The 72,089-nt window shown below is 43.1% G+C and overlaps 1 protein-coding gene and 1 long non-coding RNA gene across 3 annotated transcripts; both read left to right on the top strand.

Annotated features, from left to right (window-relative positions):
- Positions 9,027 to 37,532, top strand: LOC102163721. 2 transcript variants are annotated; one of them, XR_001303897.2, is made up of 3 exons: positions 9,027 to 9,206; positions 14,974 to 15,067; positions 32,993 to 37,532. It is a non-coding gene; the product is annotated as an uncharacterized LOC102163721 (long non-coding RNA). The 2 variants fall into 2 exon arrangements; XR_002345353.1 differs by lacking the exon at positions 32,993 to 37,532 and adding an exon at positions 28,974 to 32,053.
- Positions 46,759 to 59,332, top strand: LOC102163603 (zinc finger protein 665-like). Its single transcript, XM_021097570.1, is given in 5 exon segments — positions 46,759 to 46,909; positions 48,993 to 49,119; positions 52,211 to 52,490; positions 52,557 to 53,496; positions 53,498 to 59,332. Coding segments are annotated over 5 exon segments (2,892 nt in total). The 5' UTR covers positions 46,759 to 46,855; the 3' UTR covers positions 54,989 to 59,332.

Raw genomic sequence — 72,089 nt, forward strand, 5'->3', positions numbered from 1 at the left:
CCAAGAACATTGTTTTTTTTTCTTTTCCTGTATTGGATGCTGCACATTGTGGTAAATGTCATTTTTCCTATAGATGTAAATGGCAAATGGAATTGAGGCAGAATAACTTAGATAGTCAGTGTAGGAGCATGGGCTTCAATGCATTCTTTGATATGGCTATTGATTAACATTTATGGTTTAAGGGCTCTAAGGAGTAACATCCCCAAAGGCTTTGTTTACTACAGGGAGCATACCTATGCCCAGATGGACATTACTCTCCAACCCACTGTGACTAAGTCTACAGGAAGAGAAGGGCAAAGAAACCATGAGACTTATGGGACATTTCCACCCCAAGACCCCTATTGGATAAGGACTGATAAAGGTTACTGGGCAAGGCCAATGGGAGAAAACCCCATCTTTTTGGATCCCATGTTGGTACCCCCCCATTTTTAAGAGATAAAACTCCCTATAGGACAATAGAAGGGGGAACTCTTCTTCCCCCTCCCAGCTGTCATGGAAACTATTTGTCTTCCTGTGAAAAAGACTTTGCTTGCTTGCTGCCTGTGTGTTCACAAAGTTCATTCTTTTGCTCCATGAACAAGAAGCCAGAATCTGGTAACATCTTTCCTACATCAGAATGATGAAAACATCACAAACAAAAGGGATTTTGTACGCTGTTCTGCTGTCCATCATGACAAAACCAGAGAGGAATCACATGCAGTGTTACTTTCATGTAACCCTCAGAGCCCTAAGTAAATGTTTGAACTGGAACCTGAGGAAGCATTGCTTCCAGGCTGGTTCATGTTGTTGGCAAATCTTATTTCCCTTAATGACTCTCACATGACTCACTCCATCCAGAAAGCCAATTTAGCAAGTTGAATCCCCTCCTGAATACCATCTCCGTGGTATCTATTTGACCCGTGTACGTTAAAGCTCAGGTGTTTATGTTCCACCCCCTTCACTGAGCAGGAACATCTATTGCAGTCAGCTGGGGCTTCTGTAACAAGAAGACCACGGGGCTCTGCTCTGAGATGGGGGAGTAGGAAGACTCTGAGCCCCGCTTTCCATGTGAAAACACCAAAATTACAGCTATATGGAGAGCAAATACTGATGAGGAAGACTGGGAGCTGCCAGAAAAGACAAATGAAGAAATGCAGAAGGATCCACAGCAAGACGGGTAAGAGGAGTGGAGTTGTGATTTATACAGGAACCATCTCCCTGGTAAGTGACCCACACACAGAAGAATAAAGGACCAGGGTTCTCCTCACCGAGGGAAGGGGCTCAGCCCTGCATTGGGGTCTCACACCTGGGAGACGAGCCCCCAGAAAGTTGAGCTTTGAAATCCAACAGGTCTTTCTTTCAGGAGAGCCAGAGGGCTGTCAGAAATAGAGATGCCACTCATTTAAAATTTGCGGTTAAAAAATATTCTGTTGGAATTACACAGCAAATTGGTTCAATTATTTTTTCAGATTATATTTCATTATAGGTTATTACATGCTATTGAATATAATTCCTTGTGCTATACAGTAAATCCTTGTTGCTTATCTAGTTTAAGTATATAGTGGTTCATGTCTGTTAATCCCAGACTTCTAGTGTGTCTTCTTCTCTCACCCTCTCCCCCGTTGGTAACCATAAGTTTGTTTTTTCTGTGAGTCTGTTTCTGCTTTGTATGTAGATTCATTTGTATTACTTGTGGATTCCTTGTGTAATGTCATACAGTGCTTTTCTTTTTCAGTTTGATTTACTTCACTAGGTATAGTATTTTGTAGGTCCATCCACATAGCTCCAAATGGCAATGTTTCATTATTTTTAAAAATTAAAGTATAGGTGATTTACAATGTTCTGTCAATTTCTTCTGTACAGCACAGTAACCCAATCATACATATACATAATGTTTTTTTCTCATATTATCTCCCATCATGTTCTATCACAAGTGTTTGTATATAGTTCCCTGTACTATACAATAGGACCTCATTTCTTATCCTTTTTTTTTGTTGTTGTTGTTCTTTAGGGCCACACCTGCAGCACATGAAATTTCCCATACTAGGGGGTCAAATGGGAACTATAGGTGTTGGCCTATGCCACAGCCACAGCAGCATGAGATCCGAGGTGTGTCCGTGAGCTACACTGCAGCTCGCAGTAACGCTTGATCCTTAACCCACTGAGTGAGGCCAGGGCTCGAACCAACATCCTCATGGCTACCAGTCAGGTTCATTTCTGTTGAGCCACAATGGGAACTCCAATATCTCATTTTTTTTAATGGCTCATGTTCTATGTGTATATATACATAAGTGTGGGAACATGGGTGGTTTCTGTGTCTTGGCTATTGTAAATACTGCTACTACGAACGTTGATGTGCATCTGTCTTTTCTAATTGGAGGTTTTTTCATTTTCTGTGTATATTCCCAGGAGTGGTTTTTCTAGATCATATGGTAGCTCTGTTTTTAGAGTTTTAAGGTATATTCATATTGTTTTTTTTTCAAAAATTGGTGCAAATATGTTTATCACAATGAAATTCTCTGTGACTTCTATTTAAATTTAATATTTCCCCAATCTTGATATTTCAGGGAGTAGCATCTTCAGACTTAAATGTATACTCAAATCGAAGACTGATTCAAATCTAAGACTTAAGAAAGGAAAGTCATCTTCAGGGAGAAGCTCTGTCTTTGTAAGTAGAAGTAATTGACTTAACAGGCATAATATGATTCACTTTTAAAGAATGTTCTTTGATATGACACTTTGGTAGTAATAGGAACAAACTTTCTTACTTTATGCTCAACTAGGGCATATGTGGCAAATTGTACTGCCAGTTAAATGGATTTTTAAGGTAGATAGATCTTGGTTAGAGTATATCTTTATATATTATGAATATTGGTTCACTATCAGATACACAATTCGGAAATATTTTCTCTCATTACAAAGTTTGTGTTTTAATGTTGATAGTTTCCTTTGTGTAGAGAAGCTTTTTGTTTGTTTTTTTTTTTTTTTGGTTTTTGTTGCCTTTGCTGTGATGTTATATATATATATATATTTTTGTCTTTTTTGTCTTTTGTTGTTGTTGTTGCTATTTCTTGGGCCGCTCCCGCAGCATATGGAGGTTCCCAGGCCAGGGGTTGAATCGGAGCTGTAGCCACCGGCCTACGCCAGAGCCACAGCAACGCAGGATCCGAGCCGCGTCTGCAACCTACACCACAGCTCACGGCAACGCCGGATCGTTAACCCACTGAGCAAGGGCAGGGACCGAACCCGCAACCTCATGGTTCCTAGTCGGATTCGTTAATCACTGTGCCACGACGGGAACTCCTGTGATGTTATATTTAAAAAATCATTACCAAGATACATGTCAACTACCTTGCCCCTAATGGGTTTTTATAGGAGTTTTAAGGTCTCAGGTCTCACTTTCAAGTCTTTAATCTATTCATCAATTTTGAATTGATTCTTCCTTTTTTTTTTTTTTTTTTTTTTGTCTTTTTGCCATTTTCTCGGGCCACTCTCATGGCATATGGAGGTCCCCAGGCTAGGGGTCAAATCAGAGCTGTAGCTGCCAGCCTACACCAGAGCCACAGCAATGCGGATCCAAGCCGTCTGCAACCTACACCACAGCTCATGGCAATGCCAGATCATTACCCTCTGAGCAAGGGCAGGGATCGAACCCGCAACCTCATGGTTCCTAGTCGGATTCATTAACCACTGTGCCACAATGGGAACTCCCGAATTGATTCTTATATGTGGTAACATAGCAGTCCAGTTTCATTCCATTGAAAACTTTTTAAAATTTTATTTTTAGGGCCACACTTTCTGCATATGGAAGTTCCCAGGATAAGGATCAAATCAGAACTACAGCTGCCACCCTATGCCACAGCCACATCAGTGCAGGATCTGAGCCACATCTGAGAAGCACACCAGAGCTCACCGCAACACCTGATACCCAACCCAATGAGCAAGATCAGGGATCAAATCCACATCCTCATGGATACAAGTCAGATTTGTTTCCACTGCACCACAACGGGAAAGCATAAAATTTTTTTAAATTAAAGTATAGTTGACTCACAATATTCCTTCAATTTCTGCTATACAGCAAAGTGAGCCGGTCATATATATATATGTGTGTGTGTGTGTGTAATACATATATTTGTATGTGTTTTATATATATATGTGTATATATATATATATATATAGAGAGAGAGAGAGAGAGAGAGACATGTATATACATGCTTTTTTTTCATACTATCTTCCATTGTGTTCTAACCAAAGATTTGGGCATAGTTCCCTGTGCTATACAGTAGGACCCCATTACTTATTCATTCCAAATGTAATATTCTGCATCTACCAACCCCAAACTCTCAGTCCATTCCACTTCCTCCCCCTTCTCCTCCGGCAACTACAAGTCTGTTTTCTATGTTCATGAGTCTGTGTCTTTTTCAATTTTGTAGATAGATTCATTTGTGCCATATTTTAAAAAATTATTTCATTTTATTTTTTGTTTTTTAGGGCTGCATCCATGGCATATGGGAGTTCCCAGGCCAGGGTTGAATAGGAGCTTCAGCTACCAGCCTACATCACAGCCATTGCAACGTGGGATCTGAGCCGCATCTGCGACCTACACCACACTCACAGCAACGCCAGATCTTTAACTCACTGCGTGAGGCCAGGGATCAAACCTGCATCCTCATAGATCCTAGTCAGGTTTGTTAACCACTGAGGCATGAAGGGAATTCCCCATATGTGCCATATTTTAGATTCCATAAATACCACATCATATGGTATTTGTCTTTCTCTTTCTGACTTACTTCACTTAGTATGAGAATCTCTAGTTGCATCCATGTTGCTGCAAATGGCATTGTTTTGGCCTTTGTATGGCTGAGTAGTATTCCATGTATATATGTACCACATCTTCTTAATCCATTCATCTGTTGATGGACATTCAAGTTGTTTCCACGTCTTCGCTATTGTGAATAATGCTGCAATGAACATAGGGGGTGCATGTATTTTTTGAATGAATGTTTCATCTGGATATGTACCCAGGAGTGGGTTTGGTGGATCATATAACAGTTCTATATTTAATTTTCTGAGGAATCTCCATATTGTTTTCCATAGTGGTTGTACCAATTTCCATTCCCACCAACAGTGAAGGAGGGTTCCCTTTTCTCCACACTGTCTCCCACATTTATTATTTGTTAACTTGTTAATAATGGCAATTCTGACTGGTGCGAGGTGTTAACTCATTGTGGTTTTGATTTGTATTTCTCTAATAATTAGCGATGTTCATGTGCCTACTGGCTAACCATATGTCATCTTTGGAGAAATATTTATTTATTTCTTCTGCCAATTTTTCAATTAAATTGTTTATATTTTTGTTTTTGAGTTGTATGAGATGTTTGTATATATTTGAGATTAAGCTCTTCTTGGTTGCATCTTTTGTAAAGATTTTCTCCCATTCTGTGGGTTGTCTTTCTTTTTTATCATGGTTTTCTTCCTGTGCAAAAGCTTTTGATTTTAATTAGGTTCCATCAGTTTATTTTAGGAGGTGGATCAAACAAATGCTGTGACTTATGTCAGAGCGTTCTGCCTATATTTTCCTTCTGTTTTATATTATCTGGTCTTATATTTAGAGTTTTTAATCCATATTGTGTTTATTTTTGTGTATACTGTTGGAGAGTCAGTATTTTAGTATTTTTCTAGATATGAGAAGATGCAAGAATTTGGGCCCATAAAAATCTTTACCTGAAATCTAACTATCTGAAAGCCTGTTCTGTCACTTTTTTCCCTTCTTTTTGATTTTCACCTTGAACTCAGGGAGTGTGGAAGTTCAGCAGCTTCCATGGGTCAAGATTTAATCCTTGTAGAGGCAGATAGCAAGTGCCAAGCTCCAATTCACAAGGTTCTCCCAGTCATAGGTTTGACCAAAGTTTTGGGGAGGCATTTAGTTCCACGGTGCTAGGAGTGAACATTCCTAGGTCTGACAATGATTTCGCTGACAGGCCACTCAATGTGCTATTACTGGATGAGGCCTTATTAACAGTAGGCAAAATCTCTAGTCTCTCATGGTCCAGGAAAATATTCCCTCTTGTTGCATTTTCCCGTATCTACAGATTGCTGATCTCAGATGAAACTGTATATCATTTTATAAGAGACTCAGTTACGTGTTTGGCAGTGCAAGAAATAGCAATTTTGTAAAAAACAGTTAATAAAAATAATATAGACAGCAGTATTAGTAAAATCATAAGTAAGAATTTAAGTTAAAAGCTTCACCAAATACAGCCCAGTATATCTCTGTTCAACTAGCTTAGTCTGTTCCTTATCTTTAAAGGAAATTTTATACTGGCTTTAAAGGAAATTTTATGCTGGCTTTGTCCATTTAGCCTAATTTCCTGGTGTTATTAGGCTGGTTATATCTAGATGGTAATTGTTTTCAACATAAGGGCGTCTTTACATTTAAATTACCATAGTCTGGCAAAGTTATGTTCCTTGGCTGAAGTCTTACTTGTTGCAGATTGAGTTTGAGTAACATTAGAAGAAAACATATTCATGGCCTAGGTCAAAGCAGGTATTAATTGGCCAGGTGAGGGAATCTCACTTTAGTAGCATCAATAACAAGAGCCTTGAAGGGGAGAAACCCAAGGTAAATCAGAAGTAATAGATACAGGTAATTGACCACAAACCCAAGCATTGGATTGATTTCTAAAATTCACATAAAATCATGTTCATGATAAAAAAAACATTTCATTTGTGTGTTAAAAAACAAAAGCCAAGAGGAAAACAAATAACCATATGGGTCAGGTGTGGCAATCTTGGGACAGTGGTCTACTTTTGATGTCATCTTTTTGTTCAGGCATTTATTTGTGGACTTATTAATAATGGACCTTCTTACTGGTGTGAGGTGGTGTCTCATGGTAGTTTTGATTTGCATTTCTCTAATAATCAGGGATGTTGAGTATTTTTTCATGTGCTTGTTGGCCATCTGTATCTCTTCCTTGGCGAAATGTCTATTCAGGTCTTTCACCCATTTTTCCATTGGGTTGTTGGCTTTTTTGCTGTTGAGTTGTATAAGTTGCTTGTATATTCTAGAGATCAAGCCCTTGAAAAGACTCATTTAATTTGGGTTTCTGGCATGATGTTAAACTATGGAAGGAGTCCATACCTTGGGTAAACCAATGGAGGCTGGGAGAGGTAGTTTATCAGGTTTTGAATGAGAAAGGAGAAGGGAGGGGAGATAGAGGGAGTATGACTTTGGAGAGATGAAGGAGATGGGTGAGAATTCTGGCCATGGTCTGGGTTAGAGTCCTCATCCTGTGGCTGATTGAGAGTTGAGGGGACAGTTGTGTTGGTGGGATCAAATTCAGAGAGAGAGGAAGGATAAGGGGGTGGGGGATTTTGTGACCTAGAGATAGGGTTTTCGTTGAGCAGAAGGACCTGGTAGGAATTGTAGGTTTTACATAAGGAGGGTAGGGATCTTAGGAAGATGAAAGCTTGGATATAGGGAACCTCTGACCACTTCCTGTTTTGTTGGAGAAAGTTTTTAAATCTCTTTGAATTTGGAAACTGAATGTGTTGTTTGCAGTCCACTGGCCACCACTGTCCAGTTTATATTGAGGCCATGTTACATTACAGAGAAATATTGGGTGCTTGGGCTGAATATCTGAGGTGAGACCCAGTTAGGTCAGATTTTTTTAATAGACATCCCAAGAAGGAGTCCTTCGGAGGTTGTGAAGAAGCAGAGCCCATAGTAAAGTTTGGAAGTGGATATTTTGTGAAAACAATTCTCTTGGATCATCCCAGACTGCCAAGAGGTGTCCCCCTAGGAGAGATGGGAGTCTGGCTGTACCTGGGCCACACAGACACTCAGAGAGGCATCCCCCAAGAGGTCTGGGATCTGAAATGGACTCGTTCCCTTATTAAAAAACATCTTTTTTTAGGACGGAGGCCCAAACGACTGAGCACTCAGATTTTCAAACATGGAAATGGGCTGGAGGAAAGAAAACATTCAGATCCGAGGTTTGAAGGAGAAAAATAATCATAAATCACTCACCTTCCACTTTTGGTGACATTGGGACTAGTGTGGAGTGCGATGGGGCAGCAATTCTTAGAGGTCCTTACAGTCTCAGATCTTAAGTTATTAAGGGGTCAAAGAAAGAGATTTTCACTCCTAAGAGTGACAGTTAACTTAGAGTGAGACACAAAGAGACCTTTGTAACTGGCCAAGGAGTTGCCCTGGCCAGAGTTCTCTCTGTTCACCAAAAGCCTCAATAGTGTGCAGGACACTTAGAAGAACAGAGTAAGAGGCAGGAGACTTTTACCCGTTTTGGTGTAAACTACTCACCCTTTAGCTTTGGGGCATCCTTCAGAGCGCCCCAGAGAACAGCCCTACAGCCCTGGAGTGTCCTCAATTGTCTCTCCTGGCCCAGGGCGTTTGTGGAGGTCTTGAAATGGAAGGACCAGGTAATCCTCCCTGGTTTCATTAAAAAAAAAAAAAAAAAAGGTAGAATGGCTGAGTCAAAGGAGACAGAGGCTGGAACAGTGAGATCACAATCAAGTTTATCGACCAGCAGAGGGGCAGGAAGCGCTGAGCAGAGAGAACTCGGGCTCCCTGCAACTGGGGCAAAGGCTTTTTTATAGTTAGGGTTTGGTGTGATAGGTCACATGGTCTCGAAGAGAATGGAGAAGGGGGCTTGGGAAACAGGGAAGGAGGATTTAGGTCATTAAGTGTGAATTTTAACAGTCCGTTTGGATCTGTTTATTCTGAAGTGTAAGAGCTCTTTAAATGATCTTGGTCCTGGAGCCTTGCTGAAATCGTGCCTGGAGCCTAGGTGGGATCTTGATGGTATGGTGGTTTTACGTCCTCCGTTTGGTACTCTTCCTCCAGTTTATAGACACCACCTAACACCACTACACTGCTCTACACAAGCACTTTGGATGAGCAGTTAAGGGGACGTTACAGGGAAGTAGCATCTGCCCCTCGCCCGCCGCTTCCCAGCACAGATCTGCCAAGGCCCCGCCCCTGGGATCCCTGCCGCTTACTCTGCGCCTGCGCAGTTTCTCACGGAAGCGGAAGCCAGGAGTGCGGGGTGAAGGTCATAGGGCACAGCCAAAGTTTCTCCTTTCCGGTATAAAGCGGTGTGCCGGGGTCCCGTTTACTTCTTCCTCAGGCTGTGGGGGTTCCTACGACCCTAAAGTGCCAGCAGCCAGCCCTCCGCCCCCAGTGAATCCAGACGTCCATTCCGAGTCGGGTATGTTTTCCTTTGGGTTTCAAATTGCTCTGTGTCAGCTCCCGGAACCCTCGGGCATTTCTGCCTTCGGTCCACGTAGACACTCCCTTTCCAGTGTAAAATCCTTTATTACCACCGCCTCCCTACCCCCATGGAAAGCCCTCTTCTGCGAGGTGGAGCCGCGCCCCCAGCCTCGCTTTCCGCCCCGCTCCTCGCCCTGGTCCTGGGATTCTGGATCCCGCCCTCTCCTAAGACACCCTCCCTCCAGCCTCTCCCTCCTGGGGGCTCCTCTGGCCAGTCCTAGTGCCCCGCAGGCCTCCCCTAGAGAGTCAGTTCTTCCCCTCATCCGCGTAGGGGGAGGTGACCTGGCCTACTCTGTGACACCCAGTGTTGTACCGTCCCAAATTGCACCGGTTAGAAAATAGTCTCTTCATGTAGGTGGGCATCTTATTCAGTTGTCATCCTGTAAATATCGGGGCGGGGCCGGGGGGGGGGGAGTGAGGAGAGGCAGGTGCAGAGCACCTGAGAGAGAAGTAGGAAAATCAAGGAGAATGAGAGAGAACCGAAGGGAACTTAAAGGGTGGCTGAGGGACTTGTAAAGAGACAGTAAAATGAAGGCGAGTGAGTCTTGAAAGTAGCAGGTGACTAAAATAGAGAAGAAAATTTCTAAAAGCCGGATCTGCAGGGATTGGAGCGCAACACAGGGCAGGGGATGGCGAAGGAGGGATAACTGCGGCGAGGCACTTCACAGAGAGTCCCAGAGAGGATAAAAGAGGGGGAACCTTGGCGTTTTGAGCAGCATGGTGCTGGGAGAGAAAGAGATAAATAACAAGAAAAGCAGAGGAAGAGATCGAGCAGGCAGGAAGCATAGGCACTTGAGAGGCCAGAGAGTGAGGAGGGAGGGAGTGTCACAGGGATAGAAGGGGTGTAACCCCGAGGGCAGAGAGAGAGCAGAGTCTGGGGGAGGGGGCGCAAAGAGCATCAAGAGGGGGAACAAGTCGCAGAGTGGGGGCAGGAGAGGTGTAAGGAAAGAAACTAGAGGAGCGCAGAGACCACAGGAGAATGGAGGGGAACCAAAAGAGAGACTGAGACAGAGACGAAATAGGAAAACAGATAAATGGGATGCATTGGAACGCATAGTAGTGCAGGACCAAGTCTGCCCAGTGGACCTCCAGGATCCCATTTCAGAATTCACTTACAGCTAAGTCTGTGTATTCACCACGAACTGTTTCAAATGTCTCCCATCTGCCTCAGGACGCTCACTTGTAATATGGAGGTGAGAAGCTAGAACAGAGACTGAGTCTTGTTTGGCCAAATTGGGTATGACTGGGTGTGGCAGTTCTTTTTGGAGAGTGTCCAGCTGTATTTATTTATTAAATACATTTATTATTAAAGCATTGTTGATTTACAGTGTTCTGCTCATTTCTGCTGTACAGCAAAGTGACCCAGTTTCACAAATAAACACGTACTTTTTCCCTATTCTTTTCCATTATGGTTTATCCCAGGAGACTAGATTAAGTTCCTTGTGCTATACGGTAGGACATCATTGCACAGACAGTGATGTCCATGCTAATGTAATAGTTTGCATCTACTAACCCCAGACTCTCGATCCATCCTTCGCCCTCTCCCCTCCTCCTTGGCTACCGTAAGTCTCTCACTGCCAGTCTGTTTCTGCGTTGTAGATAGGTTCATTTGTGCCATATTTTATTCTTTGTTTCAAAGTGAAGAGTACTTGATTTACAGTGTGTTAATTTCTGCTGTACAGCAAGGTGGTTCAGTTATATATATATATATGGATTTTCTTTTTCTTTTTTGGCATATGGAGTTCTGAGGCCAGGGATCAGATCCGAGCTTCACTCACGACCTAAGCTACAGCTGCAGCAAGGCTGGATTCTTCTTCCGCTGTGCCGGCCTGGGATTCGAACCTGCGTCCCAGTGCTCCCAAGATGCTGCAAATCCTGTTGTGCCGCAGTGAAAATTCTACATAGCGTTTTTGAAAATATTCTTTTCCAGTATGATTTATCATAGGACACTGAATATAGTTCTCTGTGCCAGGCAGTAGGAGCATGTTGATTTTCCCCTTCCTGTGTCATAGCTTACATTTGCTAGCCCCAACCTCTCACTCCATCCCCCCATCAACCCCCTTACCCTTGGCAACCACAAGTTTTTCTCTAGGTCTGTGAGTCTGTTTCTGTTTTACAGGTAGTTTTTTGTGTCATTTTTTAGATTTCGGAGATAAGTGATATCATGTGGTATTTGTCTTTTTCTGATTTATTGCACTTAGTATGATAGTCTCTGTTGCATCCATGTTGCTGCTTGTGGCATTATTTCATGGTTGGTTGGTTGGTTGGTTGGTTGGTTTTGCCTTCCTTGCAGTGTATGGAGTTCCTGGGTCAGGGATCAGATCTGAGCCACAGTTGGGCATATATCCCAGCTGCGGCAATACTAGATCCTTTAACCCACAGTACCAGGCTGGGGATCAAATCTGTATCCTGGCACCGCAGAAATGCCACTGATTCTGTCGTGCCATGGCAGGAACTTCGTATTTTGTTCTCTTTTTAATGGCTGGGTAGTATTCCATTGTTTGTATGTACTACACCTTTGTCCATTCATCAAGACGAGCCTAGTGAATGGTGTGTGCACCTTTCTCTTGTAGCCCGGGGGCTGTGGGACTGTTGCCAAAGGGTATCTCAATTCTGGCTGGAGCACCTGGAATTGGGTTTATGGGTAGTCGTGGGGCACATTGCATGATTTGAGGTGTCATAGTGTCTTAGCTCAGGTTCCTTGGGTATCACCACTGAGACTGAGGGTTTCCATGCTTTGTTTGTTTGTTTGTTTGTTTTTCAGATATTTCATGGTCATGTGAGAGGAGGAATGAAGCCAGTGTATTTAGGCTGGGGGAAACATTTTCCCTCAATGTTAGATGTGTGGCCTGAGCTAAGCCTGTAGGGATCATTGGGTCCAAGAAAATGGGTGCCTTGTCCTCTGGTGATGGGGCTAGAGGGTGCCCCGCAGCCTCCACTCCTTTTAGAAATCATAGATTATTGTGCAATTTAGAGTAATATAGGGAAGATTTCAGAGATGTGTCTTCTTGGGGTTTTTTTAAATTTCTTTTTAGGGCCACACCTGCAGCACATGGAAGTTCCTGGGCTAGGGGTGGAAGTGGAGCTGCAGGTGCAGGCCTGCACCACAGCCCTAGTAATGCCAGATCTGAGCCACTTCTGCTACCTACACTGCAGCCTGAGGCAGCGCTGGATCCTTAACCCACTGGGTGAGGCCAGGGATTGAACCTGTATCCTCATGGATACTAGTCGGGTTCTTAACCCGCTAAGCCACAGTGGGAACTCCTTAGAGCTGTGTTTTGAGTTGCAAATAAAGTTTCATATGCACCAAGAATGATACAAAAGAGAATTTGGGATGTTTCCTTCAGAGGTGCTGAGGTCTCATTGGGGCATGTGCATCACTGAAACATTTTATTTGGAAGTGACAGTGTTTGGTCTGCAGTCACTGTGAATGAAAATACTGTGTTTGGGGTCTGATGGTTCCTTGGGTGTCTTCACGTGTCTTTTTCCCTCAAGTCTGATTTATTAATTGGTTTTTGTTTTGTTTTTTCTTTTTAGGGCCACTCCTGTGGCATATGGAGGTTCCCAGGCTAGGGGTTGAGTCGGAACTATAGCTGCTGGCCTATACCACAGCCACAGCAACGCCAGATCCAAGCCATGTCTGCAACCTACCCCACAGCTCGTAGCAATGCCAGATCCTTAACCCACTGAGCAAGGCCAGGGATTGAACCCACAACCTCATGGCTCCTAGTCGGATTCGTTTCCTCTGCACCATGACAGAAACTCCAAGCATGATTTATTAGAATTTGGAAAGTTTTCTGGCATTTTATAGCAGGATTAGTGGGTCATTTGGGGTTGAATAGAGGCTATGTTGGACCCCATGACCACGTGTAAATTCATTTGAATCCAGAAGGGAAATTACGAGTACTAAGCTGCACATGGCAAAAAATTTTCATTAGGGAGATTCTGCTACATATGTGTCTGTGGACACAACTTGAGAGGAGCCATTTAAGTTCTCTGATGTTGGAGTTCCCATTGTGGCTCAGCAGTAACAAACCCAACTAGTATCCATGAGGGTGCAGGTTCACAGCTTGACCCCACTCAGTGGATTAAGGATCTGGAGTTGCCATGAACTGAGGTATAGGTCGCACACGCGGCTCAGGTCTGGCGTTGTTGTGGCTGTGGCGTAGGCCGGCAGCTGCAGCTCTGATTTGACACCTAGCCTGGGAACTTCCACGTGTCATGGATGTGACCCTAAAAAGAAAAGGGAAAAAAAAAGCTCTTTGATGTAGGAAAAATTGTTGCAAGACTCAGAGGGCTAGCAAGCCCGCAGTGACATGGGAAGCTGTTCCTGCTACTTTCTTTCTTCGAGGCCTGTACTGGTTCCTCTGCTGCTCTTTGTTACCTGCCTGAAGAAAATGCACGGGCTTGTGTACACATTCAGTATGGAGAACAGTGACCCTGGTGCTTTGTTGGTGGGAATGTAAATGCAATGGCTCTTACCAAAAACAATATGGAGGAGTTCCCGTCGTGGTGCAGTGGTTAACAAATCCGACTAGGAACCATGAGGTTGCGGGTTCGATCCCTGGCCTTGCTCAGTGGGTTAAGAATCCAGTGTTGCCATGAGCTGTGGTGTAGGTCACAGATGCAGCTTGGATCCCGAGTTGCTGTGACAGCTACAGCTCCGATTAGACCCCTAGCCTGGGAGCCTCCATATGCCACAGGAGCGGCCCAAGAAATGGTAAAAAGACCAAAAAAAAAAACCCCAATATGGAGGTTCATATTAGAACATATTAGCTTCATACATTAGAACAGACACCCAATCTATGAAGCCCACCTCTGGCTAGTTTACTTAAGGAAAGGAATGTATGGGATTGAGGAAAGTGGCTGTAATGTGTACCTCAAATGTGCATTGTGCTGAATATTGTTCATCACGTTGGGTTACTGTGTCCTTGGAATTTGCTGATAATAATACTACTTTCAGTGTTCTCAGCTCCCAGGAATTCATGGTAACTGTGAATTGATGGAAGTGTAAATTACTTTAGTGCGATAATTACTGCAGTGTATACGTGTCACATAATCGCATTGTATGCCTCACATGTACACTATTATTATTTGTCAAGTAGACCTCAGTAAACCTAGAAAAGAAAAAGAAAATGTGAGGTGTGCTGGGCTTGCCTCCGCTGATCGCTGCTCAACCCAGGTTTCACATTAGATCAATGAGGCATGTTGCATGTACATGTTTTTCCGATTCTCTCCTGACCACAGATTTCCCCTCATATGGTCAGTGTGGGATCCAACCTCAGTAATAGTTAGGGTGCCGCCGATGATTCCAATCCGGATCCATCCTTGAGCAGCAAGGCTCTGCATCCTCCCAATCCTGGGGGCTGGGATCTGGGCTGAGGGGGCGGGGGCTCGGCTCTGCACGGGGATGGAGCAGGGCTGGTCTGTGACCTGCAGGGGGTTGTGGGGTCCAGCTGAGGTGCCCACGGCTGCAGTGTGGGTGAGGGCCTCACCAGGAGGGGAGCATGATCTCAAGAGAGTGTGGGCACCCTCCCCTCTTGGTCTCTGTGTGGGAGTCTCCTGTCCTGAGTCCCTCCTGGGACCGTGGGCAGCAGAGGTCTGTTTCTTCCACATGGTGAGCTCTCCCCTGTGTGTGTGGTTGTGGCACAGGAAGGGGGTGTGTTGATCCTAAGCCTTAAACGTCATCTTTTTCAACTTTCAAGGCTCACCTCTAAAGACTCATGCTGCCTGAGGAAGAAGCCTGGAAGAGGGAGGAAGAAGAAAAAAAAAAAGAAGTCAGGAATGGCTCTCTCTCAGGTAAAGTCATATTTTCATTAGATTCTCCATCTTCTCTTTCCGAGGAAATGCCCTTCTTTGGACTCACTCATCTTGTCTGACGCTGAAGTGTCCTGCCCGATGCTGTCCGTTCCCAGTCACCTGGGGCCTCCCTCTGGGCCTGTCACCTCCACTTAGACTCCATGTCCCCATGACCCAGGGAGCTCCACCCATGGACTGGAGATGGGGTGTCAGTGCGGTTGCTCAGCAGGGATTATTTAGGGGCCCCGCCTGGATGCATACTCTGCACTCTCTAAACCAAGATTAAGGAGCTACATACAGAAGTCAGGAATTACTATGCATAATACTTGTTAAACTCTAGACATCATACCAGAAATGGCCATTTTTACTTTTTCTCTAGTTTTTAAAATTTTTTTATTTTTGATTTACAGTGTTCTGTCAATTTCTGCCATAAAGCAAAGTGACCCAGGTATAAATACATACATATATAAATACACGCATACGTTATTTTTCTCATTATCGTCCGTCATGTTCCATCACAAGTGATTGGATTTAGTTCCCTGTGCTATACAGCAGGATCTCATTTCTCTCTTTTTTTTTTTTTTTTTTTTTTTTGGCTTTTGTCCCTTTAGGGCCACACCCACGGCACATGGAGGTTCCCAGGCTAGGGGTCTAATCAGAGCTGTAGTCGCCAGCCTACACCACAGTCACAGCAACGCAGGATCCAAGTTGCGTCTGCGACCTACACCACAGCTCACGGCAACGCCGGATCCTTAACCCACTGAGCGAGGCCAGGGATCAAACCTGCAACCTCATGGTTCTTAGTCGGATTCATTAACCACTGAGCCACGACGGGAACTCCCAGGATCTCATTTCTTAGCCACTCCAAATGTAGTAGTTTGTGTTTACTAATCCCAGATGCCCAGTCCATCCCACTCCCTCCCCCTTGGCAACCACGACTCTGTTCTCCCTGTCCCTGAGTTTCTTTTCTGTAGACAAGTTCACTTGTGCCGTATATTAGCATCCACGTATAAATCGAAATCACGTGGTTTTTGTCTTTCTCTTTTTGGCTTACTTCACTTGGTATGAGAATCTCTTATTTTTTAAGGTTTTTATTTTTTTAAATTATAGTTGATTTACCATGTTCTGTCAAGTTCTGCTGTATAGCAGAGTGACTCAGATATATATATAATATATATATTCTCCTTTTTCTCACATTGTCCTCCATCATGTTCCATCACAAGTGACTAGATCCAGTTCTCTGTGCTATACAGCAGGATCTCATTGCTTATCCACTCCAAATGGCAAAAGTTTGCACATACTTACCCCAGACTCCCAGTCCATCCCACTCCCTCCCCCTTGGCAACCACAAGTCTGTTTTCCAAGTCCGTGAATTTGTTTCTTTCTGTGGATAGGTTCATTTGTGCTGTAATTTAGATTCCAGATATAAGTGATAGCATATGGTATTTGTCTTTCTCTTTCTGACTTACTTCACATAGTATGAGTCTCTAGTTCTATCCATGTTGCTGCAAATGGCATTATTTTGTTGTTTTTTATGGCTTAGTAGTATTCCATTGTGTATATATGTACCATATCTTCTTAATCCAGTCATCTATCAATGGACATTTAGGTTGTTTCCATGTCTTGGCTATTATGAATAGTGCTACAGTGAACATACAGGTGCATGCTTCTTTTTCATTGATGGTTTAGTCTGGATATATGCCCAGGAGTGGGATTGCTGGATCCTATGGTCATTCTATATTTAGTTTTCTAAGCAATCTTCATACTGTTTTCCATAATGGTTGTACCAGTTTACATTCCCACCAACAATGTGTGAGGGTTCCCTTTTCTCCAAACCCTTTCCAGCATTTGTTATTTGTAGACTTATTAAGGATAGCCTTTCTGACTGATGTAGGTGATACTTCATTGTACTTTTGAATTGCATTTCCCTAATAATTAGTGATTTTGAGCCTTCTGTTCATGTGCCAGTTGGCCATCCATATATCTACTTGGGAGAAACGTCTATTTAGGTCTTCTGCCCATTTTTCAATTGGGTTGTTTTTTGTTTTGCTGTTGAGTTTTATGAGTTGTTTGTGTATTTTGGAGATTAAGCTCTTGTCAGTTGCATCATTTGCAACTATTTTCTCCCATTCCATAAGTTGTCTTTTTTTTTTTTTATTGTTTCCTTCACTGTGTAAAAGCTTATGTTTGATTATGTCACATTGGTTTATTTTTGTTTTTATTTCTACTGCCTTGGGAAACTGACTTAAGAAAACATTTGTATGGTTGATGTCAGAGAATGTTCTCTTCTAGGAGTTTTATGGTGTCTTTCCTTATGTTTAAGAATTTAGGAGTTCCCCTCGTGGCTCAGTGTTTAACGAATCTGACTAGGAACCACGGGGTTGCAGGTTCAATCTCTGGCCTTGCTCAATGGGTTGAAGATCCCGTGTTGCTGTGGCATAAGCCAGTGGCTACAGCTCCAATTAGACGCCTAGCCTGGGAACTTCCATATGCCACAGGTGCAGCCCTAGAAAAGACCAAAAAAAAAAAAAAAGAATTTAAGCCGTTTTAGGTTTATTTTTGTGCATGGTTTGAGGGTTTGTTCTAGTTTTATTGATTTACCTGCAGCTGTCAGTTGTGCCCGCACCATTTGCTAAAGAGACTGTCTTTTTCCCATTTTATATTCTTGCCTCCTTTTCAAAGATTAATTGACTGTAGTTTTCTGGGTTCTCTGTTCTCTTCCATTGGTCTGTCTCTTTTGGTACCAGTACCAAAGTGCTTGATTGCTGTACAGTCTTGATTGTTGTAGCTTTGTAATATATTGTCTGAAGTCTGGGAGAGTTATGCCTCCTGCTTGGTTTATTTCCCTTAGGATTGCTTTGACTATTCTGGGTCTTTTATGGTTCCATATACATTTTTGGATTGTTCTATTTTTGTGAAAAATGTCATGGGTAATTTGATAGGGCTTGCATTGAATCTGTAGATTGCTTTGGGTAATATCACCATTTTAATAATATTAATTCTTCTAAGCCAGGAGTATGGAATATCTTTCCATTTCTTGGAATCCCCTTTAACTTCCTGATTAATGTTTTATAGTTCCCAGCATATAAGTCTTTCACCTCCTTGGTCAGGTTTATTCCTAGGTATTTAATTTTTTGGGATGTGATTTTAAAAGGGACTGTATTTTTATATTCCTTTTCTAATATTTCATTGTCAGTATACAGAAATGCAACTGATTTCTGTGTGTTAATATTGTAGCTTGCCACTTTGTTGAATTCATTGATCAGCTGACTAGTTTTTGTGTGGAGTCCTTGGGATTTTCTATATAGTATCATGTCATCTGCATAAAGTGATGATTTTACCTATTCTCTTCCATTTGTTTTTTTTTTTTTATTTCCACAATGCATTAATTTTTTTTCTACTGTACAGCATGGTGACCCAGTTACACATACATGTATACATAATTTTTTCTCACATTATCATGCTCCATCATAAGTGACTAGACATACTTCCCAGTGCTACATAGCAGGATCTCCTTGCTTATCCATTCCAAAGGCAAAAGTCTGCATCTTTTAACTCCAAGCTCCCAGTCCATCCCACTCCCTCCCCCTCCCCCTTGGCAACCACAGGTCTATTTTCCAAGTCCATGATTTTCTTTTCTTTGGAAAGGTTCATTTGTGCTGTATATTAGATTCCAGATATAAGTGATAGCATATGGTATTTGTCTTTCTCTTTCTGACTTACTTTACCCAGTATGAGAGTCTCTCGTTCCATCCATGTTGCTGCAAATGGCACTATTTTGTTGTTTTTTATGGCTTAGTAGTATTCCATTGTGTATATATACACAATGTCTTCCTAATCCAATCATCTGTCGGTGGATACTTGGGATGTTTCTATGTCTTGTCTATTGTGAATAGCGCTGCAATGAACATGCAGGTGCATGTGTCTTTTGTAAGGAACATTTTGTCCAGATATATACCCAAGAGTGGGGTTGCTGGGTCATATGGTAGTTCTATGCATAGATTTCTAAGGTACTTCCATACTGTTCTCCATAGTGGTTGTACCAGTTTACAATCCCACCAATAGTGCAGGAGGGTTCCCTTTTCTCCACACACCCTCCACCATTTGTTATTTGTGGACTTATTGATGATGGCCCTTCTGACTGGTGTGAGGTAGTATCTCATGATAGTTTTGATTTGCATTTCTCTAATAATCAGGGATGTTCAGCGTTTTTTCATGTGCTTGTTGGCCATCTGTATCTCTTCCTTGGAGAAATATCAATTCAAGTCTTTTGCCCATTTTTCCATTGGGTTGTTGGCTTTTTTGCTGTTGAGTTGTATAAGTTGCTTGTATATTTTAGAGATTAAGCCTTTGTCTGTTGCATCATTTGAACCTATTTTCTCCCATTCTGTAAGTTGTCTTTTTGGTTTCTTTTTGGTTTCTCTTGCTGTGCAAAAGCTTGTCAGTTTGATTAGGTTCCACTGGTTTGTTTTTGCTTTTATTTCTGTTGCTTTGGGAGACTGACCTGAGAAAACATTTGTAAGGTTGATGTCAGAGAATGTTTTGCCTATGTTCTCTTTCAGGAGTTTGATGGTGTCTTGTCTTATATATAAGTCTTTAAGCCATTTTGAATTTATTTTTGTGCATGGTGTGAGGGTGTGTTCTAGGTTCATTGCTTTGCATGCAGCTGTCTAGGTTTCCCAGCAATACTTGCTGAAATGACTGTCTTTTTCCCATCTTATGTTCTTGCCTCCTTTGTCAAAGGTTGATTGACCATGGAGTTCCGGTCATGGTGCAGCAGAAACAAATCCGACTAGGAACTGCGAGGTTGCAGGTTCGATCCCTGGCCTTGCTCAGTGGGTTAAGGATGCCATGAGCTGTGGTGTAAATCACAGACATGGCTTGGATCTGGCATTGCTGTGGCTCTGGCATAGGCTGGTGGCTACAGCTCCAATTAGACCCCTTGCCTGGGAACCTCTATATGCCGTGGGTATGGCTCTAAAAAGTCCAAAAAAAGGTTAATTGACCATAGGTGTCTGGATTTATTTCTGTGTTCTCTATTCTGTTCCATTGGTCTGTCTGTCTGTTTTGGTACCAGTACCACACTGTCTTGATGACTGCGGCTTTGTAATACTGCCTGAAGTCTGGGAGAGAGATGCCTCCTGCTTGGTTTTTGTTCTTCAGGATTGCTTTGGCAATTCTGGGTCTTTTGTGGTTCCATATAAAATTTTGGATTGTTTGTTCTAGTTCTGTGAAAAATGTCATGGGTAATTTGATAGGGATTGTATTGAATCTGTAGATAGCTTTGGGTAGTATGGCCATTTTTATAATATTAATTTTTCCAACCCAGGAGCATGGAATATCTTTCCATTTCTTTAATGTCCTTGATTAATGTTTTATAGTTCTCGGCATATAAGTCCTTTACCTCCTTGGTCAGGTGTATTCCCAGGTATTTGATTTTTGGGGGGTGCAATTTTAAAAGGTATTGTATTTTTATATTCCTCTTCTAATATTTCATTGTTAGTATAAAGAAATGTGACTGATTTGTGAATGTTAATCTTATATCCTTCTATTTTGCTGAATTTGTTGATCCGTTCAAGAAGTTTTTGGGTTGAGTCTTTAGGGTTTTCTATATATAGTATCATGTCATCTGCATACAGTGACAGTTTTACCTCTTCTCTTCCTTTTTGGATGCCTCTTACTTCTTTCGTTTGTCTGGCTGCTGTGGCTAGGACTTCCAGCACTCTGTTGAATAACAGTGGTGAGAGTGGGCATCCTCATCTTCCAGATTTTAGTGGAAAGGCTTTCAGCGTTTCTCCGTTGAGTATTATATTGGCTGAGGGTTTGTCATAAATGACTTTGATTATGTTAAGGTGTGTTCCCTCTATACCCACTTGGGTAAGAGCTTTTATCATGAATGGGTGTTGGATTTTGTCAGATGCTTTTTCCGCATCTGTTGAGATGATCATGTGGTTTTTGACTTCTATTTTGTTATTGTGGTGTATGACGTTGATTTTTCTTCTATGGTTTTTTACATCTCTGTTTCATTGATTTCCTCTCTAATCTTTATGATAACCTTCTTTCTGCTGACTTTAGGTTTTGTTTGTTCTTTTTCCAGCTCTTTTAGGTGGTGGGTTAAGGTGTCAATTGGAGATTTTTCCTCTTTTTTGAGGAAGGCCTGTATCACTGTGAACTTCCCTCTTTTGTGGCATCACATAGATTTTGAATGGTTGTGTTTTCATTATCATTTGTCTCGAGGTATTTTTTAATTTCCCTTTTGATTTCCTCATTGACCTATTTGTTTTTTAGTAGCATGTTGTTTAGTCTACATGTAGTCAATTTTTTCTCATTTCTTTTCCTGTGGTTGATTTCTAGTCTCATGCCATTGTGGCCAGAGAAAATACTTGAAATAATTTCTATACTCTTACAAGTGTTGAGGTTAGTTTTGTGCCCCAGTGTGTGGTCAGTCCTTGAGCTTGTTCCATGTGCACTTGAATAGAATGTATATTTTACTTTTTTTTTTTTTTGGAAGTAATGTTCTAAAAATATCAATTAAATATAACTTCTGTTGTGTCATTTAGGATCTCTGTTGCCTTAATGATTTTTTTGGCCAGAGGATCTGTCCATTGATGTGAGTGGGGTGTTAAAGTCTCCTACTATTGTTGTATTTCCATCCTTTTCTCCTTTTATGTTTGTTAATGTTTGTTGTATGTGTTTAGGTGCTTCTATATTAGGGACATATGTACTTACAAGTGCAATATCCTCTTCTCGAATTGATCCCATTATTATTAAATAGTGTTCTTCTTTGTCTTTCTTTACTGCTGTTTTGTTTGTTTGTTTGTCTTTTGTCTTCTTAGGGCCTCACTTGAGGCATATGGAGGTTCCCAGGCTAGAGGTCTCATTAGAGCTACAGCTGCCAGCCACAGCCACAGCAACACCAGATCCGAGCTGTATCTGTATCCTACACCACATTTCACAGCAACGCCACATCCTCAACCCACTGAGTGAGGTCAGGGATCGAACCTGCAACCTCACAGTTCCTAGTCAGATTCGTTTCCTCTGCGCCACGACAGGAACTCCTCTTGCTGTTGTTTTAAAGTCTGTTTTGTCTCATATGAATATAGGAACTCCCGCATTCCTGTCTTTTCCTTTCACGTGAAATATCTTTTTCTGTTCCCTCACTTGGAATTTATATGTGTCCTTTGCCCTAAGGTGAGTCTCTTGTAGGCAGCCTAGTGTAGGCTCTTTTGTTTTTTATATCCAGTGTGGCAGTCTGTGTCTTTTGATGGAAGCATTCAGTCTGTTGACACTTAAGGTAATTATTGATAAGTATGTATTTATTGCCATTTTAAACCTTGTTTTCCAGTTGATTCTTTGTTTCCCCTTGGTTCCTTTCCTTTTTTGGTTGGATGATTTCCTTTCATTTTATGCTCATGTCCTCTTTTTACTTTTTGAGAATGTGTTGTTTGGTTTTGATTTGTGTTTCAAGTATGTTAACCTGCTTTAGCCTGATGGTCATACAGGCTCAAGCACATTCTTAGAAAGAGTCTAGACGTTCTTTCCTGCCCCACATTTTATGATTTCGAAGTCAGTTTTTTACGTCTTCGTGTTTGTCCTTTTGCTGTTCCTTTTGTTTATCATCGCTTTTACAATAGGTTTTCCCCCCTTTTACCTCTGTGTACTGGCTTAGTTAAGTGATTACTTTCCAATTTTGATTTCCTCCATCCTGTATCTTCTTACTTGTTTCCTATTTAGAGAGGCCTTCCAGAATGTCTTTTAGAATGGGTTTAGTACAGTTATATTTCCATTTTTGTTGAGGAATTCTTTATTTCTCCTATTTTAAATGATATTCTTGCTGTTTATAATGTTCTAGGCTGCAGATTTTTCCCTTTTAGAACAGCAGATGTATCTTGCCCACTCTCTTCTGGCCTGTGGTGTTTCTGTAGAGAAATAAGCTGATAGACTGAATGGGGGCTCCCTTATAATTAACTCTTTGTTTTTTCTCTGCTGCCTTTAGAATCCTCTCCTTGTCTTTAACTTTTACCATTTTTATTATAGTATGTCTTGGTGTGGGTCTGTTTGGGTTCCACTTGTTTGGGCCCTCTGTGCTTCCTGTATATTGATACCTGTTTCCTTTACATTTGGAAAGTTTGCAGCCATAATTTCTTCAGATAATTTTCCATACCCCTTTCTTTCCCTTCTCCTCTGGAATCCTATCATGTGTACATTGGCCTGCTTTACCTTATCCCATAGAGCTCTGACATTGCTTTCCTGTTTCTTCCTTGGCTTTTTTGTCTGCTGTCCTGATTTGCTGATTCCATTCCTTATTCCATCTTTCAGGTCACTTATTCGTTGCTCTGCATCATTCATTCTGCTCCTCAGTGCCTTTTACTCAGCTTGTATCTCTGCAAATGCATTTCCTAATTTTTCTTGTCTCCTCCGTATATTTTCTTGTTCCTTTCTAAAGCAGTCTGCATTACTGTTTCTATCTGCTCTTAATTCATACTCGCTCTTAATTCCTTCACTAGTTTCACTGTCTCCTTTTTGAACTCAGTGTCTATTAGACCACACAGGTCTGTTTCATTGTTTGCTCCTTCAGGGGAATTCTCTTGTTCCTTTAACTGTTAATGGTTCCTGAGCTTCTTCATTTTGCTTATATTTTTCGTATTCTGTGAGTGTAGAGAAGACAACTACTGGAGTCCTGGAGGGCTATTTATATGTGAGAGGGCCTCTGGGTAGTTATGAGGGCTTACTGTTGTGTGTCGGTTTTTTTTTTTTTTTTTGGCCTGAGGGCTGTTGTTGGTTTGGTTGCTTGCTGACTCTTTCCTCAGTGCGTGCAGGCTGTTATCCTCTTGATAGGAGACGTGCTGGTGTAAGGCCTGTGCTTGCTTCCAGGAATATGGAGGCAATGGACAGGGCTAGTAGTCAGTGCCTGGTTGCTATGCCCTTGACAGTGGAGAGGACCCTGAGGGAGGTGGCGCAGGCTGCTCCTGGTTGCAGGCCCCTGGGAAGTGGCAGTTACCCTCAGGCTGGTTTAGACGGCACCCAGAGCATTTGGCAGTGGCAGCAGCAGGGTGGGTGTGGGTGCGTTCCCAGGGGAGTGAGAGTAATAACACACAGTGCTCAGTTGCAGTGCCCTCCTTTCTGCCAACCCCTCAGGTGACTGGGGCCAAAGGTGGTGCCTGTTCACAGACCCCTAGTGGTGGTGGGCCATGCCCATCTCTGCAGTCCGAGATAGCCCCAGTGGTTTACCCTAACGCCTACAGCCCATGCAAGAGGTGCCACACTGCCCATTGCCTGTGCAAAAGGCGCTCCACCTCCCAAGAGCCTGCACATGGGCAGAGAAAGATACTCCTGTGGCAGTCTCGCCCCTCCTTCTCTCACGCTCCCCAACAGTGGCGCCTCCCTTGGCTGTGACATTCTGCTCCCTTGTGATGCGCTGCTCCCTAGCCCCGCAGGCTGTCTCCACACAGCCAACCCTCGTCCTCTCCCTGGAACTGACCTCCAAAGCCTGAGTCTTGGGATGCAGCTCCTGCCTGAGTGTCAGGCTGTGGTGTCAAGAGTTGGTGGTTCTACAAAATCAAATACCTCGGAATACACCTGACCAAGGAGGTAAAGGACCTATATGCTGAGAACTATAAAACCTTAATCAAAGAAATCAAAGAAGATGTAAAGAAATGGAAAGATATTCCATGTTCCTGGGTTGGGAAAATCAATATTGTAAAAATGGCCATCCTACCCAAAGCAATCTACAGATTCAATGCAATCCCTATCCAATGACCCATGACATTTTTCACAGAACTAGAACAAACAATCCAAACATTTATATGGAACAACAGAAGACCCAGAATCGCCAAAGCAATCCTGAAACAAAAACCAAGCAGGAGGCATAACTCTCCCAACTTCAAGAAATACTACAAAGCCACAGTCATCAAGACAGTGTGGTACTGGTACCAAAACAGACAGACAGACCAATGGAACAGAATAGAGAATCCGGAAATAAACCCTGACACCTATGGTCAATCTTTGACAAGGGAGGCAAGAACATCAAATGGGAAAAGGAAAGTCTATTCAGCAAGCATTGCTGGGAAACCTGGACAGCAACATGCAAAGCAATGCAACTAGAACACACCCTCACACCATGCACAAAAATAAACTCCAAATGGCTTAAGACTTAAATATACGACAGGACACCATCAAACTCCTAGAAGAAAACATAGGCAAAACACTCTCTGACATCAGCATCATGAATATTTTCTCAGGTCAGTCTCCCAAAGCAATAGAAATTAGAGCAAAAATAAACCCATGGGACCTCATCAAACTGAAAAGCTTTTGCACAGCAAAGGAAACCAAAAAGAAACCAAAAAGACAACTTACAGAATGGGAGAAAATAGTTTCACATGATGCAACTGACAAGGGCTTAATCTCTAGAATATATAAGCAACTTATACAACTCAACAGCAAAAAAACCAATCAATCAATGGAAAAATGGGCAAAAGACCTGAATAGACATTTCTCCAAAGAAGATACACAGATGGCCAGCAAACACATGAAAAAATGCTCAACATCGCTGATTATAAGAGAAATGCAAATCAAAACTACTATGAGATACCACCTCACACCAGTCAGAATGGCCATCATTAAGAAGTCCACAAATAACAAGTGCTGGAGGGGCTGTGGGGAAAAGGGAACCCTCCTGCACTGTTGGTGGGAATGTAAACTGGTACAGCCACTATGGAGAACAGTTTGGAGATACCTTAGAAATCTATACATAGAACTTCCATATGACCCTGCAATCCCACTCTTGGGCATCTATCCGGACAAAGCTCTACTTAAAAGAGACACATGCACCCGCATGTTCATTGCAGCACTATTCACAATAGCCAGGACATGGAAACAATCCAAATGTCCATCGACAGATGATTGGATTCGGAAGATGTGGTGTATATATACACAATGGAATACTACTTAGCCATAAAAAAGGATGACATCATGCCATTTGCAGCAACATGGATGGAACTAGAGAATCTCATCCTGAGTGAAATGAGCCAGAAAGACAAAGACAGATACCATATGATATCACTTATAACTGGAATCTAATATCCAGCACAAATGAACATCTCCTCAGAAGAGAAAATCATGGACTTGGAGAAGAGACTTGTGGTTGCCTGATGGGAGGGGGAGGGAGTGGGAGGGATCGGGAGCTTGGGCTTATCAGACACAACCTAGAATAGATTTACAAGGAGATCCCGCTGAATAGCATTGAGAACTATGTCTAGATACTCATGTTGCAACAGAAGAAAGGTGGGGGAAAAACTGTAATTGTAATGTATAAATGTAAGGATAACCTGACCCCCTTGCTGTACAGTGGGAAAAAAAAAAAAAAAAAAGTTGGTGGTTCTGATGGTCTGTGGGGCTCTCTCTCTGCTTTGCCCTCCTCAGTCCCGCTGCTGTGCTTTGCTCTGAGGCTTGGAGGTCCCTCCATTTCAGCTGATCTCCCCTTCAGTTGGGTGGCCTCCCAGGGTGTCAATGCCTTTCCTCTTTCACAGCTCTCTCTCTCAGGAGTGCTGGTCTTGTCCTGATGCCTTTCATTTCTCTTCTCTCTCTCTTTTCTCTTTTGTTTTCCCCAGTTATTTGGAGGGTTTCTTGCCCCCTTTGGAGCCTAAAGTTCTTTTGGCAGCGTTCAGTAGATGTTCTGCATGAATCCTTCCACATGTAGATGGGTTTTTTGGATGTGTTTTTGGGAGAAGGGGAGCACCGCATCTTACTCCTCTGCCGTCTTGATCCCGTCTCCAGCAGTTTTTTTTTTTCCTAAGGCGGTTGAAGCTAAATGAGTGAGTCACTGACTTTAAATCTTAGTGATTGGGTATGAGATGGAAAATTCAGAAACAGACCTCAGTGACAGAGGGTGTTTTAGTCCTTTATTGAATTTATTCTATGAAATCAATCTTAGTTTCTGACAGTTGGAAATTATTTGTCAGTTCCATCACCTCTATTTCTGAGAGGCTATTTTTTCACTCTGTTGATTTATCCTCTGACACAAAGAAGTTTTTATCTTTGATGTAGATCAGGTTCCAGCTTCGCTCTTTTGCTAGTAGATAGCTAGTTTCTCTGCACCATTTCTTCTTGAGACTGTCCTTTCCCCTTCTTGTAGTCTTGGCAGTCCTTGTCAGGGTTTTATTTATATCCAAGGATTATTTCTGATACTTTCATCTGTTCCATTGGTTTATAAATCTGTGTTTATGCCACTGCCACATCATCTCGATTACTTTGTAAAAATGTTTTCCGAAATCTAAAAATGTTGGCCTTCATCTATTTTTTCAAGACTTTTTTGCGTCCCTTGAGATTTCCTATGAATTTTAGCATCATTTTTCTCTCTTACTGCAAAAATTACCATTGAAATTTTAATGGGGATTCCTTTGCATTGGTAGAACACTTGGGGTGATATGGTCATTTTAAGACTCAGAAATCTTCCAGTCCATGATTTGTATCTGTTTGTACTTCCTTTAGAACATTTAATAGTTTTTTGGAGTTCCCATCATGGTAGAGCAGAAACAAATCCAACTGGGAACCATGAGGTTGCAGGTTCAATCCCTGGCCTTGCTTGGTAGGTTAAGGATCCGGTGTTGCCGTGAGCTGTGGTGTAGATCGTAGACACAGCTCAGATCTGGTATGGCTGTGACTGTGGTGTAGGCTGGCAGCTGTATCTCCAATTAGACCCCGAGCCTGGGAACCACCTCCATATGCCTTAGGTGTGACCTTAAGAGGACAAAAGACCAAAAAAAAAAAAAAAAAAAGAACATTTAATAGTTTTCAATATACAAGTCTTTCATCTCCTTGGCTAATATTTTCCTAATCATTCTATGTCTTTTGATGCTATAGTAAATAGGATTATTCTCTGATTTTTTTGGGGGGGGGCCTCACCCACAGTTCGTGGGCCAGGGAGCAAACCTGTACCACAGCAGTGACTACGCCTGATCCTTAATCTGCTGCACCACAAGAGAACCCCTCTAATTTTTGCAGTGTTCCTTGTGTGTAGAAATACCACTGATTTTTGCATGGCTTTATGCTGCAACTTTTCTGAAGTTGTTTCTTTGAATTAGTTGTTTTATCATGGAATGTTTTTGTGTGTACAAATAAGACCTTTTCAGTTACCAAAAAAGATAACTCAGGAGTCCCCTGGTGGCTTAGTGGTTAAGGATCCAGCATTGTCACTGCTGTGGCCAGCGTTTGATCCTTGGCCCAGGAACTTCCATACGCCACAGGTGTGTGTGTGGTGGTGGTGGTGGTGGTGGTGGTGGTGGTGGTGGTGGGGAGGATAGTTTGTGTGTTTGCTGTGCTGTTTCTTAGCTTCTTGACTAGTTTCTCAGAGCGTCTCTGACAGTTTTCTCCTCTGGAGTATTAGAGCCCATCTTCTCTGATGAGCTATGATGTCGATAAGTAGTTGTTATCTATAGAAAGTGTTTAGAGTAGTGCTTAGTATATAGGAAGTATTTGAACACCTTAGTCGTTGCTAAGTCTTTGGTATCATCATCATTTAAGTTTTTCACTTAAAAAAAAAAAAGTCTGCTGCAGGAACTTTGTCATCTCTGAGGATGCCAATCATACTGTTAGTCATATAGATTTGGAACATCACTCAAGCGTTTAGCGTAATATCTAACACTTCTGCACAGCATTGTTGAATTTTATTTGCATGTATTTCATGTGTCGTCTCACTATCAAAAATCCCATATGGACTGGAGGATATCACAGTTTTATGAACTAGCAAGAGGAATTAAAATTAGAGGCCCATAATTTGCTCCAAATACCTTTACATGCATCTTTCACAGTACATCCTGATTGGTCCTTTTCCCTCTCTCCTCTTCTCATTTTGTGTGACAATAAGAACTGTCCTCAGGGCCCCTTGGTGAAATGGTTTTCCTTTCAGGGACCATTGACCTTGGAGGACGTGGCCATCAAGTTCTCTCGGGAGGAGTAGGCCTGCCTGGACCCTGCCCAGAGGGCCTTGTACAGGGACGTGATGCTGGAGACCTCCAGGAGCCTGCTCTCCCTGGGGGAGCATCACTTCCCTCCAGAAGTTGGGATCTGCCTTTGGGTATCTTTGCATTTTCCCCTGTGTGCCTCGTGGGAGTCCCTGCTTTGCTTGACTCAGACACAGAAAGCTTCATGGTGCTGCACTAGGAGTTTAAACCTACTTTTCCAGAGTTCCCATGGTGGCACAATGGTAAGGAACCCTGCTGGTATCCATGAGGACATGGGTTTGATCCCTGGCCCTGCTCAGTGGGTTGGGGAATCGGCTTGCCATGAGCTGTGGTGTAGGTTTGAGTTAAGAGTTCTAGGCAGTGAGCTATATTTTTGCATATTATACTGTTTTCTGTTCGGGAGGAAGCAGTGCATGAATTTTTCAGTTATTTTTCTAGACTTATTTGTAATGTCCTCCAGCCTTAGCTGAACAAAGAACTAGGATTCTGGAACAACCGCTAGAAATAAAGAGTCTTCTTACATGGAAGAATTTTTCTTAGCTGAATATTTTACCCACTTTGTAGCAAGAGAAAGAGCCCTGTGCTGTGGGGAAGGATGTGCCTGCCTTTGGGAACCTATCAGCATGTGAACACAGGTCAGGGTCTCAGAAGTCTAGAGGGGAGTTCCTGCCATGGCACAGCAGGTTAAGGGTCTGGTTTTGCTACAGCCGTGGTATAAGTTGTAGCTGAAGCTCGGATCAGATACCTGGCCCAGGAACTTTCACAGGCCACAGGTGCAGCCAAAAAATAAAAAAATAAAATAATAAAATAAATAAATAAGGGAAACCTCATTATTAGTAATGTTTGATTAACTCTCCTCTCATTGGAGAGTTCCATGGGAATAGCAAAGATAATTTATTACTGTGAACTCTCAGAGGAAATTTTTTTTCTCTTTAGCTTAGCACTCTCTCCTTCAACATGTAAAGTGTATTCCGCAACCAGAGACTAAAAATTTCTTCCAGGTAATCCAATATTTGGGCATAGAACTGTCTTAGTATTTTCTTCTCGTTTTTGTGATTTCTCTTGCATCAGTTTCAATTTATTTTAATGTCCCCTCTTTCATTTCTGATTTAAATTTGGGTCTTAGCTCCTCGTTATTTAACGTAGAGAAAGCGTTTGTGCATTTTCTTATCAAAGAATGAACTCATAGTGTTGTGACTTTCTGTAGTTTTCTGAATTCCATGTATCTCTAATTCTTTTGCTTATCTTCCGATACCTTAGTTATATGTTCTTTTAAGATCTTTCCCTTTCTTTTTTTTTTTTTTTAGCTTTTTTTATAACACATTATATAAGTACCTCTTTTATGTGTTTAAAGTGTTGGGTGTGCTGATTTGATGTGTGTTTGTATTGCAAGATGATTACCTCAGTGGGTTTCTTGTTTTTGGCCATACTCACAACATGTGGAAGTTCCCAGGGCAGGCATTGAACCAGAGCCACAGCTGTGCCAACACTGGATCATTCATCCGCTTAGCCATCAGGGAACTCCACAGGAGCTTTCTTCACTCTTTCAGCCACACAGTTACTGTATTTCTTTGTGTGCTAAGAACAGTAAGGGTTTGCTGTCTTAACAACTTTCGATTAAAGACTACATTGTTGATAACTCTAATCACCATAGCCCACGAGAGATTTGTAGAAGTCCTTCCCCTTAGAACTGGAAATGGAGTCTTTTGTCCATATCCTCCCCATTTGACCAATCCCCAACCCCTGCTCTGTTTCTAATTCACTCTTTTAAAAAAATATTTCAAATTATTTATTCCACAGATAAGTGAGATCATTCAGCATTAGTCTTTCTGTCTGACCGAGCAGTAGTCACAGTGTCCAGCCTGACAGTGTACACAACCCGATGTCCTCCTTTTGCCTGGCTAAATAATATTGCATTGTGCACATTTACCAGATTCTTTTTGCCCATTTGTCTGTGGAAACTTAGGTCGTTTATAAGCTGTGGCTATTGTAATTACTGCTGTGACAAACCTGAAAGTGCAGGTACCTTTTTAGGACAATGATTTGGAAGAATGAAATTGTTGCGTACCTACATCTCTATGTTTTAATACATTTTGAGGAACCTTAAACTGTTTTCCATAGTGGCTGTATCAGTTCCCATAATCCAGATCCATTTCATGTATTCCTCCATTTTCAGCATCACTTGTCATCTCTTGTCTTTTTGATGGCAGCCCTTCTTGGCAATATTTCGTTGTGGTTTGTTTGTTTCTCTGTTTTTGGCTTCACGCAAAAAAGTTCCTGGGCCAGAGATTGAACCTGTGTCACAGCAGCGACTTGAGCAGAGCTCCTTGTGGTTTGATTTGCATTTCCTCCTGAGTGGACCTCTGGGAAATGGGAGACTTGCTCCAGTTCAGTCTCTATGCAATATAAGGAAGAGCCTGGGAGTCCAAGGCCAGCAAGTTGTCATGAACTTTCCTTCACTTTTTTGCTTAGTATTTAAGGCATAGGCAGTTGCTTGGATGTGACAGCTCCTTTTCTGCTTTGTAGAGTTTTTCCAAGGTCTTTTGTATTTGTGTGTTGTTTTTATCTTTGGTTCCTTGAGGAGTAATAAGTGCCTGTGGTTTACTGTTCTGGTGTCCTGGTGACATCATTCACTGTCTTTTTTTCTTTCTTGCAGAGCTTGTGTTAAGAAATGCAATGTGAGTTCCCACTTGTAGCTCAGTGGAAACAGACCCAGCTAGAATCCATGAGGATGTGGGTTCGATCCCTGGCTCTGCTTAGTGGGTTAAAGATCCGGCATTGCTGTGGCTATGGTGTAGGCTGGCAGCTGTAGCTATGGTTTTATTCAGCCCCTAGCCTAGGAACTGCTATATGCTGCACCTGAGGCCCTAAAAAAAAGAAAAGGAAAATAAATGTAATGATATGATTTCCAGTAACTAGAGAGGCCAGCTAACTACAACTAGGAACCATGAGGATGTGTGTTTGATCCCTCGTCTCCTTCAGTGGGTTAAGGATCTGGCATTGTTGTGAGCTATGGTGTTGTTCAAAGATGTGGCTCGGATCCTGACTTGCTGTGGTGTAGGCCAGCAGCTGTAGCTCCGATTGGACCCATAGCCTGGGAACCTCCATGTGCCAAGGGTGCAGCCCTAAAAAGCAAAAAACAAAACAAAACAAAACAAAAAAAAGTTTTGTCAAATTGTTCACTTTCTCTGTGTTGTGTTTCCCATTTCTTATCTGCCACTCATTTAGGTTATTTATTTGATATGCTGGTTTTAGATTATCTACTTTTATTGTTTTTTATTTTTTATTTTTTTTGTCTTTTTGGCTTTTCTAGGGCCACTTCCCAGGGCATATGGAGGTTCCCAGGCTAGGAGTCGAATCAGAGCTGTAGATGCTAGCCTGTGCCAGAGCCACAGCAACTCAGGATCCAAGCCGAGTCTGCGACCTACACCACAGCTCATGGCAACGCCAGATCCTTAACCCACTGAGCAAGGCCAGGGATTGAACCCACAACCTCATGGTTCCTAGTCAGATTCGTTAACCACTGTGCCACGATGGTGACTCTGATTATTTACTTTTATAATGTACTATCTGTTTTTTAGTACTTATTTATTGATAATAGGTGTGTAGAATTCATGTATAATATCCTATTCTTCTCTCCTCAGTTATGAGATGGCAGTGTGCCTCCAGTTCACTGGTCTGTGCTTTTGGCTCATGGTGGAAAAATAGACTTTTTTGGGATAGCTCTTGTTTAATGTCAGTGCTTTTGTCACAGGTCGTTTGTAACTAGGGTGCCCTCCCATTATTAGAACTCCCTCTGATCACTTCCTCTTTGCTATCATGTTCCTAAAAATTTTAAGATCATAGGCAGTTTCATAACTCTGGTAGAAGTACTAGTTTTAGTGTAATATCTTGTATTTTAACATGGAATATTTATTTATGAATTATAATGAATAGGATACTCATAGTCTTTTATGTCTTGTAGATATCTCTCATGTACATGTGATCAAAAAATTACAACTAGAAGCAAACACTGGTAGAGGAGAAGTATTCCACACATTGATGTTGGGAAGATATGAAAGGAATGAAATGAAACATTTTTATCTCAGGTTAATCCAGGAAAATATATATGAATTTGATCCTCAGCAGAGAGATGCAGTAAGAAATTACAAAGGAATGCCCATAACCCATAACAAATATTTCACTCATATGAGAGATCAACATGGTAGAAGTGTTACAGGAATCCAGTCTGCTGAAAATAGGTGTGCCTTAAGCTTACAGGACAACCCGCATATTTCTAAAAGTGAAGAGAAAATTGAGGAAATTCATCAAGCCGAGAAGAGTATCAGCAGTAGTGGCTCATTTCTACAACTTCAAGAAATTTCTTCTAGTGTCCAAACCAACGTTTTGAATCTATATGGGGATGATTTTATGCATCATTCAGTACTGACACAAGACCAGAGGGCATCCAGGGAAAGACCTTACCAATGTAATGAGGGTGACAAAACCTTTCTTCAGGGAACATACTCGAAAAGACATCAGAGCAACAGTACAGGAGAGAAATTGCATAAATGTGATATATGTGAAAGAGTCTTTTCTCGGAATTCATACCTTGCAGTTCATCAGAGTATTCATAATGGAAAGAAACCTTACCAATGTAATGAATGTGGCAGGGTCTTTAGTCAAAGAACAAAACTTGCAAGGCATCAGAGAATTCACATTGGAGAAGAACCTTACAAATGTAAAGAGTGTGGGAAATCCTTTCATTCTGGCTCCCACCTTGCAGAACATTAGAGAACCCATACAGGAGCAAAACCACATCCATGTCATGTCTGTGGGAAATTCTTTTGTCGTCGTTACCACCTTTCTGTTCATCAGAGAATTCATGCCAGAGAGAAACCTTACAAATGTTCTGCGTGTGGCAAAACCTTTGGTCATGGCTCACTTCTCAGGCGGCATCAGATAAGCTCTACAGGAAAGATACATGAGTGTGACGTATGTGGCAAGGTCTCTAGTCAAAAGACAACCCTTGAAAACAGAGAATTCACACTGGAGAGACTCCTTATAAATGTCATGTGTGCGGCAAGGTCTTTGGTTATAATTCAAAGCTTGAGCGACATCAGAGAATTCCCACTGGAGGGAAACCTTACCCATGCAGTGAGTGTGGCAAGCGCTTTAATCAGGAAACAACTCTTTTAACTCATCAGAGAAGTCATACTAGAGAGAAGCCTTACACATGTCCTGACTGTGGCAAGGACTTTAGTCATAAGACAACCCTCTTAACTTGTCAGAGAATTCATACTGGAGAGAAGCCTTACAAACGTAATGAGGGTCACAAGGTCTTCAGTCGTGGTTCAAGCCTTTCAAGACATCATAGAATTCATGCTGGAGGGAAACCTTACGAATGTCGTGAGTGTGACAAGGTCTTTAGTCGAAAGGCAACTCTTGCAAGTCACCAGAAAACTCACCATGGAGAGAAACCTTTCAAAAAGGATGCGTGTTGAACATGGAAAAGCCTTGAACTGACATGGACGATCACTGCACATCAAGTAGTAAGTACAGAGGGAAAACCACAGTAATGTGGTCTCTGTGAGGAAGTCTTCCTTCAAAATCGACAGTTTAAATTCCGGGGAGATCCATAGCGGGAGAAACCATGCAAAGGTCGTGAGGATGGTAAAGCCTCACTTAGCCTCAGGTAATCCCTACTGGACAGAAACTGTAGAAATGTAGTGAATGTCTCCAAGAATTGAGTCAAACTTCGTACCTTCAGGTCGTCTAGTGACTTCGTGCTGGAGAGAAACCCAACAAACGTGTAATGAGTGTGGAAAATCCTTCCGTGTCGACTAGGGTTAACTTACTGTCAGGTAATCCGTGTTTCTGAGGGACTTTATGCAGCAGAGCTATCAACACATGTCCCCATCTTAGCCTCATTGGTGAAGTCATACTGGAGAGAAATGAAGGACATGTATTCACTATGATGAGGCCTTTAGACAAGGAATTAGTTCACCAAGTAATCTATTCTGGAGATGACCACGTAAATGCCATGGATGGGAAAAGCCTTTACCCCTCACCACTCATGAGATGATCCGTGTTGCTGAGTGTGGCAAAGCCTTTGGGTTGTGTCTTAAACTGAGTGTTCACCCACTACGTCATCTTTAAAATGGAATAATTATGGGAACGTTGCAAATTAGTGCTCACTCGTCACTAGGTACCACAGTCTTTATCCTGTAGAGAAACCACATGGAAGCAATGGCTTCGGAGGGATTTCGCCCCAAGATTACAGGTTGGAGAACATGCTGGAACAATACTGTATCATGCAATGGATGTGGCAAGAGCTTTACCTTCAGTTCAAGGACTGGGAGAAAGCAGGAAGTCCCTGTTGAAGAAGAGCCGTGGAAATGTACGGCAGAGACTTTATCCAGGCCTCCCAGAGCCCCGGACTTCAGAATAGACATTTTTGAGAGAAACCACACAAAGCAATAAGTGTGGTAAGGCTTGTTCCTCTGGAACATTGAAGATTTATGTTGGAGAACAAGCTTTCAAACGTAATGGATGGTAGGCTTGTTCCCATGGAACATTGAAAATTTATGTTGGAGAACAAGCTTTCAAACGTAATGAATGGTGTAAAAGTTTGCATCAGATGCCCACACCGCGGTCTAACGAGATAATTCATATGGGTCAGTGTATCCACACGCCGAATATGGAAACACTTTGAAGAAACTGTGTGTCCTCAGGGGTCCCCACAGAACTTGTATTTCTCAGCATCTTCACAAATGACGTCCATTTGGCGATTTTTTTTTTTTTTTGAGCAATCCTTAGATCACACATCAAAGAATGCATATTAGGAGTAAATAAATCCAAGGTAACACATACCGCAGATTCATTACAAGGCACAACGTGTTACACATTAGGACGTGGTGTGTATATGTGCGGAAACGGGACGTGTTTGGAAATGGCCCGTTCTCTTCACCGTGTGAGTATTCAGTTATTTTCTGTTTTTTGCTTTTTAGGGCCACACTCATGGCACAGGCAAGGTCCCAGGCTAGGGGTCGAATCAGAGCTGCGGCTGCCAGCCTACCCCACAGCCACAGCTATGCGGGATCCTTAACCCACTGAGCGAGGCCAGGGATCGAACCCGCCGCAACCTTATGGATCCCAGTTAGGTTCATTATCTGCTGAGCCATGAAGGGAACTCCTGAATTTTCTTGGAAAAGGTACATTTTTCTGTCTTTCACCATGCAGTTTGAAGTCTGTTGATCGTATGCCTTCATTACAGGCCTTTGGTGATGGTCTCTGGGAAGGAGTCAGTGAAATGGGTGGGTGCATTCACATCCACGTTCCCTGGGAAAACAGGGACCCTGAATTGTCAAATATGATGGTGTGTGGCTGAGTGCATCAGGAGGGGTAAAGAGTGATGGGAAACTGGGACATGATTCATCAAACTCGTTATGTTCAGGGGTTCAGGGTGCCCTTCCAGAGGTAGGTCACACTGGGTTATAGGACAGACTGCTTTACCACCTGACCTTAAACAGAGTTGGCAGGACGTTAAGGGGCCGGGCTTGTCATGGGAGGAGCATGAAAAGTTACTAGGGCCTGAGTTTTCAGCAGAAATGATGCAGGGCGGAAGTTGGTCACGGTCCTCATTGGTTGGCAGTAGCAGGTGTATAGATGTGTGTTTAAAGGAAAATGAGTCTTTTGGTTTGTATTTTTGTTTTCGGCTATGCCTGAGACCCGTGGAAGTTCTAGGGCCCAGGGTCACACCCAAGGCACAGGTGTGACCCTGCTGGATCCTCAACCCACTACCACTTCAGGGAATGCCCAGAAAATTAGTCGTATTCTTGGAAATCGAAGAGAGAGTAGTTATCTAGAGGAACATTGAAAATAATCCAAATAGTATGTGTAGTCACATTTAACTGCTGCCATTTCTTTGTGCTGCCATTTTTTATCAAGAATGTACTCTTCTGTTTTAATAATACAGTATAGTCGCTTTTGTCATAACCCTGGGTGACGCCTCTCAACACTCTTTTAACCCCATCTTGGTGTTTCACAGCCAAGGATTTTCTTCATGCTAATGATTTATTACAATTCTTTCCCTATAGCATACAAACCTTCCATTGTACAATGTAGTTGTTTAAAATGCTTGTAAAAGTTAATATATGGATATGTTTATGAGGTATAACTAAGGAACTTACTAGAAGAGCAATTAGCCAAAGACTTTTAAATTTTCAATTTCAAATTATGATGTTAAGCCGTAAGTCACATTAGTTTTCTACTGTAATAAAAAAATTTTTTACGCAATTTTCCTATAGTGTTTTTTCCTTCCACACAGTTTTCTTCTTTATGCCAAAAGATATATAAATCAGTGTGTTGTTTTGGGTTTCCTGGGACATGAACACTCAAATAAGTCAGAGATGTCCAAAGCAGATGTTGTGTAAACAGAAAGAGTTCTTAGAGCTCCCATCGTGGCACAGCGGAAACGAATCCGAGGAGGAACCATGAGGTTGTGGGTTCGATCCCTGGCCTCGCTCAGTGGGTTACGGATCTGGTGTTGCCGGGAGCTGTGGTGTAGGTGGCAGATTCGGCTCAGATCCCGCATTGCTGTGGCTGTGGTGTCGGCCAGCAGCTGTAGCTCTGATTGGACCCCCAGCCTGGGAACCTCCATATGCTGCGGGTGCAGCTCTAAAAAGCAAAAAAAAAAAAAAAAAAAAAAAAATTCTTTTATGGCTGTAATTCATTTGGGGATGGCAGAATGGTAAACTCAAACCTTTGAATGCTCACGTTGACTTTGTTCAGCTGCTTCAGAGTCCAGTATGGAGTCTAGCAAGCATGTATTGTGAATGAATTTCTAAGGATGAATGAGATAGAAACATCTCGTGATTCCCACTGCAGTTTGTGAGGAGGTAAACTCGATTGCCACATATCCGGAAGCCTGTCTGCCACTTCCCGGTGTTCCATTCACAGTCAGAGCCAGAGGATCTTGCAGAGAAAATAAGTTTTGTGCTGCTTTTACCGTGGCGGCCGATACCCAGTATCTTCCACCTAATACTTGTTCCTAACCAAAGCCGAATGTTTTTCTTTGATAAGTGACCCTGATTTCTGTGTCTGTTACCATGTCAGACTTTGATTTAGACTCACTGTTATCAATGCTTTATACATAATAACTCATTGGATTTTCATCCCCAAAAAAAAGTACTCATGCTTTTTCTGATCCGATATGCGGGTGTTTCACGTAGTCTCCATCCCTGTAAATATGTGGGCGAAGGTTATCAGAAGTGAGGCCAAAGTAGAAAAACCGAGAAAACAGAACCGATGGGAATGCGGACCGTGGCTTGCGAGAATGTTGCCAAGAGGCTGTAATGTAAAAGAAATTGACCCTTGAAAACCTGGCAAGGTCATGAAATAAAGAAATAGTTAAGACGGGATCTGCAAGGATTGGAGAGCGACATGGGGAGAGGGGCCCTGGACGAGCGGCAGGAGAAGCAGTGACAGTGGTGAGGCACTTGACACACAGAGTCGGGGAGAGGCTAGAAGAGGAGGAACGCTGGCTGGCCTTCAGAGCAGCCTGGGGCTGGGAGAGAAAAAGAAAAACTAGTGATCGGAAGAGCAGAGGAAGAAAGTGAGCAGGAAGGAAGCATAGCCACCTGGGGGTGTTGTCCAGTGGAACGAAGGGAGCAATTCAGGGACAGAAAGAAAGCATGTGACATGGAAGGCAGGCAGGAAGCAGAGATGGTGGAAGGAAGAGACAGAAATAGGTAGATTACAGGGAGATTACAAAGGTTAGGGGCAGAGTTCTCATCATGGCCCAGTGGTTAACAAATCCGACTAGGAACCATGAGGTTGTGGGTTCGATCCCTGGCCTCGCTCAGTGGGTTAAAGATCCAGCGTTGCCGTGAGCTGTGGTGTAGGTCGTAGACGCGGCTCGGATCCCGCGTTGCTGTGGCTCTGGCGTAGGCTGGCGGCTACAGCTCTGATTAGACCCCAAGCCTGGGAACCTCCATATGCCATCTGAAGCGGCCCTAGAAAAAGGCAAAAAGACCAAAAAAAAAAAAAAAAAAAAGGTTAGGGGCAAGCTCTCTTGTGACTCAGTGGGTTAAGGATCCAGCATTGTCACTGCAGCAGCTCAGAGTCTCTGCTGTGACCCAGGTTCAGTCCCTGGCCTGGGAACTTCTGTGTGCCTCAGGTGTGGCCAAATAAATAAATAAATAAGAAAGGTGGAGGGGGAAAGACTCTTAGGAGGGGAAACAAGCTGTAGAGTGGACGGGGCTGTGAACCGGTGGAAACAGGGCAGGAACAGAGAAAGAGAGAAACAGAAACAGTGTGAGAAAGAAAGGGGGGAGAGTAATAAACAGAAAGCAATAGAAACACACAGTGCATGCAGGTGGAGGGGGAGACTGGATTCAGGTGGATGGTGAGTTCTCTGGATATGGTTATTTAAGTTGTGGTATATTGATTTGTGGCTTTCGGATAGAACAAATATAAAAGTTTTTTGCTTAGTTATCCCCATGAGGATGACAGCTGCAAAACCGTCCGTAAGTTCTGTGCATTTAGTTATTCTTTGCATCAGTATTCCGGCTGTGGTACAGTGGGTTAGGAATCTGACTATAGCGGTTGGGGTCACTGTGGAGGCCTGGGTTGAATGCCTGGCCTGGTCCAGCGGGTGAAAGGATCCAGCGTTGCCCCAGGTCACTCACGTCCAATCCCTGGCCTGGGAAGTTCCTTATGTCAACTTCCTTGTGCCCGGTGTGTGGCCATCAAAAAAGAAGAAGAAGATAACATTATTTTCAATTCCTTCAGAACCAGGTTACAGTTTCTTTTTTTCTTTTTTTTTTTTCTTTTTTTGGTCTTTTTGTCTTTTCTAGGGCTGTTTCTGAGGCATATGGATGTTCCCAGGCTAGGGTTCTAATCGGAGCTGTAGCCACCGGCATACGCTGCAGCCACAGCAACACAGGATCCAAGCCAAGTCTGGGAACTACACTAGCACTCACGGCAATGCTGGATTCTTAACCCACTGAGCGAGACCAAGGGTCGAACCCGCAACCTCACGGTTCCTGATCGGATTCGTTAACCATTGCGCCACGACGGGAACTCCAGGTTACAGTTTCTTGACTGAGACATTTGTGAGTGACCCTTTTCCCTTGTCCTGGTATTGGGGTTAGCAGACCGGAGAGAATGCAGCTAGAAAGGCCTGACCATCCCCACCTAGTGCCTTTTTAAAGGAACATTTGAAGTCTTGTTTTTTGGTACTGGGTTTACTTTTCTCATTTTTCGTATTTAATTGTTTAGAGGTTGAAATAAGTCTTGGTGTATTCAATTTCTACTTACCTATAAATAATTATTAACTGTTAAAATAAGTGTTGGTGGCCTTCTGTAGTCTACTCATGTTATTCTTTTCTAAAAATGGTATATTCTTGGAGTTCCCGTGTGGCTCGGTGGGTTAAGGACCTGGCATTATCACTGTAGTGGCTCTGATCACTGCTGTGACGTGGGTTCAGTCCCTGGGAACTTCCTCATGCTATGGTTGTGACAGAAAAAAAAAAAAAAAAAGACGTTTTCTAGTATTTAACACTTTACACCAGAATGTTGAGATTAAAAATAATTCACAAATTTATCCTTTAAATTTTCTTGAGGTTTATTCAGTATCTGCCTCTTCCTCTTTATCTTTGTCTTGGAAAATTTCACTGGTGAGTAATAAAATTTAACCTCCCCCCCCCGCAATTTTATGGCTGCACCCATGGCATGTGGAAGTTCCTGGGCCAGGGATTGAATCCAAGCCACAGATGTGGCAACACTGGATCCTTTAACTCACTGAACCAGGCCAAGAATCAAACGCATACCTCTGCAGGATTTCTCGTTGTGACTCGGCAATAATGAACCCAACTAGTATCCATGAGGACATGGGTTCAATCTCTGACCTCACCCAGCGGGTTAAGGATCAGGCATTGCCATAAGCTTTGGTGTGGGTCACAAATGTAGCTCAGATCCTGAGTTACTGTGGCTGTGATGTAGCCTGGCAGCTGCAGCTCTGATTCGACCCATAGCCTGGGAACTTCCATATATCTCGGGTGTGGCCCTAAAACAAAAGAAAACAAAAAAACAAAACAAAGCAAAAAACCCCACACCTCTGCAGCAACCTGAGAAGCTGCAGTCGGATTCTTAAGCTACTGTGCCACGGCAGAAACTCCCAAATTTTGAACTATTTTGATGAGTACTTGGCAAATATGTCCATGATCTTTTATATTCATTCCAAAACCTAAATTGGTCAACTTTATATTCCATTTTCTTCCTTTTTCTAAGTAGTGAGCTATGTATGAGGCAATTCAAAGACGCTTCCCTCAGGCCCTTAGTAACCGCCCTCTGCAGTGGATGCAGGGAGGAATGGGTTGCTACTTGCTCCCAGCAGAGCACCTCTATTCATGACCAAGAGGTTTGCTCGAAGCAGACCCCTGAGATACCAAAAGTGTTTCCTTCACCGGCAGCTATGCTTTCGTAATTTTGTATTTTTAATAAATGTACGGTGACTTTTCTGGAAAAGAGGAATTCCCTGCCTTGTTATCAGTGTGATCTGGCCTTGATAGAGAAGTTTCCATCGCTCAGACTCATGAAAGATGGTGTTTTAAGGAGTTCCATGATGGCTCAGGGGTTAAGGATCTGCAGCGACCCAGGTTCAATTCCTGGCCCAAGAATTTCCTGAGGAAATCGATAGAGCGTGGGCCCACAGCATCCGTTCCCCACCTAGCGACTAGTGATGTTGGTGGGTTGGTTGGTTTGGGGGTTTATTTGGCACTGCCTGAGGCATGTTAGAAGTTCCGGGGCCAGGGATTGAACCTGAGCCACAGCAGTGACAATGCCAGATCCTTAACCTGATGCACCACAAGAGAACTCCTTTTTCTCTTTGATTTTTCTTTTTTTTTAATTTTTTTTTTCTTTTTAGGGCCACACCTGTAACATATAGAAGTTCCCAGGCTAGGGGTGGAATTGGAGCTGTAGCCGCCACCCTATGTCACAGCCACAGTAACGCCAGATCCGAGGTGCCTCTGTAACCCACACCTCAGCTCACAGCAACACTAGATCCTTAACCCACTGAGCGAGGCCAGAGATTGAACCGAGTACTCATGGATCCTAGTCGGCTTCATCACCACTGAGCCGTGATGTGAACTCCTATGTTTAATCATAGTCTGTGCCTATATACTTGAAAATTACCAAAGATATCATTTAAATGTACTTTTTTAAAAAAAATGTTATAGTTGATTTACAATGTTCTATCATAAATGTTCTTAACCACAGAAAGTTGATGGAAGTGTAATTACGTGATTCTGAAAATTATGACAGTGTATACCTGTGTCAAATAATCACATTCTATGCCTCACATGTTTACCATTTTTATTCATGAATCGTACCTCAGTAAAACTGGAAAAGAAAGAATGTGCAGTGTTATGGGCTTTCCTCCTCTGAGTGGCGTTCGGCCAGGGGTCCCCTTAGATGGCTGACACATTCTGCAGGCATGTTTTGTGCTGGTTGACTAGAGCTTCCCCTTGAAATACTCGGTGTGGTGCTAAAATTTGATAATCTGTGAGATGCCCCAGGTGATTCCAGTCCAGATCCATCCTTGAGCAGCAAGGCTCTGCGTCCTCCCAATCCTGAGGGCTGGGATCTGGGCTGAGGGGGCAGGGGCTCTCCTCTGCACGGGGATGGAGCAGGGCTGGTCTGTGACCTGCAGGGGATTGTGGGGTCCAGCTGAGGTGCCCACAGCTGCAGTGTGGGTGAGGGCCTCACCAGGAGGGGAGCATGATCTCAAGAGAGTGTGAGATGAGAAGAAAGGGTGGGTAAGCTCCCCTCTTGATCTCTGAGTCTCCTGTCCTGAATCCCTCCTGGGACCGTGGGCAGCAGAGTCCTGTCTCTTCCACATGGTGAGCTCTCCCCTGTGTGTGTGGTTGTGGCACAGGAGGGAGGGGGTGTTGATCCTATGTGTAAAATCACATGTTTTCAGCTTTCAGGATTGACCTCTAAAGACTTGTGTTCCCTGAGTAAGAGGCCCAGGACGGGCGAAGAAGACAGAAAAGGAGTTGGGAATGACTGTTTCTCAGGTAAAGTTGTAGTCTCTATTGATTTCATCACTCTGTCCTTCTTTGGACTCACGAATCTTGTCTGACTCTGAAGCATCCTGCCTGACACCTCTCTCCACACTCACCTTCCCTCAGGGTCTGTCATCTCCACTTAGATTCAATCCCCATGACCCAGTGACCCGGAGCTTGTGACGAGGCCCCACTGGACATCGTCCTGAGCGGGGCTTCACACCCGTGGATTGGAGATGGGGTGTCAGTGCTGTTGCTCAGCAGGGATTATTTAGGAGCCCCCCTGGATGCACTGTCCTCTCTCCATAAACCTGCATGAAGAAGCTTCATGTAGAAGTCATAATATGCACAATACCTGGTAAAATCTGGAAATCAGAACAGTTGGGGCAATTTGTTCTTTTTCTAAAGCTAATGAAACTAAATGTGTGAGTCAGTGATTCTAAATCCTAATGGTTGGGGAATGGAATGCAAAGTTCAGAAACAGATATAAGTGTTGGAGAGTATTTTAGTCATCACTGAGTTTAAACTATGAAGTCAGCCTAAATCTCTGACAGTTGTAAATTCTTTAAATCACTTTCATTACTTCCATTCCTCAAGCTGGAGGTTGTTTTTTGTTTGTTTGTTTTTTCCTTTCTCTTTTAGGGCTGCGCTTGTGGCATATGGAAGTTCCCAGATTACTCGTCAAATCGGAGCTGTAGCCATCGGCCTGTGCCACAGCCACAGCAATGCCACATCTGAGCCATGTCTTCGACCTACAGCACAGCTCACGGCAGCGCCGGTTCCTAACCCCTGAGCAAGGCCAGGGATTAAACCCTTGTCCTCAAGGATATTAGTCAGGTTCGTTACCACTGAGCCACAATGGCGACTCCAAGAAAGTTTTTACTCTGTGGATTGTATCCTGTGATACAAAATTGCTTAAAATTGATGCAGGTAAGGTTCCAGCTTCGTTCTTTTGCAAGTAGATATCTAGTTTCTCAATACCATTTCTTTTCTTTGTTTTTTTGTTTGTTTGTTTTTTGTTTGTTTGTTTGTTTTTCCTTTTTTGGCCACCCTGTGGCATATAAAGTGCTCAGAGATAGATCTGAGTTGCACTTGCAGCCTACACCACAGCTGAAGCGATGCTGTGCCTGCGTCCCAGTGCTCCAGGGTCGCTGTCAATCCATTGCCCATCAGCCCTTTGAGGAATGGCGGGAATTCCACAGCACCATTTCTTATTAAAATTATCCTTTCCTCTTCATTTAGTCTTGGCAACTGTTTGTCATTAAATTTTCCGTATATTCCAAGGATCCTTTCTGAGTTTTCTGATCTGTCGCATTGGCTTATGTATATGTGTTTACGCTGGTATTATATCATCTTTTTTTGTGTGTGTGTCTTTTTATGGCTGCACCTGTAGCATATGGAAGTTCCCAGGCTAGGGATCGAATCAGAGCTGTAGCTTGCAGCCTTTACCACAGCCACAGCAAAGCCAGATGCAAGCCACCTCTGCGACCTACACTACAGCTCATGGCAACACAGGATCCTTGAACCACTGAGCAAGGCCAGGGATTGAACCCACGTCCTCATGGATATTAGTTGAGTTCATTACCCCTGAGCCATGATGGGAACGCCACATCCTCTTGATTACTTTGTAGTATGTTTTGAAATCTAAAAATGCTGCCCACCTTCTCTTTTTCAAGACTTTTTTTTGGGCTATTTGGTGTCCCTTAAAGATTCTGTATGAGTTTTCACGTGTTTTTTTTTTTTCTATTCGTGCTAAAATTGCCACTGAAATTTTGATAGGGATTAATAAGTCTTCTGGCGTTCCCATTGTGGCTCAGGGATAACAAAGCCAACTAGCATCCATGAGAATGAAGGTTTCATCCCTGGCCTTGCTCAGTGGGTTAAGGATCTGGTGTTGCTGTGAGCTGTGGTGTAGGTCGCAGATGCAGCTCAGATCCCACGTTGCTGCGGCTATGGTGTAGGCTGCAGCTACAACTCCAATTCGATCCCTAGTCTAGGAACCTCCATATGCCGCAGGTGTGACCCTAAAAAAAAGACCAAAAAAAAGAATAATAAGTCTTCTAGAGTTCCCCCTGTGGTGCAGTGGGTTAAGGATCCAGTGTTGCCTATAGCTGCAGTGTAGGTCATAGTTACAGCTCGGATTAAATCCCTGGTCTGGGAACTTCCATATGCCCTGGGTGTGGGCACACCCTCCCCCCCAAAAATAGGAAGTCTTCCATTTCTCTTTATTTTATTTTTTCCATTACCATTGATTTACAGTATTCTGTCCAATTTTTTTTAACTTCTTTTATTATAGTTGATTTACAGTGTAAGTTTTCCAATTCTTGACTCCAGGATGTCTCTTAATTTATTTGTATCTCCATGGACTTCCTTTAGAACATTTAGTCATTTTCAGTGAACAAATTACAAATCTTTCTCTTGCTTGGCTAATATTTCTTTTTTTCTTTTCTTCTTTTTTTTTTTTTCCAGGGCCACTGAGGCATATAGGAAGTTCTCAGGCTCGGGGTCAAATCAGAGCTTCAGCTGCTGGCTTATGCCACAGCCATAGCAATGCCAGATCTGCGCCTCATACATGACCTACACCAAAGCTTGAGGCAACACCAGATCCTTACCCCACTGAGCAAGGCCCAGGATTGAACCTGCGTCCTCATGGATGCTAATCAGATTTGTTTTTGCTAAGCTATGATGGGAATGCCATAAGATGTTCTTTGAAGCAGTGATTTTTCTCATGGAATTGTTTTGCTTTGTGTGTGTAAGACCTTGTTACCTGCAAAAAAAAAAAAAAAAAAAAAAAATTTTACTTTTTTTTTTCAATTTGGATAATTGACTGGGACACTCAGTGCCTTCTTGAACAGTAGTGCAGAGTGTGCATCTTTCCCCTTTGATGTAAGCGTTTAGCAGGATAAACTTCTATTTTTGTGTAGCTTTAACTGCCTGTGATAAATTTTGGTTATGTTGTGGGTTTTTTTTTTTTTAATTTTTTATTCATTCAGGCTCTGTGGCACAATGGATAAAAATAGAAGTACGTTGGACTTCTATTTTCATTCATACATTTTTATAGTTTTCCTTGCAATTTTCTCTGTGATCCAATATTTCTTTAAGAATGAGGTGTTGGGAGTTCGTTGATGGCTAAAGAGGTTGAAGATTTGGTTTTGTCACTGTAGCGGCTCTGGTCATTGCTGTGGTGTCTATTTGATCCCTGGCCATAAGCACAGCCAAAAAAAAAAAAATGAGGTGATTAATTTACACACTGTTTTCCAGCTGCTCTTTTCTTTTTTCTTGTGTGTGTGCGCGCATGCGTCCATAGCATGAGTAAGTTCCTGGTCCAGAGAATCAGCATACAGGAGTGAGAACTCTGGATTCTTAACCCCCTGAACCACCAGGGAACTCTTGCTCTTTATTGGCAGTATCATTCATTGTGTTTAGAGAAGGTATTTTTGGAGTTCCCGTCATGGCGCAGCAGAAACGAATCCAACTAGGAACCATGAGGATGTGGGTTTGATCCCTGGCCTCACTCAGTAGGTTAAGCATTGCCGTGAGCTGTGGTGTAGGTCGAAGATGTGGCTCAGATCTGGCATTGCTGTGGCTGTGGCGTAGGCCAGCAGCTACAGCTCCACTCAGATCCCTAGCTTAGGAACCTCCATATGCCGCAGGTGTGGGCTTAAAGGACAAGAAGACAAAAAAAAAAAAAAAAAAAAAAAAGATGTATTTTATCATCTCAGTCTTACATTTGTTAATATTTGTTTTCTGACCTAAGATGTGGTCTGTCATGGAGAATGTTTCACATGTGCTTGAGAAGAATGTCTTTTCTGCTGTTTTGGGGTGGAGTGGTAGGTACAGTTGTTTTATTTATTTATTTTTTTCTGTCTTTTTGCCATTTTCTTGGGCCGCTCCTGCGGCATATGGAGGTTCCCAGGCTAAGGGTCAAATCGGAGCTGTAGCCGCCGGCCTACATGGAGCATGTGGAGTTCCCAGACCATTGATCAGATCCAAGCACAGTTGCAACCTACTCTGCAGCTGTGGCAACACTGGATCCTTGACCCTCTGTGTCGAGCTGGGGGTGCAACCTGCATCCCAGCACTCCAGAGATGCTGCCAATCCTGTTGCACCACAGTGGGAACTCTTGTACTCATTTATTTATTTATTAGTCTTTTTTTTTTCCCCTTAGGGGCACCCCCAAGGCATATGGAAGTTCCCAAGCTAGGGTTCGAATTGGAACTGTAGCCACTGGCCTACACCACAGCCACAGCAGCGTGGGATCTGAACAGCATCTAAACCACAGCTCATGGCAACGCCGGATCCTTTAACCCACTGAGCGAGGCCAGGGATGGAAGCATCTTCATAGATACTGGTTGGGTTCATTACTGCTGAGTGACTACAGGAACTACTGTGTTTATATTTTTTAATACAGTTGTCGAGATTGGGGTAAAAGTATTCTGTTTTTATCATGTCCTACCATTTAGTACTGTTGGCACTTTTTGTCCCCAAAATGATGATTCACGTAATGTAAAGAATCATGTAAAACCACTTCCCAAGACAACGCCTGTCGCTTCCGTACATCGTGTGATTGTGTATGTGTCCAGGAGTTCATGGATGTGCGGGTCTTTGGTTTTGATAATAGACATCATAATTTCATAACTATGTTTTATATCTTTTTGGAGTTGAAATTATACCTTAAATATATTCCTTAGCTTGGGATTTTTTCCTGCACTAATCTGTTAATGGTTTCTGTAGTAATAGAATTACTAACATGTTCTGTGTGTGTGTGTGTCCACAAGTACAATGACCCTTTATGCCTTTCCATGTTGTTCACCTTGAACTTCTTTCACGTTTTCTCCATGTACCCTCTGTCACTCTACCTTTAATGGTGTGTCTGTTACTTAACTCCGTGCTTCTTTAGTTTTAATTCCACGGCCCAAGCACCTTTAGGTTCTTGCAAGTTCAGCTGCTTATTTCTGCAAGTTCAGTGTCATTTCTTAGCATCCTGACCTGAGTTGAGTTTTTCCATTCAGCTTTGATGTTCATAAAAAGGTCTTATTTATAAGGTATTTAGAGTCATGCTTTGTATGTAGGAAGTATTCAGATACCTTCTATATAGATAACCCATTGTTGAATTGTATTTGTATTTCATGCATTGTCCACAATATAGAAGTCCACATTGATTAGATGATACCACAATTTTATGAAAAAGCATGAAGAATTAAAATTTGATGCCCGTGGGTGCTCCCTTGTGGCTCGGTATTATGGATCCAGTATTGTTACTATAGTGGCTCCAGTTGCTCCTGTGGCACAGGCTCAATCCCTGGCCCAGAACTTGTGTGTGTGTGTGTGTGTGTGTCTTTTTAGGGCCACATCTGCGGCATATGGAGGTTCCCAGGCTAAGGGTCGAATAGGAGCTATAGTTGCTGGCCTACACCATAGCCACAGCAACGCGGGATCCGAGCCGCGCCTGTGACCTACACCACAGCTCATGTCAACACTGGGTCCTTAACCCACTGAGTGAGGCCAGGGATCAAATCTGTGTCCTCATGGACACTAGTCAGATTTGTTTCCGCTGAGCCACGACAGGAACTCCTGGCCCCCAAACTTTCACATGCTACATTGGCTCAGTGGAATGAGAACCCAACTAGTATCCATAAGGACACGGGTTCAATCCCCGGCCTTGCTCAGTGGATGAAAGATCCAGTGTTGGCCTTAAGCTGCAGTGTAGGTTGCAGATGCAGCTCAGATCCGTATGCTGCAGGTGTGGCCTTAAAAAGAAAAAATAAAGAGTCCCATAAATTGCTCTAAATACCTTTGTGTGGATCTGTCAGATACATACTTCAACTGAATTGATCCTTGCCCCTCTTTCCTATTCTCATTTTATGTAAAAACTCTCCACATGGGCTCTTGATGAAATGGTTTTCCTTTCAGGCACCGTTGACCTTGGAGGACATGGCCATCGAGTTCTCTTGGGAGGAGTGGGCCTGCCTGGACCCTGCCCAGAGGGCCTTGTACAGGGACGTGATGCTGGAGACCTGCAGGAACCTGCTCTCCCTGGGTGAGCATCGCTTCCCTCTGGGAGTCGGGATCTGCCCTTGGGTATCTTTGCGTTTTCCCTCGTGTGCCTCTCAGGAGACCCTCTTGTGCTTGACGGTCCTGTCGACTCAGGCATGTAAAGCCTCATGCTTTGGTATCAGGAGTTTAAAATTACCTTCTCCTTTGATGATCTGCCCTCTCTGTGATACATGAGGGGTTGTTCTAGAACTTAAATGTATTTATAAAGCTCGGTGGCAAACTCTGAATATGCTCACGTTACCATTTTCTCCTCAGGTGCTTTTTAGGGGGGTGGAGTCCACCTTTGGCAGGGATAGAATTTCCCAGGCTAGGGATTGAAAAACCCTGTCACAGCAGTGACCATTCCAGATCCTGAACCCACTGTGGCATCAGGAACCTCCCATCTCCCCGTATGCTTTTGATTTAGGAGTTTTAGATTTAGAGATACTTTTCTGCATATTATACTGTTGCTGTATATTCAGAAGGAGGAAGGCAGTGGGTGGGTTTTTACATTATTTTTCTAGATTTACCGGCCATGTCCTCAGTGCTTCTCTTAAGAAAGAACTGGAAAAGCCACAGCAAATCACTTTTCCTTCATATACAGAGGGATTTCTGGGTTGGATCTGAATGTTTTATGTACTTTAGCAAGAGAAAGAGCCCTGAGCTGTGGAGAGTGACATGGATGCCTTTGGGACATATCATAGCTCGAAAGGGCGCAATGGAAGCTTGCATATAGTGTTTGGGGAACTCCACTCATTAGAGAGGTCTTTGGAAATACAGAAATTGACTTATTATTGTGAATATTGAGAGAAAGCTTTTCTTCTTTGTAACTTATCACTGTCCTTCAACAGTGTAAAATGTTTCCTTCACCCTCCCGTGGGTCTGGGCTCCTAAAGAGACAAAGGCAAAGTTTGTGGGTTTTTGTTTTGTTTTGTTTTTGCTTTTTAGGGCCACATCCACAGCCTATGGAAGTTGCCAGACTAGGGGTGAATCCAGCTACAGCTGCCGGCCTACGCCACAGCTACAGCAACGTGGGATCCAAGCCACATCTGTGACCTATACCACAGCTCACGGCCACGCCACATCCTTAACCCACTGAGCAAGGCTAGGGATTGAACCTGCGTCCTCATGGATCCTAGTCAGGTTCGGTAGCACTGAGCCACGGTGGGAACTCCTGGCAAAGTCTTTATCATGACCCACAGCACTTGCCATCTGGCTCTCGTGAACTGGTTGTTGCTTGACTTTGAGAAGCATGAAGTAGGCTGTGTTATTGAGGTCTCTTGCCCTCTCCACTCTCCTTCAGGGCATGATTCCATTGGATGCTCTGTTTTCAGGCCATACAGATAATACCCAGTGCCTTCAGATTCTAATCACTGAACCTTTCCCAGTTCCATCCCCATTTGATGTTTTTAAAAGACCTCATCAGAAGATGGGAGAATACTGGCTGCTCTTTGATTCCTCTGGTCCCTCAGAGCCTGTGTGGAGCTGTCTCAAGCCCTGTCTGCTTGTTTATACCCCTCAGACATTCTATCTCTTCTGCTTTAATCACACTCTTCAGAGGTGTTTCTAATACAGATAGGTAGTTGGATTTTCTGTAACTGTTACTTAGAAAAAGGGACAGTGGACAGAGATTCAAAAGTTACTATTGTATAAGAAGAGGTATTAAAATGCTGTCGTGTTTATTCAGACACTCCTTTGCATCATATCTTTTTTTTTTTTTTTTTTTTTTTTTTTTTTGTCTTTTTGCCTTTTCTAGGGCTGCTCCCGCAGCATATGGAGGTTCCCAGGCTAGGGGTTGAATTGGAGCTGTAGCCACCGGCCTACGCCAGAGCCACAGCAACGCGGGATCCCAGCTGCGTCTGCGACCTACACCACAGCTCACGGCAATGCCAGATCCGTAACCCACTGAGCAAGGCCAGGGATGGAACCTGCAACCTCATGGTTCCCAGTCGGATTCGTTAACCACTGAGCCACGATGGGAACTCCTGCATCATGTATGCTTTTCTGTTGGAATTTGCTCTCAACAGCATTGTTTCTGATCCTGTTAATAAAGTTAAAAATTGCTCTCCCTTGATCACATATGTTTTGGAGCCAAGGAACTGGATATTGAAGGGTAATGTATAGGTAGCAAATTGTTGTATTTATTTGTTGTTAGTATATCCACAGAGTGTTTCATATGTTATTACGTCATTTTGATTTACACATCACGGCCTTTGAGAATGTTTTGTTTCACATGGGTACATTATGTTACAGGAGGTAATTAGTGAATATATTTTTTAAATTGTTTTCTCAAATTCTTCGCTTTCTCTATACTATATTTGTTTCCCATTGTTAACTGAGACTCATTTAGGTTATTCACTAGATAAAATAGTCTTGGTTTATTTAGTTTGACAATATATTATGTGTTCTTCATCATTTATTTATAGTATGTATGCAAAATATATGTATAGTATAGTATTCTTTTCTCTTCAGTTCTGAGACAGCAGAGTGTCCACTCTTACTTGCTACATGTGTTGGGGCGAGTTGTGGAGATACACACTTTCTTTGATTGCTAATAGACATTTGTCTGTTTTTGTTCCAGTTTGTTTGAAACTAAGGTGCTCCAAAATTACTAGAATTACCTTGGATCATTTTTTCCTTATTAAAGAATCCACTTGCTTTTCTGTTTCTAAAATTTAACAAATCATAGTAGGTAATTTCTTAGCCTTGTTTGACATAAGCATCTGTCTGTCTGTCTGTCTGTCTTTCTTTCTTTCTTTGGCTTTTTAGGGCCACGCTCATGGCATTTGGAAGTTCCAGGCTAGGGGTCAAATCGGAGTTTTGTAGTTGCTGACCTACACCAAGGCCACAGCAGTGCAGGATCCAAACTGCTTCTGCAACCTCCACAACAGCTCATGGCAACACTGGATCCTTAACCCACTGGGCGAGGTCAGGGATCACACCTGTGTCCTCATGGATACTAGTCAGATTAGTTAGCACTGAGCCACAATGGGAACTCCTTGTAAGTGTTTTCTTAAGTGTAATATTTACTTAACATGAAACATTTATTAATTAATTGCAATGAATAGTATATTAAGGTTTGTTATGTCTTGTAGGGATTTCTCATCCACATGTGATCCAGAAATTACAACTAAAAGCTAACACTGATACAGGAGTATTCCAGACAGTGATGTTGGAAAGACATGAAAAGAATGAAATGAAACATTTTTACCTCGGGGTTATTGAGAAAAATATATATGACTTTGTGTATCAGCAGAGAGATGAGGTAAGAAATTACAAAGGAATGCCCATAAGCCATAATGAAAACCTCACTGATAAGAGAGATGGACATGGTTGGAGTCTTGCAGGAATCAAGCCTGTTGGAAATAGGCTTCCGTTAAGCTTTTGGGATGAACTGCACCTATGTAATAGTCCGGAGAAAATTAATGAACTTAATTGATCTGCCAAGCATATTGATAGTAGTGCCTCATTTTTACCACCTCAAGCAGTTTCTCCTGTTGTCCAAACCAAGACCTTTAATACAAATGGGAATGATTTTATACATCCTTCAGTACTGACACAAGACCGTGAAGCACACACTGAAAGACCTTACAAATGTGATGCGTGTGGCAAAGCCTTTCTTCAAGAAGTCTGCCTCAGAAGACATCAGATGATCCATAGAGGGGAGAAACCACATAAATGTGATGTTTGTGGGAAAGCCGTTAGTCAAAATGCATACCTCGTAATTCATCAGAGAATTCATACCAGAGAGAAACCTTACAAATGCAATGAATGTGGCAAGGCCTTTAATAAAGACATCAGCCTTACTCATCGTCAGAGGATTCATTCTGGGGAGAAACCATACAAATGTAATGAGTGTGGCAAGGTTTTTAGGGAAAAGGCAAACCTTGCAAGTCATCAGAGAATTCATACTGGGGGGAAGCCTTACACATGTAATGAGTGTGGGGAATTCTTTTATTATGACTCCCAGCTCAGAGCACATCAGAGAATCCATACAGGTGCAAAACCACATCAGTGTGACGTGTGTGGCAAAGTCTTCCATCGAAGATCACACCTTACAGGTCATCAGAGGACTCATAGTGGAGAGAAACCATTTCAATGTAGTGAGTGTGGCAGGGTTTTCAGGGAAAAAGCAAACCTTGCGAGTCATCAGAGAATTCATGCTGGAGAGAAACCTTATAAATGTAGTGAGTGTGATAAGCTTTTTAATCAAAAGTCAACCCTTGCAATTCATCAGAGAATTCATACTGGAGAGAGACCTTACACATGTAATGGGTGTGGAAAATCCTTTTATTATGGCTCCCACTTCAGAGAACATCAGAGAATCCATACAGGTGCAAAACCACATCAGTGTGACGTGTGTGGGAAGGTCTTTCGTGTGTGGGAAGGTCTTTCATCAAAGGTCACACCTTACAGGTCATCAGAGGATTCATACTGGAGAGAAACCTTACACATGTAATGAATGTGGCGAAAGCTTTAGATTGAGCTCACTTCTCAGCCATCATCTGGCAATCCACATAGAAGAGATACTACATAAATGTGACGTATGCGTCAGGGTCTTCCCTACAAGCTCACAACTTTCAATTCATAAGAGAACTCATACTGGAGAGAAACCTTATCAATGTAACGAATGTGGTAAACTTTTTAATCAAAAGTCAACCCTTGCAAAACATCAGAGGATTCATACTGGAGAGAAACCATACAGATGTAATGAGTGTGGCAAGGTTTTCAGGGAAAAAGCAAACCTCGCGAGTCATCAGAGAATTCATACTGGAGAGAAACCTTATAAATGTAGTGAGTGTGGTAGGCTTTTTAATCAAAAGTCAAACCTTGCAGTTCATCAGAGAACTCATACTGGAGAGAAACCATACAAATGTAATGAGTGTGGTAAGGTTTTTAGGGAGAAAGCAAACCTTGCAAGTCATCAGAGAATTCATACCGGAGAGAAACCTTACAAATGCAGTGAGTGTGGAAAATCCTTTTATTATGGCTCTCAGCTCAGAAAACATCAGAGAATCCATACAGGTGCAAAACCACATCAGTGTGACGTGTGTGGCAAAGTCTTTTGTCGAAGATCACACCTTACAGGTCATCAGAGAGTTCATACTGGAGAGAAACCTTACAGGTGTAACGAATGTTGCAAAAGTTTTAGTTTGAGCTCACTTCTCAGCCGTCATCAGGCAATCCTCTTACACAAATGCGATGTATGTCTTAGCGTCTTCACTTCAAGTTCACAACTTTCACTGCATAAGAGAATTCATACTGGAGAGAAACCATATGAATGTAATGAGTGTGGCAAGGTCTTTGGTCAAAAAACCAGCCTCAAACGCCATCAAAAAATTCATTCTGGAGAGAAACCTTACAAATGCAATGAGTGCGGCAAGGTTTTTAGAGAAAAATCAACCCTTGCAGGTCATCAGAGAATTCATACTGGGGAGAAACCTTACAAATGTAAAGAGTGTGAGAAAACCTTTTATTGTGGCTCACTCCTTACTCGACATCAGAGCATCCATACTGGAGTTAAACCATATAGATGTGACACGTGTGGCAAACACTTTCTTACAAATAGAAAACTTCAACTGCATCGGAGAATTCATACCGATGAGAAACCTTATAAATGTGATGAATGTGGCAGAGTCTTTCATCGAAAAGAAAACCTTACCGGTCATTATAGAATTCACACTGGAGAGAAACCTTACAAATGTAAGGAGTGTGGCAAGGCCTTTCATCATAAAACAACTCTTTCAAGTCACCAGAAAATCCATAATCGACAGAAAGCCTTCCAAAGTAATGAGTGTCGGAAGACAGAAAGACCTCTGGATGATCACCTCACAGAAGATGATAACCACAGAGGGGAAGCTATATTATTGTGATGTGTGGGGAAGGTCTTCATTCAAAATTCACAGTTTAAATTCATGGGCAGTTCATAGTGGGAGGAAACATGCACAGTCATGAGTGTGGGATAAAGCCTCCCTTAACCACCAGATGCTCCACACTGGACAGAGATCAAAGAAATGCAATGACTGTCTCAAAGTCTTTAGTCAAAATTCACACCTTAAAGTCTACCAAAGAATTCATACTGTAGAGAAACAATACAAGTAAAATGACTGGTAAATCCTTCAGTGCACTTTCAAATCTAACATGCCATCAGGTAGTCCATATTGGTGAGGGAATTTAAGCAAGTGTGTTAGTGGGGTCCATGTCTTCGGATTCATTGCAAAAGTCATCCTGGAGAGAAATCAAGTGAATTTTCTTTTTTTTTTCTTTTTTTTTCTTTTTGGCCTTACCTGAGGTATGTGGAACTTCCTGGGCCAGGGATCAAACCCTCACTACAGCAACAACCAAAGCCACTGCAGTGACAATGCCAGATCCTTAACCCCCCCATTGCACCACATGAGAAATCCATGTGACCAGGGCTTTAGGCAAGGAATTCGTTCTGGAAATAAGCCCACACATGCCAAGAATAGGAATAACCTTTACTTGGGACTCACTTCTCATCAGTCATCAGATAATCCATAGTGGATAGAACATGACAGATGTTCTGAATATGGCAAAGCGTTTTTTTGTGTGTGTGTTTTGGTCTTTGGTTTTTGCTTTTTTCCTCTTTTTTTTTTTTTTAGTAGGGCCACACATGTGGCATATGGAAGTTCCCAGGCTAGGGGTCGAATTGCTGCTATGGTGATGCCCTGCACCACAGCCACAGTAATGCTGGATTCTTGACCCACTGAGCAAGGCCAGGGATCGAATGTGCAACCTCATGGTTACTAATTGGTTCGTTAACCACTGAGCCATGATGGGAACTCCATGAAAAATTAATTTTATCGTTGAAAATTGAAGAGAGAGCAGTTATCTTGAGAGGAACATTCAATCAAAATAATCATAATATACATGTGCATATTATGCACATTTAACTGCTGCTATTTTTGCTACTATTTTATCCAAAATGTATTATATGTCTCCTATTTTATTTTATTTTATTATTTTTTTGTCTTTTGGGGGCTGTACCCACTGCAAATGGAGGTTCCCAGGTTAGGGGTCAAAGCAGAGCTGTAGCTGCTGGCCTACGCCACAGCCACAGCAACTCAGGATCCAGGCCACGTCTGTGACCTACATACACCACAGCTCACGGCAATGCTGGATCCTTAACCCACTGATCGAGGCCAGGGATCGAACCTGAAACCTCATGGTTACTAGTTGGGTTCATTAATCACTGAGCCATGGTGGGAACTCCCTCTCCAATTGTAAATAATACAATTTAGTCACTATTTTTGTGACCCTGGATGAATGCTGTTCCTTCTAGCAGCACAGTCTTGACCCCATCCGGCTACTTGGTACAATGCACTATTAGGTTGTCATGGTGGAAAAACATCTCTAACAATTTATTTCCAATATGGAATCAAACAACATTCAATTTAGGGATTATATACCCATGATTTATATTTAACTTGTTCTGTCTACACTCTATACCAGAATATCCAGATGGTTATCAAGTTTCTTCCAGATTCTGATGTCTATTAGTGCATAAAACTTAATGGTGATTTCTAATTGAAGGACCGAATTGGTTTTATAGAATGTACAGAAACTGAGCTCATCCCACATAAAAAAATAGAGGTGCTCCAAGACTATGTACAATATGGAAAACTTTTTTTAGGCAGAAACTGGGTGATATTAAAAAATCTATTTGTGGCAACTCCTGTTGTGTTGCAGCAGAAACGAACTCAGCTAGTATCCATGAGGACGTGGGTTGGATTGGTGGCCTTCCTCCGTGGGTTAAGGATCCGGCATTGCCATGAGCCGTGGTGTAGGTCACAGATGAGTCTTGGATCTTACGGTGATGTGGCTGTGGTGTAGGCCAGCCGCTACAGCTCCAAGAACTTCCATATGCTGCTGTTGTGGCCCTAAAAAGAAAAAAAAAATTAATTTTGAAAAAGTTATTTTTTAAAAGAAAAAAAAGTTGGTTTCAGGCAAGGTTACACTTGTGGGGGAAAGGCGGGCAGAAGTCTTATCCTGTTTATTATCTCACTAGCGTTCAGTAAATGATAGTGATTAGTTTAAGGTAGCATTCAGGGGAGGGTGAAACTGCCGTTGTATTAAGTCTTGATTTGCTGTCCGGAGGCAAGGGACTCCACCTTGGGTTTGTTTTTGTTTTTGTTTTTTGCTCCGCCCATTGCATGTGGAAGTTCCTGGGCCACAATTGAACCTGCTTCACAGTTGGAATCTGTGTCACAGCTGCAGCTGCACTGGGTCCTTAACCCACTGTGCCTGAAGGGAGCTTCCAGAAATGTTTATTTTTAAGCACTCCCTGCAGCCGGCTCCACACTCATGAGTATGCAGTATATGAATGGATTGCTTCTTTTGTGTCCATTTAAGTCTGATGGTTTGCTTCTTGATTTACATGATGGGAAAATGGGCATATGGTGAGTAGACAAAAAATATTAGAACATTTTCAGAATTATTCAGGTTCAGTTTTCTCGAGCTGTTCAGTACAGTCATGTGAAAATAACAGTGTTTCTGAGTTTTCTTTGAAAAATGAATATATAAATGGAAACATTTTTGTTTGAGGCGCTTGAAATTTTGTGTATCACCCTCCAAAACTTGTGTTGTTGCTAATTTGCATTTGTGGCCATTTCACTGTAAAAGGGCGGAACTCCACGCAAATCATTTAGATTGATTTTAACATTAAAGTTTGATGAGAACGTTTGTTATATACTTCAGCTCTCTGGATGGACAAGGGAGAATTCCAAGGTGTTCCAAACACGGTTTGAAGAAACAGGGAATGTGACTGGCTCGCTGGAGGTTACTTGGTACGGCTTGAACTTTGAACTTGTAGTTTTTACTACAGGAGGGATCCTTCAGGGAAAAAGTTTGCCCAGATGGGCACAGTAGGAAGTGGTCGTCCTTCAGGGTAAAGCTGTCACTAGTCAGATATCAAAAATCCAGTGAGACTGAGAAAACACTAGGTGTTTACTCTTGAAATTCCTGATTTCTGGGAAATACCAGACTTACCTTTCTTTCTTTTTTTTTTCTTTTTTTTTTTTTTTTTTTTGCTTTTTAAGGCCACATCCACGGCATGTGGAAGTTCCCAGAACAGGGGTCAAATTGGAGCTACAGCTGCCAGCCACCGTCACAGCCACGTGGGATCCGAGTCGCCTCTGCAACCTACCCCACAGCTCACGGCAATGCTGTGTCCTTAACCCCCTGAGCGAGGCCAGGGGTCAAACCCGAAACTTCATGGATCCTAGTTGGGTTCGTTAACCGCTGAGCCACAACGGGAACTCCCGTATTTCTTTTATTACAGCACACACGCCTTCATTGCACAATATGATTGTTTTAAATGTTTGTAACAACTGTTGAACTAAATTGCCTAAAGTATTTTTTAGACTAGTTTGATAAAAGTTAATATGTGGTAATGTTTATAAAACATTACTAAGAAATTTACTAGTAGGACAGCAGTTATCCAAAGCCCTTAAAATTTTCAAATAAAAGTTACGGAAATTAGGAATAAGTCACATAGTTGATTTTCTACCATAATAAGTTTTTTTTTTTTTTTTTTCCCCCTTGGCTGCAGAAGTTCCCAGGTCAGGGATTGAGCCTTCACCACTTCAGTGACAACACCAGATCTTTAACCCCCTATACCACCAAGGAACGCCTGTTTTTGTTTGTTGTTGTTGTTGTTTTGTGGTTTTTTGTTTTTTGTTTTTTTAGGGCTGCACTCAAGGCATATGAGAGGTTCCCAGGCTAGGGGTCAAACCCGAGCTGCAGCTGCCAACCTACACCCCAGTGACAGCAGTGCAGGATCCAAGCCGTGTCTGCAAGGATCCTTAACCTGCTGAGCAAGGCCAGGGATCCAACGCATAACCTCGTGGTTCCTAATCCTATTCGTTTCCCGCTGTGCCACTGCAGGAACTCTGGTGTGTTGTTTTTTTATCTTTTTTGTCCACCCTGCCGCATATGGATTTCCCGGCCGAGGATCAGATGCAGCCCACTGTTGCAACCTATGCCACAGCTGCAGCAATGCTGAATCTGTAACCCAGCGTGCCAGGCTGGGGATTGAACCTACGTCCTGGCACTGCAGAGATTCTCCCGATCCTGTTGTGCAACAGCTGTGTCAACCCCGGATCCTTTATCCAGTGCACTGCAGTGGGAACTCCTTATTGCACTTTGTTTTATTGCCTTCACAGATAATCGCATTTTTGCAAATTGAGGGCTCCTGGCCACCCTGCAGGGATCGTTGCCTTGCACCATTTTCCCAAGAGCATTGCGTCATTTCATGTCTCTGTCACATTTTGGTAATTATCACGATATTTTAACTTTTTGCATTATTTGTTATAATGTCTGTAATCGGTTATCTTTGATGTTTCTACTGTCTTTCATGACTGAATTCTCAGCCATGAGAAAGAATGAAATAATATCGTTTGCAGCAAAATAGACCTAGAGGTGATCATAGTACATGAAGTAAGTCAAAGAGAAACACAAATACAGTTTCATTTCACATGTATTTGGAATCAAAGATATAAAGGAAATGAACTTACCTACACAAAAGGAACAGACTCACAGAGAACACTGGTGGTTGCCATGGAGGGAGGGGGATTGGGGAGGGACAGATTGAGAATTTGGGATTAAAAGACATGAAATGTCATTTACAGAATGACAAGGGCCTACTATATAGTACAGGGAACTATATGCAATATCCTGTAATAAACCATAATGGAAAAAACATGAAAAAGATCTGACTACTCAGCCATAAAAAAAAGAACAAAGTAATGCCATTTGCAGCAACATGGATGGACCTATAGATTCTCATACTATGTGAAGTAAGTCAGAGAAAGACAAATACCATATGATATCACATATGTGGAATCTAATATCTGGCACAAACAAACCTATATACGGAAAAGAAACAAACTCATGGACCTGGAGAACAGACTTGGGGTTGCCAAGAGGGAGGGGGAGGGAGCGGAAGTCGGGGGTCAGTAGAAGCAGACTATTGCATTTGGAGCGGATAAGCAATGAGATCCTGCTGTGTAGCACAGGGAACTACATCCAGTCGCTTGTGATGGAACATGATGGAGGATAATGTGAGAAAAAATGCGTATGTATGTGTAACTGGGCCACTTTGCTATATAGTAGAACTTGACAGAACATTGTAAAGCAATTATAATAAATTTTTTTTAAAAGAAAAAGAACTGAATCACTTTGCTGTGTATCAGAAAGTGGCACAACATTGTAACTCAACTATAATTAAGTAAAAAAAAAAATTTGTTTAAAAGAAGAACTGGAGTTCCTGCCGTGGCTCAGCTATTAACAAATCTGACTAGGATCCCTAAGGATGCGGGTTCGATCCCTGGGCTTGCTCAGTGGGTTAAGGATCCGGCGTTGCCGTGAGCTGTGGTGTAGGTCACAGACGTGGCTCGGATCTGGCGTTGCTGTGGCTGTGGTGTAGGCCGGCAGCTGTAGCTCCTATTGGAGCCCTGGCCTGGGAACCTCCATGTGCCAGGAGTGCAGCCCTAAAAAGACCAAAAAAAAAAAAAAAAAGTGTTTTAAATAAGATAGAAATGGAGTTCACTAGTGACTCTGGGTTTGGGATCTGATGTTGTCACTGCTGTGGAGTAAGTTCAATCCCTGGCCTGGGAACTTCTGCATGCTTCAGGCACAGGCAAAAAATAAACTAGTGTATTGATATATAATTCACATACAATTTTGTCATTTGAAATATGGAATTAAGTGATTTTTTTTCAGTTGATTTACAAAGCTGTAAACTCCACATGATATATATATATATATATATATATATATATATATATATCATACACACACACCCACATGTATATATATACACACATATATATGCTTTTTAGGGCCGAACCGCAGTGTATGGAGGTTCCCAGGCGAGGGGTTCAATCAGACCTGCAACTGCCAGCCACAGCCACAGCCACCTCCAAGCCAGATCCGAGCTGCGTCTGTGACCAACAACCACAGCTCACAGCAACACTGGATCCCCTACCCGCTTAGCGAGGCCAGGGATTGACCCTGAATCCTCATGGATACTTGTCGGATGTGTTTCTGCTGCACCTCAATGGGAACTCCCACACTGTATATTTGATGCGTGGAAGAGGCTGAAGTTCCTCTTCCCAACCTGCTGACCTTGCACAGGGAAGAATCCCGCTTGGATGACATTAAGAATTTCCAAGAAAAGGGGAGTTCCCGTTGTGGTGCAGTGGTTAACGAATCCGACTAGGAACCATGAGGTTGCGGGTTCGGTCCCTGCCCTTGCTCAGTGGGTTAACGATCCGGTGTTGCCGTGAGCTGTGATGTAGGTTGCAGATGTGGCTCGGATCCTGCGTTGCTATGGCTCTGGCGTAGGCTGGCGGCTACAGCTCCGATTCGACCCCTAGCCTGGGAACCTCCATATGCCACGGGAGCGGCCCAAGAAATAGCAAAAAGACAAAAAAAAAAAAAAAAAAAAAGAATTTCCAAGAAAAGGTCCTTCTTTAAATTCAAGAGGGAAGGAAGCTGTTCTCACCAAGGTTAACACACCATCAGGGACTTCTGTGTACATTTCTATCTCCATGGAGCACATCAGATGTCCAGCCTAAGCCATGACACAATTTCTACCCATTTGACTGACACATAATTCCTCTGCACAGTTAGACTATCAGTTCCATTTTTTAAAGAGGATTATGTCATGGGCACTTTATAGCGTCTTCCCTCTTGCTGCAAGAATACTGTCAGGGTTCTTTTATGTCAGGCAGATCAGTGTTCAAACTAGAGAGATCTAATATCAAATTAAATGCTGCAGAGATAAAATAACATCAGGGATGTTTTTCATGTATCCACATTAAATCCGCTCTTAAGCATTTTGGTTTTTTTTTTTTTTTCCTATAGATAACTTGCACATAATTTTGAATTCTACAAGTGTATTTTATACAGCAAATGATGCTTTATGTCAGGTTTACACTTGGCTCTTTGTGCGTGATGATCATTCCGGTTTACTGATTCGCTTTTACTACATTCTCACGCATATCCATGTGTTTCTGTGGTTTCCCCGTCCTTTTATCAAGCCAAAGCCCTGAGACCTCTTTTTCTTCTTTTTTTTCTTTTTGCTTTTTAGGGCCACACCCGCTGCATATGGAGGTTCCCAGGCTAGGGGTCTAATCGGAGCTGTAGCCACCAGCCTATACCACAGCCACAGCAAACGTGGGATCTAAGCTGCGTCTGCAACCTATACCACAGCTCACGGCAATGCTGGATCCCCATCCCACTGAGCGAGGCCAGGGATCGAACCCACAACCTCATGGTTCCTAGTCAGATTTGTTAACCACTGAGCCACGACAGGAGCTCCCCAAACCCGTATTTCACATAAGGCACAATATCAAACTCAGATGCTCCTCTTGTACAAATACATATCCAAGAGATTTTAAAACATTAGCTACTAAACTATTATTTTCATCTTAAGAGGGAACAAACACCCTGAGATTCTGCAATAACAGGCCCACTTTTCACGGTTGAAGCTGTGGCATATGGAAGTTCTCCAGCTGGGGTTCAAATTGAAGCCACAGCTGCAGGCCTACGTCAAAGCCACAGCAACACAGGGTCAGAGCCACATCTCTGACATACACCACGATTTTTGGCAACACTGGATCCTTAACCCAATTGAGCAAGGCTATGATTTGAACATGCATCCTCACAGACCCTAGGTAAGGTTAACCCACTGAGCCACCGTGGGAACTCATGTGCAGGAGGTTAACGTATCCCACGTTGCTGTGGGTGTGGCATAGCCCGGAGCTGGAGCTCTGATTCGAGCCCTAGCCCAGGAACTTCCATATGCTGCAGAATTCTTCAGATTCGATTTCACCGTAGGTTGTTACAAGATATTGATTATATTTCCCTCTGCTATGCAGTAACTCCTTGCTTTTTGTCAATTGCATATATATCTATTAATCCCAAACTCCCAATTTATTCCTCCTGCTCTTTCCCCTTGGGTAACCATAAGTTTGTTTTCTTTCTTTTTTTTTTTTTTTTGGCCACCCCATGACATACGGAGTTCCTGGGCCAGGGATGAGGTACAAGCCATATTTGCAACCAAATCTGCAACAACCCTGGACTCTAACCCACTGTACCAGGCAAGGGATTGAACCTGCCTCCTAGTGCTCCCAAGACGCCACCAATCCTGTGGCATCACAGGGCCATCTCCAAAAGTTTGTTTTCTATGTTTTTGAATCTATATTTTGTAAATAAGTTCATCTGTATAGAATATTCATTTATTTTTACCTCAATTACACATACATTGTTTATTTTCTAGAAACCTTCAGAGAACTTTGTATTTTCAGTTGAAACACTTCCAACTAATTTCTCCTGATCAAATATTTGTAAATAATCTCACTAAAATTGTCCTCTTGCATGGCAGTGCCACATCTGAATAAGAAAACCCTAGAACTAGATGAGCTCAGGGAATATAAAATATTGGTCTTAAAATAACCTTCAGGAATTCATTCAATTTATAGTTCATACCCCTCTTGACTTGATTTTGAGTAATATCATTGAAGGCTTAACGATTTTTCTTGTATGTGACACAGACATGATAAACATGATGGGTCCTTCAGTGCCATCCAGTGACATGAATGCCAAGGTTCCTGGGCATATTTGTTATTATCATTATTAGTTTATATATATATGTGTGTATATATATATATATTTTTTTTTTTTTTTTTTTTTTTTTTTTTTTTTTTTTTGCTTTTCAAGGCTGCATCTGCAGCATGTGGAGGTTCCTGGGCTAGGGGTTGAACTGGAGCTGCAGCTGCCAGCCACAGCCACAGTCACAGCCACACAGGGTCCAATCCAAGTCTGTGACCTACACCACAGCTCAAGGCAACGCCAGATCCTTAACCCCCTGAGCAGTGCCAGGGATAGAACTCAGGGATCCCCGTTGGCTTCATTACCTCTGAGCCACAATGGGAGCTCCCCCGTTTAAATTTTCTGACATTCCCTTTTTCACATACAACGTGTGTATTTATTATCTTTTGAATTTCGTCGATGTCATATCATGGAGTGACAGCGTGAGACTTTACTCCCTCCCCCTAACTCTGGAGGACAGCAAAGGTCAAAGAACTCTTTTTCTCCTCCGTGCGGAGGGAAACCGCTTCCTCGCTAACAACAACACTTCCTTGTTAATTTCAGTCCGACTGCGGATAATCCCCTTGTTTCCTTCGAAACCAGCCAGGTGAGAATCCCCCAAATTCCCATTCATCACAGTAGGATGATTGCTGACTTGTTTGTCCTCCGTGATCGCTGGGAACAGGGATTGTTATCATCATTCAATCAAAATTGACTTATGTTTTTCTCCCCTGACAAAGCCCCTATGTTTTAGGCCACTTTTGAGTATCCTGATTCAGAACAACAGCATGGCCCAAACATCTACTCCTAAGAGTAGGTGACTTGAGTGTAAAATATCCCCTGAGAACGTAGCCTCGGGCCACCTGCCCATCCCCCTCCTCTGAGTAGGCATTTGTCTGCCTTGACCTCCAACGGAAAAGAAAAGGTCCTGGAGTTCCCGCTGTGGCTCAGTGGTTCCAACCCGACTAATACCCATGAGGACTCAGGTTCAATCCCTGGGCTTGCTCAGAGGGTTAAGGATCCGGCATTGTTGTGGGCTGTGGTATAGGTCGCAGACACGGCTCAGATCCCGCGTTGCTGTGATTGTGGCTGTGGCTGTGGCCAGCAGCTGAAGTTCCGATTCAACCCCTAGCCTGGGAACTTCCATATGCCATGGGTGCAGCCCTAAAAAGACAAAAAAAAAAAAAGAAGGAAGGAAAAAAAGAAGAGGTCATTTTGGTCCAACTTTTGAGGTTTTGTAGATTTTTTTTAACTTATTTTAAATTGTCGGAGTTCCTGTTGTGGCTCAGTGGTTAATGAATCCAACTAGGAACCAAGAGGTTGCAGGTTTGATCCCTGGCCTTGCTCAATGGATTAAGGATCTGGCGTGACCTCCGAATTAAGGAGCTGTGGTGTAGGTTGCAGACTCGTGGTCGGATCCCACACTGCTGTGGCTGTGGTGTAGGCCAGCAGCTACAGCTCTGAATAGATCCCTAGCCTGGAAACCTCCATATGCCGTGGGAGCGGTCCTAGAAAAGGCACAAAGACCAGAAAAAGAATGTTAACAGATCCACTATTTATTTTAAATATTTCAAAAGTGGAAAAAAAACCCTAGATTAGCAAGTTGAGATTTTATAGATTTTATGGTTGGAGCATCTCCTATATTGTAACAATCTTTTGGAATAAAATCTGTCTAGGAGTTCCGTCGTGACGCAGCAGAAACGAATCCACTAGGAACCATGAGGTTGTGGGTATGATTTGTGGCCTTGCTCAGTGGGTTAAGGATCCTGCATTGCTGTGAGCTGTGGTGTAGGTCGCAGATGGAGCTCTGATCCTGCAATGCTGTGGCTGTGGCATAGGCCGGTGGCTACAGCTCCGATTCGACCCCTAGCCTGGGAACCTCCATATGCCGTGGGTGCAGCCCTAAAACAAAACAAAACAAAACATACTTGGTAGTAGATGTTGTCTAAACAGGTGCCGCCTTAAAAATATTGGGTGTCGAGGAGTTCCTGGGTGGTTCAGCAGGTTAAGGATCTGACCTTGGCAATGCTGTGGCCCAGGTTTGATCCCTGGCCTGGGAAATTTCACATGCTGTGAGCTTGGCCCAAAAAGAAATTGGGTGTCAGGAGTTCCCGTTGTGGCTCAGCAGTAATGAACCCAACTAATATCCATGACAATTCGGGTTCAATCTCTGGACTTGCTCAGTGGGTTAAGGATCTGGCCTTACCTTGAGCTGTGGTATAGGTCATAGACACAGCTCAGATCTGGCATTGCTGGGGCTGTGGTGTAGGCCGGCAGCTGCAGTTCTGATTCGACCCCTAGCCCAGGAACTTCGATATGCCGTGGGTGTGGCCCTAAAAAGACAAAAGAAAAGAAATTGAGTGTCAAAATGAAATTATTCCATATTTGATAATCTGGTTTTACTTTCATTAGGGTTCATATTAAAGAGACATACCTCCTTACCAAATACCCTTAAAGGAATTTTTTTTTTTTTTTTTTTTTTGTCTTTTTGCTATTTCTTTGTGCTGCTCCCACGGCATATGGAGATTCCCAGGCTAGGGGTTGAATCGGAGCTGTAGCCCCCGACCTACTACGCCAGAGCCACAGCAACGCGGATCCGAGCCGCGTCTGCAACCTACACTACACTCACGGCAACGCCGGATCGTTAACCCACTGAGCAAGGCCAGGGATCAAACCTGCAACCTCATGGTTCCTAGTTGGATTCGTTAACCACTGCGCCACGACGGGAGCTCCCGGAAATTTTTTTTAATGAAAGCAGATTTTTTTTAAGAGAGTTACACACTCCATAGAGTGTGGGCCATCTCATAATGCAAGGGGCCTACTCTTCGAAATATTACCACTTAATTATTCTTTACATGGCAGTAAACCCCAATATCTTCTGAAGACTATATATTTTACAGGCTTTGTTATCCATAGTTAACAGAACTGTTAGAAGTAGAAAATAAAGGAGTTCCCGTCATGGCCCAGTGGTTAACGAATCTGACTAGGAACCATGGGTTTCGGGTTCCATCCCTGGCCTCACTCAGTGGTTAAGGATCTGGCCTTGCCGTGAGCTGTGGTGTAGGTCCCAGACGCGGCTCGGATCCTGTGTTGTTGTGGCTGTGGTGTAGGCCGCAGCTATAGCTCCGATTCCACCCCTAGCCTGAGAACCTCCATGTGACATAGGTGCGGCCCTAAAAAGACAAAAAGAAAAAAAAAAGAAGTAGAAAATAAAGAAGAGAGCTAAAATATATTGCAATTTGAAAATAAAAAATGAAAATTTCTCCTTACCTTCATAAGTTTGAAATTACTTTAGGAGTTCCCGTTGTGGCGGAGTGAGTGGTTAACGAATCCGACTAGGAACCATGAGGTTTCGGGTTCGATCCCTGGCCTTGCTCAGTAGGTTAACGATCCGGCGTTGCCATGAGCTGTGAGCTGTGGTGTAGGTCACAGACATGGCTTGGATCTGGCGTTGCTGTCGCTCTGGCGTAGTAGGCCGGGGGCTGCAGCTCCGATTCGACCCCTAGCCTGGGAACCTCCATATGCCGTGGGAGCGGCCCAAGAAAATGGCAAGAAGACAAAAAAAAAAAAAAAAAAAAAGAAATTACTTTATATCTAATTATTATATTGTTAAGTATATTTTCATGAACAGGTTTTTATGAAGGATATTTAAAGGTAATTCTCACAAGCAAGGAGTAGAGCAAGTATTGTCTTTTTGTCTTTTTAGGGCTGCATCTGCAGCATGTGGAGTTCCCAGGCTAGAGGTCAAATCGGAGCTGCAGCTGCCCGCCTGTGCAACAGTCATGATAACACTGGATCCTTAACCCACTGAGGGATGCCAAGAATCAAACCCACATCCTCATAGATGCTAGTCAAGTTCTTAACCTGCTGAGCCACAATGGGAACTCCGTGCAAGTAGTTTCTTTTTAGTATTATGCACTTATGGAGTTCCCATTGTTGCTTAGTGGGTTAAGAACCTGAGGTAGTCTTTGTGAGGGTGTGGGTTTCATCCCTGTCCTCAGTCAGAGGGTTAAGGATCTAGTGTTGCTGCAAGCTCTTGGCATAGTTTGCAGATGTGGCTCGGATCTGGCGTAGCTGTGACTCTGGCATAGGCCTCAGCTACAGCTTGGATCCAACCCCTGGTCTGGGAACTTCCATATGCTGCAGGTGTGGCATAAAAATATGTCTATATATGATGCAGTTATTTTTATTGTGGTAGTTATTTTAATATATGTCAATCAGAACATCATGCTGTAAACTTTAAACTTTTATGTGAAGTATGTCACTTATGTCTCAGTAAACCTAGGGGGAGAATATAGTAGTCAAAGATGTTAGCAAAAAGAAGGAAATTAATAGGGGAGAACCTTTGTATTTTAGTCAAATTAGTCATTAAAGAGGTGTTGACTGTAAGCTTAAATTTTACATGACGGCCCATCTCATGGAACCCTGCCTCCCAGGTAATGAGCCTTAAGCCAAAATACCTTTGTTAAGCTCATAGGAAACCAGGCCCTCTTGTGACTGATTACAGGAAGGAAGAAATTAACACATCCTCTCAGGAGGGTGACCGACCCCAGGAAATAAATGTCTGACTTCCTCCCCTTTTAGTATAAAAGGCGTCTGACAACCGCTATGGAAAACAGTATGGAGGTTCCTCAAAAAACTAAAAATAGAGCTACTGTATGATCCAGGAATCCCGCCCTGGGCATCTATCCAGAGGAAAGCATAATTTGGAAAGATAAAGGGGAGTTCCCGTCGTGGCGCAGTGGTTAACGAATCCGACTAGGAACCATGAGGTTGAGGGTTCGGTCCCTGCCTTGCTCAGTGGGTTAACGATCCGGCGTTGCCGTGAGCTGTGGTGTAGGTTGCAGACGCGGCTCGGATCCCGCGTTGCTGTGGCTCTGGCGTAGGCCGGTGGCTACAGCTCCGATTCAACCCCTAGCCTGGGAACCTCCATATGCCGCGGGAGCGGCCCAAGAAACAGCAACAACAACAACAACAAGACAAAAGACAAAAAAAAAAAAAAAAAAAAGAAAAGATAAAGGCACCCCAGTGTTCATCTCAGCACTATTTACGATAGACGAGACAGAAGCAACCTGAATGTCCACTTCCAATGGAATGGAAGATGTGGTACGTATATGCAACGGAATATTAGCGATAAAACTGAATGACATAATGCCATTTGCAGCAACATGGACAGACCTAGTGATTATCACACTAAGTGAATTAAGTCAGAGAAAGGTACATATCACGAGATCACTAATACGTGGATTTTTTTCTTTAAAGGCTACATATCAGCTTATTTACAAAATAGCAACAGACTCGCAGACTTTGAAAACAAACTTATGGGTAGCGAAGTGGACAGGGGGTGGCGGGAGCACTGGATTGGTGGTTTGGGATTGGCATGTGTGCATTACTGTGTATTGAATGGTCAACAAGGACCTGCTGTATAGCGCAGGGAACTACCCAGTTTTCTGTGATAACCTATAAGGGAAAAGAATCTGATAAAGGATGGATATATATATATATGTGTGTGTAACTGAATCACTTTTTTTGTACAGCGGAAATTATCACAACATTGTAAATCTACTATACTTCAATAAAACTTGAAAAAATGAGTAAAAGAAGCTTGAATTCTAACTCAGGCAAGCTGGTTCATTGCCAACAAGTCCACCATCTTCTTGGTCAAATGGCTTTCAGAAGTCTCCCTATTCCTTTTTCCAGCAAATCCTCTCCGCATTTATTGGCCTGTCACCCTGGCCACCAGTACGATCTTGGACTTGGTAACAGAAAGAAAAATGCAATTTATATCAGTTCTTCAAAATGTATTCCTAGAAGATCCTTTGTTGTGAAGCCGGTTAAGGTTCTAGCATTACCGCAGCTGTGGCACAGTTACCATCCCTGGCCCAGGAACTTCCACAAGCTGTGAGTTAAGCCAAAATTAAAAAAAAAAAAATAGAATAATTTAAAAAATATATTGGTCTTTTTAAAGCAATGATCATTAAAATTTTTTAAATTAAAAAAATTTTTTTACAAAGGAGAATAGTAGTTCCCTGGTGGCTCAGCTGTTTAAGGATCTGGCAGTTGTTACTGCTGTGGCACAGCTTCAATCCCTGGCCTGAGAATTTATGGGGGGGGGAATAAAAAATGGTTGATGACAGAAACTATTACCTACGTTAGTCCTCCAGTTTCAGACCTTAGGTTTTGTCCCTGAGTCTCTGAAATTGAACAGTGTTCAGTTTGGACTCGTGGCTGAAGGAGGAATAGACAGAAAAGCTATTCTGTAAGGTGTCAGTATGAAATGGCCCATTCTACCCAGGCAGAGTTTTGTATTCTCACTCAAAATTATAATTCACCTACGGGTCCAGCTCTGCTTTCCTTAAACTGCTTAAATTAATTCTAATTGCAGATCCAACCACTGCCCCATAGCAACCACTTGGAGACCCAAGTTACTAAGCACTGAATTGTTTGAGCCTCAGGTGCACGCCATGCGAGCAATACGCTGGCAAAAACAGCATTTGATTGAAACCCTTTTCAGCTTGTTAAGAGGAAACATCCTTGTTTCCTATATAATGATCCATGCAACTAACATTTGACTTTAAAACTGTTACAGACAATAACTAGCAGTTTTAAAGTACTAGGAAGAAGTTCCCGTCGTGGCGCAGTGGTTAACGAAGCTGACTAGGAACTATGAGGTTGCGGGTTCGGTCCCTGCCCTTGCTCAGTGGGTTAACCATCCCGAGTTGCCCTGAGTTGTGGTGTAGGTTGCAGGCGCGGCTCGGATCCCGCGTTGCTGTGGCTCTGGCGTAGGCCGGCAGCTACAGCTCCGATTAGACCCCCAGCCTGGGAACCTCCATATGCCCGGGAGCGGCCCAAGAAATGGCAAAAACAAAAAAATTTTTAAAAATTAAGTCCTGGGAAGCAGGGTCCACGCCCCGCCCTTCCGCTACCAGCGGAGACTAGCGCTCTCCCTTCGCCCCGCCCCTCGCCGGTAGCGCCCCGCCCAGGCCCCCCGCTGGTGGAAGCCCCGCCTCTGGTGGAAGCCCCGCCTCTGGCCTGGCGCGTGCGCAATTTCTTACGGAGCCGGAAGCAGCTCGGCGTGGAGGTCTCACAGCGGAGCGTTGGTTTCTTACTTCCAGTGTAAGTCCATGCTGCGCAGTCCCCCTCGCTGCACTCTCAGGGTCTCGAGTCACTGCGGAGCTAAAATCCTAGCACCCAGCTCTTCGCCCCCAGTAAACCCTAGTAAACCCAGACGTCGCCGTTATCGGTTTTGTATGATTTCCTTTGGATTTGAAATCGCTGAGGCTGGTCACTGCACTTGGCTTTTCGGCCTTCGGTCCACATAGACACCGCATTTCGCGACGTTTCCCTGCTTAAAACCCTTTACCGATGTTTTCCGTTCCCTCCGATCTACTATCCCAGGCCAAGTAAAGTCCTCTCCCGCGAGGCGGCCCCGCGGCCCCACCTCGACCCCTGCGGCTGCAGGGCGGCTCAGCTCCCTGAGAGGCCGCATCCTCCCCTGGTCCTGGGATGCTGGAGCCCGCCCTCTCCTGAGACACCCTCCCTCCAGCCCCTCTGTCCTCGCGGCTCCCCAGACTGATCCTTCTGCCCCGCAGGCCTCCCCCTTCCGCTCCTCCCGCGTAGGGGGAGGTGACCTGGGCCAGCCATTTGAAGCCCAATGTTCTGTCTCAAATTCCACTCCGCTACAAAATAAATTCTCTTCTGGCAGGCGGGCGTCTTATTCTGTAGCCATCGCTGTAAACACTTGGGCGCAAGCTCTCAGGTGGAGCGAGCAAGAGCGACTCGGAAGGAAAGAAAAAAACTCAGAAGGGTAAAAGAATGAGGGAGCATGGATGGGGTCGTTGAGGATGGCTGAGGGACTTGCAGAATGATAGTGAAATGAATTAACGATCTAGCCCTTAAAGTAGCAGCTGGATAAAATAGAGAAGTGAATAAAGGAGCAGGGTCTGTGTGGATTGGAGAGCTAAATGGAGAGAGAGGCATTTCCCAGGGAAAAGTTGGGGGAAAGGACAAAAGAGTTGTAACCATGGTCTTCAGAGCCTGGAGATGCTGGGAGAGGAACGTGACAGCTAATGACTAGCAGAGCAGAGGAAGAGAGAAAGCAGGAAGGGCTGTAACCTGGTGCGTAGAGAGGGAGCCAAGATGGAGGAAGGAAGAGGCAGAAATACATGGACAGTTCGGACAGTCAGAAAGTTTGAGGGGGAAAAGCACCAAGAGGAGAAACAAATGGCAGAGTGGGACAGGACAGGAGCGAGAGAAGAAATACGAGGGCAGCAGGCACAGCCGTAGAAGGGAACAAAAAGAGAGAGAAATAGGGAGACAGATAATGATACAGAACCACAGTAGTGCAGACAGAGGAAGAAT

This window comes from Sus scrofa, chromosome 6, assembly GCF_000003025.6.
Source record: "Sus scrofa isolate TJ Tabasco breed Duroc chromosome 6, Sscrofa11.1, whole genome shotgun sequence".
NCBI lineage: Eukaryota > Metazoa > Chordata > Mammalia > Artiodactyla > Suidae > Sus > Sus scrofa.